Raw genomic sequence first — 60948 nt, 5'->3', positions numbered from 1 at the left:
CATCCCATTTCAGTCAAATGAACAAATCTACTCAAATGTCTATAATTTGCGGGCCCATATGTCCTCTTTCTAGAAATTAATAATGACAGAGTCTACTCGCTCCTGAAACGCGAGAGACAGAAATAGTCCCACGTTTGGCTCAACTAGTCTGTTTCTCTTAATACCTACATTGGCCTAGCTCGTAGCATTCAGTAAATCCCCTACACACTGACTTTTCGTTAGATATACAACACCGGAGTCAATCTCTCCCTACTAGTATCTTGTTCAAGTGGAAACACACACCACCCTTAACAATAATCCTGCCTACAGCGCTATTGGTGTATAACGTATCTTGCTACACAATTCCTATAGACTGAATTCAACAGTAAGGCCTAGTTCTATTTTAGCCTCGCACAGGGGCTCCATTATATCGTGACGTGACTTTCATTAATGTGTGACTGTTATTTATCGAATAATTACCTATGTTTATTTGTTACTAGATTCAATTAATAATGTAACAATTAACTCATTAGGAATTTGGGGCACCACGAGAAAAGTTGTTTAACGAGTTACCGTTTCCCGAATTAACTATAAAGATATCTAGATATCTCTTATATCATTTAACAGTCACTTAATCATTTACCTCATTAAGTATCATTCTGAAAGTCGTAGACTCCTTAAATCTGCACAAAACCAGGTCTTACTGATCATTCCATACCACACAAATTGATTTAATTATTTATTTACTAACTAATTAAAATGATAACACAAGATACAACACATACATGGTATAGGTTAGGGATTTAGAAAGTTAATACAATGAAAACGGGTCCCTAGCGGACTAGCAAAATATTACACTTGTTACAAAAGATGGAGAGTTAAAGAAAGAGAGAAAGCGAGAGAGGAAGAGAAGCAACACTTGGATACATTTGGGAACTACTCTCACAGTAATCCTAATACCTTGCCCCGAACTGCCGCCCGTTTGATAAGAAGTAATGCATATGTTGACGTGTTGGAGGTCGTGTAACTCTGTTGGACCCAGGCCTCAGTGGAAAGGGCTCGATGGGGTCTTCTCCTCGTGTTCTGGATGATAGTTGTCTGGTTCTGTAGTCTGTGGACTAGGAGGGTGATCTTCTGAGGACGGCTAATCAGCCGTGTCGAAGATCCGTGTCGATGGGTGATGAGAACAGTGTCGTTGACAATGATTTGAAGAGAGTAGCCGGATGGTCCTACTTAAATTCACTTTCTTAGATACAGTACTTAGAACATTTTCTCAACCGTAGCATTGACTGTTTAGAGGCTCCTTCGTCTTCTTCAACCGTGTGTTGGTTTTCAGGGTCGGGACCAATATAGACCTAGCTGCAGCTTCAGGTCCGTCTAGTCTAATCTGTTAATTCTTAACTCAACCTTTTATACATTCTGGTAAAGAGGGTGTTTACGTCATGCGGACACTCTTTCTGAGCTTCCGTGGGCGTGGCTAGTTACTGGGGCAAAGTATTATGAACACTATGATTTCATTAGAGAACCAAAATCATCTTCCTATCTTTACAAAAATATTATCTTCCTCCTGGATATTTCCTACACATTGTAACGGATGCAAACTTGAAAGGCACAGTATGAAAGCTCTTCAAGTTACAATATTTTCATTATAACGTTTATATAAAGGTTTTAATGACAACACAAAATAGACATTCTCAACATTGTATGATGAAATATACTGTTCCAGAGACATTCAGATTACCAATGCTAGGGAACAACAAGGAGTAATTTGCTGCAAACCATTTAGGATTTGGCGTGAGGTGTCATAAAACCTCCCCTTATCAATCCCTCCTTTGTTCTGTGGGAAAGAGAGATAGAGATCTGTAGACTGTTGCTTCTCTGTATTCTGATCTAAGGCTTCTCACGTGGGACCATCACATGAGAGTCATGACAACCCCTTTTGGTTCCAGATAGAACCCTTTTGGATCCCGGTAGAAAGGGTGCTACATGGAACCTAACAAAGTTCTACTTGGAACCAAAAAGGGTTCTGCCTGGAACAAAAAAGGGTTCTCCTATGGGGACAGCCACAGAACCCTTTTGGAACCCTTTCTTCTAAGTGTTTACATTTCCTTGACATAGTAATGCTGAATGTAAAAAATTGCTCAACATACCCCAATCTCCCCTACTGTACAGCCAGGCTACATTTGTACAAATGAGTTTACTGTTTATCACAGTAAAGCACCAGAGGGGAAATTGCATTTACCACAGCAGCAATAACATCCACTTCCACTTCAACAATGGAGTTGACGTTCCAGCTCTTCAAACACGTCTGGCGACATGAGCATCATTTTGTTTTGAAGTCTAGATGGGTGACTAAAACACATTGCGAAAATAACAGTCAGTTAAATCAGATTATGGATTATACCCAAACCAGAATATTGCAAATAAAATGTATTCCTGTATTAAATACACATTTTGTTGTACCTTTAGCCTATATGTAATAGATTAAGATATATGTAACGTATGAAGGGTAGCCTACTCTGAACTTACACTTCTGACACTGATATGAAAAATGTCTTTATGTATCCTGTGCCGGTTGGACTCTCCACGTACATGGGCTCTGATGCTGAAAAACAAAATGGTGGACCAGATGTAAGACAGAGGTGTTGGTCATAATAAACATACCCAAAGGTTTAACAGACATGGTCATTGAGGGGATTTTAAACATAGAAATAGAATCCCTAATTTTATCATTTCTATTTTTTCTCAACCCAATTGAGATGAGTTGGACTGCAGAGTGAAGGAAAAGCAGCCAACAAGTGCTCAGCATATGTGGGAACTCCTTCAAGACTATTGGAAAAGCATTCCAGGTGAAGCTGGTTGAGCTACTTTGAAGAATTCTTCTAAGACTATGGTACCTTTCTTCATTTTTATGTAGAGTTTTTTTATATACAGTACCAGTGAAAAGTTTGGACACACCTACTCATTCAAGGGTCTTTCTTTATTTTTACTATTTTCTACATTGTAGAATAATAGTGAAGTCATCAAAACTATAAAATAACACATATGGAATCATGTAGTAACAAAATAAGTGTTAAACAAATCAAAAATATATTTTATATTTGGAACCAAAAATCTCCAATTTGGACTCCAGACAAAAGGACACATTTCCACCGGTCTAATGTCCATTGCTCGTGTTTCTTGGCCCAAGCAGGTCTCTTCTTATTATTGGTGTCCTTTAGTAGTGGTTTCTTTGCAGCAATTCGACCATGAAGGCCTGATTCACACAGTCTCCTCTGAACAGTTGATGTTGAGACGTGTCTGTTACTTGAACTCTGTGAAGCACTTATTTGGGCTGTAATTTCTGAGGCTGGTAACTCTAATTAACTTATCCTCTGCAGCAGAGGTAACTCTGGGTCTTCCTTTCCTGTGGCGGTCCTCATGAGAGCTAGTTTCATCATAGCACTTGATGGTTTTTGCGACTGCACTTGAAGAAACTTTCAAAGTTCTTGACATTTTCCGGATTGACTGACCTTCATGTCTTAAAAGTAATGATGGACTGTCGTTTCGCTTACAGTGGGGGAAAAAAGTATTTAGTCAGCCACCAATTGTGCAAGTTCTCCCACTTAAAAAGATGAGAGAGGCCTGTAATTTTCATCATAGGTACACTTCAACTATGACAGACAAATTGAGATTTTTTTTCTCCAGAAAATCACATTGTAGGATTTTTTATGAATTGATTTGCAAATTATGGTGGAAAATAAGTATTTGGTCACCTACAAACAAGCAAGATTTCTGGCTCTCACAGACCTGTAACTTCTTCTTTAAGAGGCTCCTCTGTCCTCCACTCGTTACCTGTATTAATGGCACCTGTTTGAACTTGTTATCAGTATAAAAGACACCTGTCCACAACCTCAAACAGTCACACTCCAAACTCCACTATGGTCAAGACCAAAGAGCTGTCAAAGGACACCAGAAACAAAATTGTAGACCTGCACCAGGCTGGGAAGACTGAATCTGCAATGGGTAAGCAGCTTGGTTTGAAGAAATCAACTGTGGGAGCAATTATTAGGAAATGGAAGACATACAAGACCACTGATAATCTCCCTCGATCTGGGGCTCCACGCAAGATCTCACCCCGTGGGGTCAAAATGATCACAAGAACGGTGAGCAAAAATCCCAGAACCACACGGGGGGACCTAGTGAATGACCTGCAGAGAGCTGGGACCAAAGTAACAAAGCCTACCATCAGTAACACACTACGCCGCCAGGGACTCAAATCCTGCAGTGCCAGACGTGTTCCCCTTCTTAAGCCAGTACATGTCCAGGCCCATCTGAAGTTTGCTAGAGTGCATTTGGATGATCCAGAAGAGGATTGGGAGAATGTCATATGGTCAGATGAAACCAAAATATAACTTTTTGGTAAAAACTCAACTCGTCGTGTTTGGAGGACAAAGAATGCTGAGTTGCATCCAAAGAACACCATACCTACTGTGGAGCATGGGGGTGGAAACATCATGCTTTGGGGCTGTTTTTCTGCAAAGGGACCAGGACGACTGATCCGTGTAAAGGAAAGAATGAATGGGGCCATGTATCGTGAGATTTTGAGTGAAAATGCAAGGGCATTGAAGATGAAACGTGGCTGGGTCTTTCAGCATGACAATGATCCCAAACACACCGCCCGGGCAACGAAGGAGTGGCTTCGTAAGAAGCATTTCAAGGTCCTGGAGTGGCCTAGCCAGTCTCCAGAGTTCAACCCCATAGAACATCTTTGGAGGGAGTTGAAAGTCTGTGTTGCCCAGCGACAGCCCCAAAACATCACTGCTCTAGAGGAGATATGCATGGAGGAATGGGCCAAAATACCAGCAACAGTGTGTGAAAACCTTGTGAAGACTTACAGAAAACGTTTGACCTGTGTCATTGCCAACAAAGGGTATATAACAAAGTATTGAGAAACTTTTGTTATTGACCAAATACTTATTTTCCACCATAATTTGCAAATAAATTCATTAAAAATCCTACAATGTGATTTTTTTTTCTCATTTTGTCTGTCATAGTTGACGTGTACCTATGATGAAAATTACAGGCCTCTCTCATCATTTTAAGTGGGAGAACTTGCACAATTGGTGGCTGACTAAATACTTTTTTCCCCCACTGTATTTGATCTTTTCTTGCCATAATATGGACTTGGTCTATTACCAAATAGAGCTATCTTCTGTATACCCCCCTACCTTGTCCCAACACAACTGATTGGCTCAAACACATTAAGAAGGAAAGAAATTCCACAAATTAACTTTTAACAAGGCACACCTGTTAATTGAAATGCATTCCAGGTGACTACTTCATGAAGCTGATTGAGAGAATGCCAATTGTGAGCAAAGCTGTCATCAAGGCAAAGGGTGGCTATTTGAAGAATCTCAAATATAAAAGAAATTTTGATTTGTTTAGCACTTTTTTGGTTACTACATGATTCCATATGTGTTATTTCATAGTTTTGAAGTCTTCACTATTATTCTACAATGTAAAAAATAGTAAAAATAAAGAAAACCCCTTGAATGAGTAGGTGTGTCCAAACTTTTGACTGGTAGTGTATATATATACAGTGAAGGAAAAAAGTATTTGATCCCCTGCTGATTTTGTACGTTTGCCCACTGACAAAGAAATGATCAGTCTATAATTTTTAAGGTAGGTTTATTTGAACAGTGAGAGATAGAATAACAACAAAAAAATCTAGAAAAACGCATGTCAAAAATGTTATAAATTGATTTGTATTTTAATGAGGGAAACAAGTATTTGACCCCTCTGCAAAACATGACTTAGTACTTGGTGGCAAAACCCTTGTTAGCAATCACAGAGGTCAGACATTTCTTGTAGTTGGCCACCAGGTTTGCACACATCTCAGGAGGGATTTTGTCCCACTCCTCTTTGCAGATCTTCTTCAAGTCATTAAGGTTTCGAGGCTGACGTTTGGCAACTCGAACCTTCAGCTCCCTCCACAGATTTTCTATGGGATTAAGGTCTGGAGACTGGCTAGGCCACTCCAGGACCTTAATGTGCTTCTTCTTGAGCCACTCCTTTGTTGCCTTGGCCGTGTGTTTTGGGTCATTGTCATGCTGGAATACCCATCCACGACCCATTTTCAATGCCCTGGCTGAGGGAAGGAGGTTCTCAACCAAGATTTGACGGTACATGGCCCCGTCCATTGTCCCTTTGATGCGGTGAAGTTGTCCTGTCCCCTTAGCAGAAAAACACCCCCCAAAGCATAACGTTTCCACCTCCATGTTTGACGGTGGGGAGGGTGTTCTTGGGGTCATAGGCAGCATTCCTCCTCCTCCAAACACGGCGAGTTGAGTTGATGCCAAAGAGCTCCATTTTGGTCTCATCTAACCACAACACTTTCACCCAGTTCTCCTCTGAATCATTCAGATGTTCATTGGCAAACTTCAGATGGGCCTGTATAAGTGCTTTCTTGAGCAGGGGGACCTTGCGGGTGCTGCAGGATTTCAGTCCTTCACGGCGTAGTGTGTTACCAATTGTTTTCTTGGTGACTATGGTCCCAGCTGCCTTGAGATCATTGACAAGATCCTCCCGTGTAGTTCTGGGCTGATTCCTCACCGTTCTCATGAACATTGCAACTCCACGAGGTGAGATCTTGCATGGAGCCCCAGGCCGAGGGAGATTGACAGGTCTTTTGTGTTTCTTCCATTTGCGAATAATCGCACCAACTGTTGTCACCTTCTCACCAAGCTGCTTGGCGATGGTCTTGTAGCCCATTCCAGCCTTGTGTAGGTCTACAATCTTGTCCCTGACATCCTTGGAGAGCTCTTTGGTCTTGGCCATGGTGGAGAGTTTGGAATCTGATTGATTGATTGCTTCTGTGGACAGGTGTCTTTTATACAGGTAACAAGCTGAGATTAGGAGCACTCCCTTTAAGAGTGTGCTCCTAATCTCAGCTCGTTAGCTGTATAAAAGACACCTGGGAGCCAGAAATCTTTCTGATTGAGAGGGGGTTAAATACTTATATCCCTCATTAAAATGCAAATCAATTTATAAAAAAATGTACATGTATTTTTCTGGATTTTTTTGTTGCTATTCTGTCTCTCACTGTTCAAATAAACTACCATTAAAATTATAGACTGATCATTTCTTTGTCAGTGGACAAACGTATAAAATCAGCAGGGGATCAAATACTTTTTTCCCTCACTGTATACTGAACAAAAACATAAATGCAACAATTTAAAAGATTTTACTGAGTTACAGTTCATATAAGGAAAATCAGTAAATTGAAATAAATAAATAATGCCCTAATCTATGGATTTCACATGACTGGGCAGGGGTGCAGCCATGGGTGGGTATTGGAGGGATAGGCCCACCCACCTGGCAGCCAGGCCCACCCACTGAGCAGCCAATCAGAATAATGACTGTAAGTCGCTTTGGATAAAAGCGTCTGCTAAATGGCATATTATTATTATAAGTTTTTCTGCAAAAAATGGCTTTATTATAGACAGAAATACTCCTCTCTAAAACGACTTTGGAGGCAGCTTATGGTAGAGAAATTAACATTAAATTCTCTGGCAACAGCTCTGGTGGACATTCCTGCAGTCAGCATGCCAATTGTACGCTCTCTCAAAACTTGACACATCTGTGGCATTGTGTTGCATGACAAAACTGCACATTTTAAAGTGGCCTTTTGTTGTCCCCAGCACCTGTGTAATGATCATGCTGTTTAATCAGCTTCTTGATATGCCACACCTGCCAGGTGGATGGATTCTCTTGGCTAAGGAGAAATGCTCACTAACAGGGATGTAAACAAATTTGAGCAGAACATTTGAGAGAATTAAGCTTTTTGTGCGTATGGAAAATTTCTGGGAATTTTTATTTCAGCTCATGAAACATGGGACCAACACTTTACATGTTACGTTTATATTTTTGTTCAGTGTAGATAGCTTTTTTAGAAAGAATACTACACTCTTAGAAAGAAAGGTGCTATCTAGAACCAAATAGGGTACTTTGGCTGTCCCCATAGGAGAACCCTTTGAATAACCCCTTTTGGTTCCAGATATAACCCTTTTGGGTTGCATGTAGAACCCTTTCTACAGAGGGTTCTACATGAAACCTAACATAGTTCTACCTTGAACCAAAACGGGTTCTCCTATGGGGACAGCCACAGAACCCTTTTAGAACCCTTTTTTCTACGAGTGTATATTTCCCTTGACATAGTAATGCTGAATGTAAAACATTGCTCAACATACCCCACTCTCCCCTACTGTACAGCCAGGCTACATCTGTACAAATGAGTTTACTGTTTATCACAGTAAAGCCCCAGACGGGAAATTGCACTTACCACAGCAGCAAACAATATCCTTAGGACTTCCCCTCCAACAATGGAGCACTGGTCCACTTGGGTGACTAAAACACATTCCGAAAATAACAGTCAGTTAAATCAGATAATGGATTATACCCAAACCAGAATATTGCAAATAAAATGTCTTCCTGTATTAAATACACATTTTGTTGTACCTTTAGCCTATATGTAATATATTAAGATATCTGTAACGTATGAAGGGTAGCCTACTCTGAACTTACAATTCTGACACTGATATGAAAAATGTCTTTATGTATCCTGTGTCGATGGGACTCTCCACGTCCATGGGCTCAGATGCTGAAAAACAAAATGGTGGACCAGATGTAAGACAGAGGTGTTGGTAATAATAAACATTCCCAAAGGTTTACCAGACATGGTCATTGAGGGGATTTTAAACATAGAAATAGAATCCCTAATTGTATCGTTTCTATTTTCTAATCAACATTTAAAGAAACACGGCCATAAAATTCTGTCTGTTTAAGATAGAGACTTCTGCGTTTTTGCATAAACCTCTCAAGTCCGAACGGTTTGAGCCAGAAACAAATATCACCCTCTACCGTTCAGCTGTTTTGCTCTACGATGCCCACAAGCTTAACCCCTAGGAGTCTAAGGCGATATCTACAAAGCTAACATATAAAATTGTTTTATTATGATCATAAGATGGACCATTTAGGTATTTGATTTAGAGTTTTATGACCCCTGTAGGTATCCCCCTAAAATATATAAAAAGTATTTGATGAATGATTGAATTTGACCTTACTGCTATTAGCCCATAGAAACACACTGAATAACCCATTCATACATGGCCAAAAATAAATCGAAAGGAAGTATGGTTTGAGGTGTCTGAAATGCATCAGAGCTATAGGAAAGCATCCCCCAAAAATCTTCTTTAGAATTTTTTTTTTATTAGAAGTTAAATCCTATTAATTTCATAAATGCTTTACCTCACAGTCACGGGTGACCTTCTCACGAGTCCCTGTAAATAATCTATGATTTGAAACAAAAAGGTCGCTGGCTGCTTACCCTCTGAGGCCCTGGCGTAGTACTTTCCGAAGGCCTTGTCTTTGGGGATGTCTGGGTAGAGGAAGCGGAGTGGGTTCTCTGGGATGTTCTCAGCTGCCATCACCTTGTAGGTGCGGATGATGTCAGGCAGAGAGACGGCAGACAGCTCCTTCTTGGTGTAGGGCTCCACCGCATGGAATACAGGCTTATCTGTGGAACATGGGCGACAGCTATATCACTGGCGACAGGTTTAGCACTCATCATTGCATTCTCTATCAGAAAGTCGGCTGGCCCTCTTTGACGTCGCATAGGTCGAAACAATGCATTGTGTTAATTTAGAAAGCCCTTTTGCAAAAAAAACTGCCTTTACCTAACATTGTTACTAACCTATAGAAGTATGAGATACCATACTAAGTCACAGGGATGGTTAACTCTTGAAATTCCTTCTGTCACTAGAGATTTAGGTAAAAGGGATTTTAGTTTCTTCGCACCTCACTTATGGAACCATCTTGAGAATAATCTACATTTTAATGGATTGGTGCTTTTTGGGCAAGTCAGTTTTTTTTTTTTTTTTTTGGGTTGGTTCTTTCTATACTACCATCCTGCCTTCTGGATTCCACCCAGGATTCCACCCTGCTAGAATAAAGGTTAAATAAAAAAATAAATAAAAAAAATAGCACCTTTAATATTAAATGGCTCCAGTGTGTGTGCTACTCACCGTATAGGTCGTGTTCCACCCAAGTGAATGTGATGGCTCCTTCTCTGCTACGCTCACTGAAGCGCAGCAGGAACGTACCTGGACACTTCCCAGTCAGCATGGTCTTTGCCCTCTCCTTACTCACAAAGCCCAGGATGCAGCTGTAGTGGGAGAGAACAAGCAACATGTCTTCATTACTTCCTTTGGTACTTCTATTACTGTATTCGGTTTAGTAGGCAGGGACAATGCACATTGTTCATCATGTCTGTAAATGTAGCCAGTCGGCTAATATGGCATCCCTATAAGACCACTAGTTGTTTGCTTTTGTAAGGTGGAACTCCAAAAAGAGTCAAGAATAACTCGCCCATCGTTCCACAGGGACAGCAGATGTCTCTTGATGAGGTCCAGGATGGCTTCGATCCACAGCCAGAAGGGAAAGCTCTTCTCACTCTGGCTCTATAGTAGATACAGGGAAACACTTACTAGATATCTTCCTTATATATCTTTATGAACTGTAAATATGTTAAACAAAGTACAACTTATGAAGGCTTTATATAGAATACATAAAGGCTTCATAAGCACTACATAAATGCTTCACAAATCATCTATAAGTATATGTCATATTTTATAAATGGGGTATAAACATATATTGTGCATTGTGTCACATTTGGCAAGTCACCCTACAGTGGGATTTGTTGTCACCCTTTCTACACCATTTGTGAAGCATTTATGTAGTGTTTATGAAGCATTTATGTATGCTATATAATTCCTTTATCAGTTGTACTTTGTTTAAAGTGAGACCAAATATTCTATATTCTGTGTACTGTAATCATAACCTACCTTGACAGCACCGAACATGGTCCAGGGGATAAGGCCCTCAGGATTTCTCTGTGCTTTCTGGCCCAGTAGTTTGTCAGCCAGCATACCTAGCTGCTCATCATTGAGTCCCCTCTTGGTGACAGAGGAGAACTGCCAGCTCAGCACCTCAGACAGCTGACCCCAGGACACTGTAGGTGGGCTCAGGAAGAACTCCAGGTTCTGTTACAACAAATCAATCACTCCTTTTTAAAGTGCTTGACAGTAACCCAGCATTGCGCCTTCAAGGCAAGGAAAAGCTCCCTAGAAGGAAGGAACCTTGAGAGAAACCAGAGGGGAGGTCCTCTACCTGGGGCTCGCTGGTCAGCATGTTGTACCACAGGATGGAGGCCCAGCCACTGGGCAGCTGGCTGATGTGGGAGATGACCACGATTGGCAGGGAGATGGTCTAAGAAGGACCAGAGGCCGGAGAAAATCAAGATCAAATTAAATAAGGCCAGAGTGCTGTTGGACCTCATGAAAATGGAAGTGTAGTCTCTATATTTCAGACCACTTACCTCTAGTTTGATTTCCAGACCTGACTGGCGGAGTTCAGACTCAAAGCAGATGGAGTGCAGCTCCTCTGTCACAATGAGAGGCCCCTGGAATAACATGGACAGACAGAGCAAACATAATCCGCACCAGACTGTATTTAGTATTTATCATGAAATTCACAAATACTGTACAGATTACATGGTCATTATAGCCCATTAAGACCAATCAGAAACCAGCTCTCTTAGGTCTCTCACCTCTTTCTTTCCTTTTCCAGGCACTCTCTGCTCTTGCAGTTTCTGTGTTGAGATCAAAGAATAAACTGTAATGCAGGGATCATCAACTACTGTAGATTCAGCCGCGGGCCGATATTTTCTTGAGCGGATGGTCAGGGTGCCGGAACATAATTACAAATAATTTGTATACTACAAATTGACCGCAAGAAGCCCAAACAGATATAATATTTGACTAAAACATAACAATTTCAAACCTTGCTTACATTTGTATACAGTCACATATTTATTTAATATGCATGGTAATATTTTAGAACAGATTTTCTAAATTAAAATCACTTGGAGCTGATTTGCTGGTGTTTTTACAGTAAAAAATAAATAAGAAATACAACTTTAACAAATAAAATGACCGCCATGTGGGGAACCCTGCTGTAAGGAGTAATGACAGTGCAGGTCCAAATGGACAGTCATTCAGATTTAGTGCCCTGTATGCCATTTGAAATGGTGCTAGCTTAACAAATGTAAAAACTCTGCAGCCAAGCTTCCATTGTACTGCTCCATACTCATAACCTTTGGGTTGCTTTTCAATATGTTGAATTTACGAACGTTGAGATTAGGGAATTTAGGGAGAGAACTTAAAGAGGAAAAAAAAAAGTGCATTTAATTAAGTTAGGTTTTCACATCACAAATTCAAGAGCAGGACATAACACACAACACTCATTTACTTACTTGTTTAAAAAGGCTTTCACTTTGAGTTTATTGTTGAATTCCTGGAGCTTCACAAGAAATCTAGAGGAGAGCGAATACAAATCAAAACTCAACCAGGCCTGGACAGATCCATAGGAACTACAGATGGGAGGAACTACAGATGGTAGGTGCTGTTGTGTTTGTGCTTACCTGAGCTTGACAGTGAACTGCATCTTTGTCTGCAGCACCAGGGGTCTCTGTGGATGTGTGGGCATACAGGGCTGTCTCTCCACCACCAAGGAACTGAGACACACCATAGAGACACAAATAATTTAGAGGTGATATACTGTATAGAGGCATTTGGGTATATACAGTGAGGGAAAAAAGTATTTGATCCCCTGCTGATTTTATACGTTTGCCCACTGACAAAGAAATGATCAGTCTATAATTTTAATGGTAGTTTATTTGAACAGTGAGAGACAGAATAGCAACAAATAAATCCAGAAAAATGCATGTAAAATTTTTTATAAATTGATTTGCATTTTAATAAGGGATATAAGTATTTAACCCCCTCTCAATCAGAAAGATTTCTGGCTCCCAGGTGTCTTTTATACAGCTAACGAGCTGAGATTAGGAGCACACTCTTAAAGGGAGTGCTCCTAATCTCAGCTTGTTACCTGTATAAAAGACACCTGTCCACAGAAGCAATCAATCAATCAGATTCCAAACTCTCCACCATGGCCAAGACCAAAGAGCTCTCCAAGGATGTCAGGGACAAGATTGTAGACCTACACAAGGCTGGAATGGGCTACAAGACCATCGGCAAGCAGCTTGGTGAGAAGGTGACAACAGTTGGTGCGATTATTCGCAAATGGAAGAAACACAAAAGACCTGTCAATCTCCCTCGTGTCATAAATACCGATGTGGATGTGGTGGAGGAGTCAGGCGCAGGACACAGAGGTAAAGTCCAACAGACTTTAATAGTCATCAAAATGTAAGTGGAAACCTCCGACCTCAAAACAAACAACGAGGCGAGGGAAAAATACGCACACGCGTAAACACTAATACACGAAACAAAACGGGAGCAAACACAAAGCTCCGACACAAAGGCAGGAAGTAACAACACACAAAATTACTAGAACAAAACAAGGAACTTATAGGACACGTAATCAATACACAAATGGACACAGGTGATACAGACAGACAAAAACAATCAAATGCAGACACATAGAGCGGTGGCAGCTAATACTCCGGGGACGGCGAACGCCGAAGCCTGCCCGAACCAGGAGGAGGAGCAGCCTCGGCCGAAACCGTGACAGTACCCCCCCCTTGACGCGCGGCTCCAGCCGTGCGCCGACCCCGGCCTCGGGGACGGCCAGGAGGACGCGGACCCGGGCGCGTGGGATGCCCATGGTGAAACTCAGTCAGGAGGGATGGATCGAGTATGTCCCTCCTGGGCACCCAGCACCGTTCCTCCGGACCGTACCCCTCCCACTCCACGAGATACTGGAGACCACACATCCGGCGCCTCGAGTCCAAGATGGTCCGGACTCTGTACGCCGGGGCCCCCTCGATGTCCAAAGGGGGCGGAGGGGTCTCTCCTATCTCATCCTCTTGGAGTGGGCCAGCTACCACCGGCCTGAGAAGAGACACATGGAACGAGGGGTTAATATTTTTATACTCTATAGGCAGTTGTAACCTGTAACACACCTCGTTCAATCTTCTCAGGACTTTGAAGGGCCCCACAAACCGCCGACCCAGCTTCCGGCAGGGCAGGCGGAGGGGCAGGTTTCGAGTCGAGAGCCAGACTCGATCTCCCGGTGCGTACACCGGTCACTCACTGCGGTGAAGGTCGGCGCTCGCCCTTTTGTTGACGGATGGCACGCTGCAGATGGACATGGGCAGCGTCCCACGTCTCCTCCGAGCGCCGAATCCACTCGTCCACCGCAGGGGCCTCGATCTGGCTCTCGTGCCATGGTGCCAGGACCGGCTGATAACCTAAAACACACTGGAAGGGTGTTAAATTGGTGGAGGAGTGGCGGAGAGAGTTCTGGGCCATCTCTGCCCAGGGGATGAACCTGGACCACTCCTCCGGCCGGTCCCGGCAATAGGACCTCAAAAACCTACCCACATCCTAGTTGACACGTTCCACCTGCCCATTGCTCTCTGGGTGGTACCCCGAGGTAAGGCTTACCGAGACCCCCAACCGTTCCATGAACGCCCCCCAAACTCTGGAGGTGAACTGGGGACCTCGGTCAGACACTATATCCTCGGGTACCCCATAGTGCCGGAAAACATGGGTGAATAGGGCCTCAGCGGTTTGTAGGGCAGTAGGGAGACCCGGCATGGGAAGGAGACGACAGGCCTTGGAAAACCGATCCACAACGACCAAAATGGTGGTATTCCCCTGGGAGGGGGGAAGGTCGGTAACGAAATCCACCGATAGGTGGGACCAGGGTCGTTGTGGAACGGGCAGGGGATGTAGCTTACCCCTGGGCAAATGTCTAGGCGCCTTACACTGGGCACACACCGAGCAGGAGGAGACATAAACCCTCACATCCCTGGCTAACGTTGGCCACCAGTATTTCATGCTAAGACAGTGCAATGTCCGGCCAATACCTGGATGTCCAGAGGAGGGTGATGTATGAGCCCAATAAATAAGTCGATCACGAATCTCGAGCGGAACGTACGTCCGCCCCACAGGACACTCGGGGGGAGTAGGGTCGGTACGCAGTGCCCGCTCGATTTCTGAATCGACCTCCCATACCACAGGAGCCACCAAACAAGACTCCGGCAGTATGGAAGTAGGCTCGTTGGACCTCTCCTCTGTGTCATACCGCCGGGACAGGGCGTCTGCCTTACCATTCTGGGACCCAGGGATGTATGTGATCTTAAAAACGAACCGGGTTAGGAACATGTTCCACCTAGCCTGACGAGGGTTCAATCTCCTAGCTGCCCGGATGTACTCCAGGTTACGGTGATCCGTCAGAATGAGGAAAGGGTGTTGAGCCCCCTCAAGCCAATGCCTCCACACCTTTAGGGCCTGGACTACGGCTAACAGCTCCCTGTCCCCAACATCATAGTTACTCTCCGCCGAGCTGAGCTTCTTGGAGTAGAACGCACAGGGGCGGAGTTTAGGTGGCGTGCCGGACCGTTGTGATAGAACTGCCCCAATACCGGTCTCGGACGCGTCTACCTCTACTTGGAATGGGTAAGAGGGATCCGGATGCGCCAGCACAGGAGCCGAGGTGAACAGGTTCTTTAGTTTGACAAATGCCCTGTCCGCCTCAGCCGACCACTGCAAACGCACCGGACCCCCCTTTAGCAGGGACGTAATGGGAGCTGCAACCTGTCCAAAACCCCGAATAAACCTCCGGTAGTAATTAGCAAAACCCAAGAACTGCTGCACCTCTTTTACAGTGGTTGGAGTTTGCCAATTACGCACAGCCGATACCCGGTCTACCTCTATCTCCACGCCAGACGCGGACAACCGATAACCCAAAAAGGAGACGGACTCCTGGAAGAACAGGCATTTCTCTGCCTTGACATACAAGTCATGCTCCAACAGTCGTCTCAATACTCGGCGCACCTGGGCTACATGCTCGGCTCGTGTAGAAGAATACACTAGAATGTCGTCAATGTACACCACTACACCCTACCCATGCATGTCCCGGAAAATCTCGTCAACAAAGGATTGGAAGACTGAAGGAGCATTCATTAACCCGTATGGCATGACGAGATACTCGTAATGACCCGAGGTGGTGCTAAATGCTGTTTTCCATTCATCCCCCTCCCTAATGCGCACCAAATTGTACGCGCTCCTGAGATCCAACTTTGTGAAGAACCGCGCTCCGCGTAATGACTCCGTCATCGTCGCAATCAGTGGAAGTGGGTAACTGTATTTCACTGTGATCTGATTGAGACTACGGTAATCAATACACGGGCGCAATCCCCCGTCCTTCTTCTTCACAAAGAAGAAACTCGAGGAGACCGGAGAAGTGGAGGACCGTATGTATCCCTGTGCCAAGGACTCGGCTATGTAAGTCTCCATAGCCGCAGTTTCCTCTTGAGACAGGGGATACACATGACTCCGGGGAAGAGCTGCTCCTGTCTGGAGATTTATCGCACAGTCCCCCTGTCTATGAGGAGGTAGCCGTGCTGCCCTCGATTTGCTAAACACAAGTGCTAAATCCTTATACTCAGGGGGAATGCGCAGTGCGGGCACTTGGTTCGGACTCTCTACCGAGGTCGCCCCTATGGAAACACCTAGACATCTCCCTACACACTGGGCAGACCACTCCATAAGAGCCCTCTGTTGCCACGCTATGGTAGGATCATGGGTGCTTAACCAGGGAAGGCCCAACACCACTGGGTACGCAGGAGAGTCAATCAGATAGAACTGAATGATTTCCTCATGACCCCCCTGCGTCGTCATCGTCAGCGGTGCTGTGACATCCCTGATCAGACCCGACCCCAACGGCCGGCTGTCTAATGCGTGGACAGGAAATGGAACTTCTACCGGCCGAAGGGGAATTCCTAACCTAGCACAAAATGCCCGATCAATAAAGTTCCCAGCTGCGCCTGAATCTACTAGCGCCTTATGCTGGGAATGAGGTACCACCTGTGGAAAACTCACAGGAATACTCATGTGACCAACAGAGAGCTCTGGGTAAGTGGGGCGCCTACTCACCTGAAATGACTCCCCAGTGCGTGGCCTGCTGTCACCTCTCCTAGGAGACCCTCCCCAGCACCTGGCCGCGGTGTGTCCTCCACGCCCACAGGTGGTGCAGGGGATGGCCTCCCTCGGGTTCCCTCTCCTCCTCTCTCTAGCACCAGCACCCCCGAGCTCCATAGGAATCGGCTCGGAGGTGCTGGAGGGTGGAATGGACGACCCCCACTCGGGACGTCCGCGGGTAGCCAGCAGGGTGTCTAGACGGATGGAGATGTCCACCAACTGGTCGAACGACAGGTTGGTGTCCCTGCAGGCCAGCTCACGACGAACGTCCTCTCGTAGGCTACACCGGTAGTGGTCGATGAGGGCCCTCTCATTCCACCCCGCATCCGCTGCTAGTGTCCGGAACTCCAGTGCGAACTCCTGTGCGCTCCTCTTCCCCTGTCGGAGGTGGAATAGACGCTCTCCCGCCGCTTTCCCCTCAGGTGGATGATCGAAGACAGTCCTGAAGCGGCGGGAAAACTTCGCGTAGGTGATGGTTGCGGCGTCTATTCCCCTCCATTCGGCGTTGGCCCACTCCAACGCCTTGCCGGAGAGACAGGAGATGAGGGCGGAGACGCTCTCGTATCCCGAGGGCGCCGGGTGTATAGTGGCAAGGTAAAGTTAAACCTGCAGGAGGAAGCCCTGACACCCGGCTGCAGAACCGTCATATGCCCTCGGGAGCGAGAGCCGAATGCCACTGGGTTCCGGTGCTGAGAGAGGAGGGCTGGCCGTTGGTGCTGGGATGGTGTGGGAAGGCGTGGGCACCTCCCGATACACCAAACGGCGCAGTGTGTTGGACACCTCGTCCATGGCGGCCCCGAGTCGCCGGATCATGGTGTCCTGGTAATTGATCCGGTCCTCCAGGGATTCGGGTGCCGCCGCTGTTCCTGCTGACTCCATAAATGGTGTGTTGTTCTGTCATAAATACCGATGTGGATGTGGTGGAGGAGTCAGGCGCAGGACACAGAGGTAAAGTCCAACAGACTTTAATAGTCATCAAAATGTAAGTGGAAACCTCCGACCTCAAAACAAACAACGAGGCGAGGGAAAAATACGCACACGCGTAAACACTAATACACGAAACAAAACGGGAGCAAACACAAAGCTCCGACACAAAGGCAGGAAGTAACAACACACAAAATTACTAGAACAAAACAAGGAACTTATAGGACACGTAATCAATACACAAATGGACACAGGTGATACAGACAGACAAAAACAATCAAATGCAGACACATAGAGCGGTGGCAGCTAATACTCCGGGGACGGCGAAAGCCGAAGCCTGCCCGAACCAGGAGGAGGAGCAGCCTCGGCCGAAACCGTGACACCTCGGCCTGGGGCTCCATGCAAGATCTCACCTCGTGGAGTTGCAATGATCATGAGAACGGTGAGGAATCAGCCCAGAACTACACGGGAGGATCTTGTCAATGATCTCAAGGCAGCTGGGACCATAGTCACCAAGAAAACAATTGGTAACACACTACGCCGTGAAGGACTGAAATCCTGCAGCACCCGCAAGGTCCCCCTGCTCAAGAAAGCACTTATACAGGCCCGTCTGAAGTTTGCCAATGAACATCTGAATGATTCAGAGGAGAACTGGGTGAAAGTGTTGTGGTTCGATGAGACCAAAATGGAGCTCTTTGGCATCAACTCAAATCGCCGTGTTTGGAGGAGGAGGAATGCTGCCTATGACCCCAAGAACACCCTCCCCACCGTCAAACATGGAGGTGGAAACGTTATGCTTTGGGGGGTGTTTTTCTGCTAAGGGGACAGGACAACTTCACCGCATCAAAGGGACAATGGACGGGGCCATGTACCGTCAAATCTTGGTTGAGAACCTCCTTCCCTCAGCCAGGGCATTGAAAATGGGTTGTGGATGGGTATTCCAGCATGGCAATGACCCAAAACACGCGGCCAAGGCAACAAAGGAGTGGCTCAAGAAGAAGCACATTAAGGTCCTGGAGTGGCCTAGCCAGTCTCCAGACCTTAATCCCATTGAATATCTGTGGAGGGAGCTGAAGGTTCGAGTTGCCAAACGTCAGCCTTGAAACCTTAATGACTTGGAGAAAATCTGCAAAGAGGAGTGGGACAAAATCCCTCCTGAGATGTGTGCAAACCTGGTGGACAACTACAAGAAACGTCTGACCTCTGTGATTGCCAACAAGGGTTTTGCCACCAAGTACTAAGTCATGTTTTGCAGAGGGGTCAAATACTTATTTCCCTCATTAAAATGCAAATCAATTTATAACATTTTTGACGTGTTTTTCTAGATTTTTTTGTTGTTATTCTGTCTCTCACTGTTCAAATAAACCTACCATTAAAATGATAGTCTTATCATTTCTTCATCAGTGGGCAAACGTACAAAATCAGCAGGGGATCAAATACTTTTTTCCCTCACTGTATATATATATATATATATATATATATATATATATATATATATATATACACACACACACAGTGCTGCTTGAAAGTATGTGAACCCCTTGTGTAATTACAGATTTTTTAAATTTTACCATGAAATCTTCATTTAATCAGAACCAGTCTTTTTGATCTGGCATAACAGGTTTATATTTAACAATATCATATGTTGGTGTATAGGAAATGTGTAGAAAAACCTAATTAAAAAGGAATTAGTGCAGGTGCAAAAATAAGTGAACCCCAGGTTGCTTTGGTTAAATCAAGTAGGTAAGTAGAATCAGGTGGGTAAAAAATGAGCTACCAAATAAACCAATCAAAGGAGAGATCGTTAGGAAAGAGTATGGGCGGGACTCTGATAAATATATATAAGAAACCTGGTCAGTTTGGTGTTACCCATCCAGGTGAATGCAAAGCACACCATGCCGAGAGGAAAGGAAATCTCAGAAGACATCAGGACGAGGGTAGTGAGAACACATCAGTCTGGGGAAGGCTATAAAATAATCTCAAAAAGATTTGAGCTCCATCAGTCCACTGTGAGGCAAATAATTTACAAATGGAGAACATTTAACATGACAGCAACTCAGCCTAGAAGTGGATGCCCTTCCAAAATACCAAAATATCCCCAAGAGCCACAATAACAATAATAAATCAGGTAAAAGCCAACCCAAACATAACATCTAGAGATTTGCAGACCTCCCTTGCTGCATCTCAGGTAACTGTGCATGCTTCAACAATAAGAACACAATCAAAATGCCATTCATGGGAGGGTTGCTAGGAAGAAGCCTCTGCTGTCAGAAAATAACCAAACTGGCCATCTTAACTTTGCCAGAGACCACCTGGACAAACCTGAAGGTTTCTGGAAGTCCATTCTCTGAACCGATGAGTCCAAAATTGACCTTTTTGGTCACAATCAACACCGCTATGTTTGGCAAAAACACTGCCTACCGCCAAAATAACCTTATCCCAACTGTCAAGCATGGTGGTGGAAATGTCAAGATCTGGGGCTGCTTTTCCTCCTCTGGACCTGGACGACTCCACATCATTAAGGGAACCATGAATTATGAGGTATAACAGGAGATTCTTGAACAGAACGTCAGGCCATCAGTCAAGGACCTAAATCTGGGCTGAAAATGGGTCTTCCAACAACAATAATACAAAGCATGCAAGCAAATCTACCAAAGAATGTCTCCGGAGAAAGAAGATTTGTGTTTTGGGTTGGCCAAGTCAAAGTCCTGACCTAAGTTCGGTAAGGAGGAGTGGGCAAAAAGCCCTCAAAACAGATGTCAGAAACGGATTACTGGCTATAGGAGACGTTTTGTCCAAGTTATCGCTGCTAATGGAGGAGCCACAAGCTATTGACTAAAGGGGTTTAAAAATAAAAGATTAAGATGGGCAGTCTGAGATATGGCTTTTTCTTTTAAACTGCCTAGAAGGTCAGCATCCCGGACTCGCCTCTTCACTGTTGACGTTGAGACTGGTGTTTTGCGGGTACTATTTAATGAAGCTGCCAGTTGAGGCCCTGTGAGGCATCTGTTTCTCAAACTAGACACTCTATTGTATTTGTCCTTTTGCTCAGTTGTGCACTGGGGCCTCCCACTCCTCTTTCTATTCTGGTTAGAGCCAGTTTGCGCTGTTCTGTGAAGGGAGTAATACATAGCGTTGTACGAGATCTTCAGTTTCTTGGCAATTTCTCGCATGGAATCTTCATTTCTCAGAACAAGAATAGACTGACGAGTTTCAGAAGAAAGTTATTTGTTTCTGGCCATTTTGAACCTGTAATCGAACACACAATTGCTGATGCTCCAGATACTCAACTAGTCTCAAGAAGGCCAGTTTTATTGCTTCTTTAATCAGCACAACAGTTTTCAGCTGTGCTAACATAATTTCAAAAGGGTTTTCTAATGATCAATTAGCCTTTTAAAATGATAAACTTGGATTAGCAAACACAACGTGCCATTGGAACACAGGACCGATGGTTGCTTATAACGGGCCTCTGAACGCATATGTAGATATTCCATTAAAAATCAGCCGTTTCCAGCTTCAATAGCCATTTACAACATGAACAATGTATATACTGTATTTCTGATCAATTTTATGTTATTTTAATGGACAAAGAAATTGCTTTCCTTTCGAAAACAAGGACATTTCTAAGTGACCCCAAACTTTTGAACGGTAGTGTATATATACACACACACACTACCAGTCAAAAGTTTGGACACAGCTACTCATTCAAGGGTTTTTCTTTATTTTTACTATTTTCTACATTGTAGAATAATAGTGAAGACATCAAAACTATGAAATAACACATATGGAATCATGTAGTAACCAAAAAAGTGTTAAACAAATCAAAATATATTTTATATTTGAGATTCTTCAAATAGCCTTTGCCTTTGACAGCTTTGCACACTCTTTTGATTTGTTCAACACTGTTTTGGTTACTACATGATTCCATATGTGTTATTTCATAGTTTTGATGTCTTCCATATTATTCTACAATGTAGAAAATAGTAAAAATAAAGAAAAACCCTTGAATGAGTAGGTGTGTCCAAACTTTTGACTGGTACTGTATATATATACACTGCTCAAAAATATAAAGGGAACACTTAAACAACACAATGTAACTCCAAGTCAATCACACTTCTGTGAAATCAAACTGTCCACTTAGGAAGCAACACTGATTGACAATACATTTCACATGCTGTTGTGCAAATGGAATAGACAACAGGTGGAAATTATAGGCAATTAGCAAGACACCCCCAATAAAGGCCTGGTTTTGCAGGTGGTGACCACAGACCACTTCTCAGTTCCTATGCTTCCTGGCTGATGTTTTGGTCACTTTTGAATGCTGGCGGTGCTTTCACTCTAGTGGTAGCATGAGACGGAGTCTACAACCCACACAAGTGGCTCAGGTAGTGCAGCTCATCCAGGATGGCACATCAATGCGAGCTGTGGCAAGAAGGTTTGCTGTGTCAGTCAGCGTAGTGTCCAGAGCATGGAGGCGCTACCAGGAGACAGGCCAGTACATCAGGAGACGTGGAGGAGGCCGTAGGAGGGCAACAACCCAGCAGCAGGACTGCTACCTCCGCCTTTGTGCAAGGAGGAGCAGGAGGAGCACTGCCAGGGCCCTGCAAAATGACCTCCAGCAGGCAACAAATGTGCATGTGTCTGCTCAAACAGTCAGAAACAGACTCCATGAGGGTGGTATGAGGGCCCGACGTCCACAGGTGGGGGTTGTGCTTACAGCCCAACACCGTGCAGGACGTTTGGCATTTGCCAGAGAACACCAAGATTGGCAAATTCACCACTGGCGCCCTGTGCTCTTCACAGATGAAAGCACGTTCACACTGAGCACGTGACAGAGTCTGGAGACGCCGTGGAGAACGTTCTGCTGCCTGCAACATCCTCCAGCATGACCGGTTTGGCGGTGGGTCAGTCATGGTGTGGGGTGGCATTTCTTTGGGGGGCCGCACAGCCCTCCATGTGCTCGCCAGAGGTAGCCTGACTGCCATTAGGTACCGAGATGAGATCCTCAGACCCCTTGTGAGACCATATGCTGGTGCGGTTGGCCCTGGGTTCCTCCTAATGCAAGACAATGCTAGACCTCATGTGGCTAGAGTGTGTCAGCAGTTCCTGCAAGAGGAAGGCATTGATGCTATGGACTGGTCCGCCCGTTCCCCAGACCTGAATCCAATTGAGCACATCTGGGACATCATGTCTCGCTCCATCCACCAACGCCACGTTGCACCACAGACTGTCCAGGAGTTGGCGGATGCTTTAGTCCAGGTCTGGGAGGAGATCCCTCAGGAGACCATCCGCCACCTCATCAGGAGCATGCCCAGGCATTGTAGGGAGGTCATACAGGCACGTGGAGGCCACACACACTACTGAGCCTCATTTTGACTTGTTTTAAGGACATTACATCAAAGTTGGATCAGCCTGTAGTGTGGTTTTCCACTTTAATTTTGAGGGTGACTCCAAATCCAGACCTCCATGGGTTGATAAATTTGATTTCCATTGATAATTTTTGTGTGATTTTGTGATTTTGCACATTCAACTATGTAAAGAAAAAAGTATTTAATAAGATTATTTCATTCATTCAGATCTAGGATGTGTTATTTTAGTGTTCCCTTTATTTTTTTGAGCAGTGTATACATATATATATATATAGAGAGAGAGAGAGATAATTAATTTAAAATCGGAATACAGGTGTACACTCACCGTTCTAGGAGGTTCCGGAACAGTGCCAGGGCCCGCCCCTCCAGTAAGCCTTTCTGCTGTGTGATTGGGTCATTGTCGTATGTGTACTTCTGCTCTAGTTCCTGGAGCTCCTTCAGCTGCTGCCTCACCTGCTGCAGGCTTTCCGCCACCGCTGTGAACCTACAGGGGAAGAAGAAGAAGATGAAGAAAAATAATAAATGTATTTTCCATTTGTTTGGAGAGAACCAAAATGCATATTTTTGCTTCATCAGCCAACACACCCAAAATAATGAACTAGCCTCCTCACCAGTTCTGCAGTTGGTCCAGACATGCGTTGGGTGGTCCTCCGATACAGGAGCTCTGCTGCCTCTTTTTCCACTTAGGCAGCTCCTCTGAGATCAGGTCTGACTGGACCGCCTCTGCCATGTTAAGCACCTCTGCCAACTGGCCAACCACTTCCTGTGGAGGGCGACAACAACAAACGTATAGTTATTATTTACTCTATAACCGTCATCTACTCTTCAATATGAGCATGCTGGTTATAACTAGATAATACACTCTTAGTCATTCAGACTGAGACTATGATACATGTTATTCTTAGTGGTGCTTGATGCATGATTATTCATGTTTTTTGTCATTGCATTTTATTTTTCACAGTACAAAGTCATAGTCGAATGTCACTGTTTAGCCTCATCATGACCCCTCATGACCCCTCTTACCCCTCTCTTGAACTTCAGCTTGAAACACATCTCTACAATCAGCAGCTTCTCATGTTCCAGCTGTTTCGGTGTCAGCCCGTTAATTTCATGTTCTAAAGTGAGAGAAGGAAAAACATTCACTTACTGACTATACTTGAAACACAGATTCCTGTAAATAGATGATGATCTATTACAGATTGAGAATAAAACACCTCACCTCTGTTCTTAAGAGTATTTAGCTTAAAGTCATGCTCGTCTTGAAGGTATTCCAGAGACTTTATATTCTGATCCGCTTCCTAGCAAGTGAGATAAACGTGTTGGATCAGATAGATGACAAACCTGACATGCATGAACATGTACTGCAAATCACTGATGGACTTGTTCCACCAGGAAACAATCAACATATAGTATATGATGGAAATGATAACTCACCTGAACCTTGTTTTTCATGTCTTTGACTTTGTTGTCCAGCTTTTGTTTATCCAGAACCATGCTAGTCTGTGTGTTTTCTCTGTCGGTCTGAGAACAAAATACTGTTCATTTAACTGCACAGTTAAAGCATGTAAACGCTCCAATATACAGTTATGGATCATCTACAATATCTGACAGCATGGATAGAGAAAGACGTGTGGTGATTTTATGAATTACAATGTATGTCAATACAAGTCAATGTAGGGCACCTCTATGCTTTTGGCAGCAGCCAGAATCCTCTGCTCCTCCTTCAGGTTTCTGGAGATGATCATGGCCATGTGAACAGGGTCCTCCTGAAAGCGGTCCTGTGAAAGTGTGTACTTTATTACTACAAACCCAAAAAAACATTTACTGAGAGTGGGGTCATGAATTCCACATCAACAACTCATTCAAAATCAATATATTTCAGGAGTTAAAAGGGGAAATTAGCAGCAAGAGGTATAACTTCTAATTGATCATTCCTGTAACATACAAGCAATAAAGTATGGAAGGCCACTGGCAGTAAGGTCTGTACTGAAAAGATGTGACTGAGCTCATACTAAACCTGGAGGTTTCTCTTGAACTTGCGGATGTTGTGTTGTCGCAGGAGGTTTTTCTCCAGGGCGAAGCGGCTGTGTTGGTCATCAAGCTGGGCTAGGAGATCGTGGAAGCGGACAGTGGCCAGGGATTCCTCAACAGCCACATAATCCCTATGGATTGGATCATTGACATACTGTATATCAGTATCAGAACAGCAACATTATCTCTACATAGATATGGATTTACACGGGAATTAAGATTGGATGAAAGAGATGAAATACAATAAAATACAGATATAATTGAAAAGAGTAGTGTAGAATACTGGTCAAATAGAATAGATCTTTGTAAATCCATTTTACAGCAGCCTCCCTGCAGTCTTCATCCCTGCTTGCTTACCAGTCGATGCTCTCAATCCACTTGCTGAGGCACTGTCTGATGTCCATGGGGAAGGAGTCATCATAGAGCTGTTGGACCTGCTCCTGGTATTTAGGATCCAGTAGTTTCAGCTGGCCCCACTGGGCCATCTAGACCAGTGAACAATAACAGTAAACGTATTATGAAAATGTATGTCTATTATTGAAACAATTACATGGCTACAACATGGATAATATAATTCACCTTCATATGCCTGGCATGTATCAGCTTGTTGTCCTCCCTGCCCCATTACCCCTATCTCAACACAACGGTTCTGCCCCATTTCCAAACAGTAGCTAGGTTTCCATTCAATTTGCGACAGATTTTCATGCAAATGTTCTAAAATCTGCATAAAACAATATACGCATTTCCCCTCAGGGATGTGTTTCCAACAAACGGACTTTTTGCGGATAAAAGGCTGTGCGTATGACGTAGGGTACATAAAAATAACTTTTACCATTTAATTCCCATGTACCGAATGAAAAATACAAATTAAATGGGTTTCCATCGCATTTTCAACTCTACTGATGAGCTGTGTTCGAATACCCATAATAGCATACTGTATACTACATACTAAACTCAGCAAAAAAAGAAACGTCCCCTTTTCAGGACCCTGTCTTTCAAAGATAATTCGTAAAAATCCAAATAACTTCACAGGTCTTCATTGTAAAGGGTTTAAACACTGTTTCCCATGCTTGTTCAATGAACCATAAACAATTAATGAACATGCACCTGTGGAACAGTCGTTAAGACACTAACAGCTTACAGACGGTAGGCAATTAAGGTCACAGTTATGAAAACTTAGGACACTAAAGAGGCCTTTCTACTGACTCTGAAAAAAACCAAAAGAAAGATGCCCAGGGTCCCTGCTCATCTGCGTAAACGTGCCATAGGAATGCTGCAAGGAGGCATGAGGACTGCAGATGTGGCCATGGCAATAAATTGGAATGTCCGTACTGTGAGACGCCTAAAACAGCGCTACAGGGAGACAGGACGTACAGCTGATCGTCCTCGCATTGGCAGACCACGTGTAACTACACATGCACAGGATCGGTACATCCGAACATCACACCTGCGGGACAGGTACAGGATGGCAACAATAACTGCCCGAGTTACACCAGGAACGCACAATCCCTCCATCAGTGCTCAGACTGTCCGCAATAGGCTGAGAGAGGCTGGACTGAGGGCTTGTAGGACTGTTGTAAGGCAGGTCCTCACCAGACATCACCGGAAACAATGTCGCCTATGGGCACAAACCCACCGTCACTGGACCAGACAGGACTGGCAAAAAGTGCTCTTCACTGACCAGTCGCGGTTTTGTCTCACCAGGGGTGATGGTCGGATTCGCGTTTATCGTCGAAGGAATGAGCGTTACAACGAGGCCTGTACTCTGGAGCGGGATCGATTTGGAGGTGGAGGGTCTGTCATGGTCTGAGGCGGTGTGTCACAGCATCATCGGACTGAGCTTGTTGTCATTGCAGGCAATCTCAACGCTGTGCGTTACAGGGAAGACATCCTCCTCCCTCATGTGGTACCCTTCCTGCAGGCTCATCCTGACATGACCCTCCAGCATGACAATGCCACCAGCTATACTCCTCGTTCTGTGCGTGATTTCCTGCAAGACAGGAATGTCAGTGTTCTGCCATGGCCAGCGAAGAGCCCGGATCGCAATCCCATTGAGCACGTCTGGGACCTGTTGGATCGGAGGGTGAGGGCTAGGGCTATTCCCCCCAGAAATGTCTGGGAACTTGCAGGTGCCTTGGTGGACATGGTAACATCTCACTGCAAGAACTGGCAAATCTGGTGCAGTCCATGAGGAGGAGATGCACTGCAGTACTTAATGCAGCTGGTGGCCACACCAGATACTGACTGTTACTTTTGATTTTGACCCCCCCTTTTTTTCAGGGACACATTATTCAATTTCTGTTAGTCACATGTCTGTGGAACTTGTTCAGTTTATGTCTCAGTTGTTGAATCTTGTTATGTTCATACAAATATTTTCACATGTTAAGTTTGCTGAAAATAAACGCAGTTGGCAGTGAGAGGACGTTTCTTTTTTTGCCGAGTTTATATACTATTAGTTCATTTTAGTATACTGTAAACGAACGGTATCCTTTTCGACTGTCTACCGGAAGTTGATGCTGTTGCTATGCAACCTCTTGCTAGCTTGTTAGTTACTAGCTAGAAATGTTACGATTGTGTTCTTAACTTCAATCTGGAGTGCCAGAGTGCGCTCAGGGCGTTTGTAAATTCAGAGCGTTGTCAGATTGTCCGTTTGTAAATTCAGAGCGTTTCGTTCTCGGAGCGCACACTTGACGCTCGGGCGGAGGAGTAGGGTTGATTCGAGCGTTCTGTCCTTACAACGTCAGTCAAGCACCCAAGCTAACGTTGGCTAGCTACTTCCAGATACAAATGAGAGAACACCTCACTCTGACTATTTTCCTCGCCCTAGCAGAGCTGGTTCGGCAGTTTTCATGTTATCCAGAGCGTTGGTGACTGTAACTGCGCTGCTGGCAACAATTTCATTACGCTTTTTTGCCGACGTTTACTGACACCGGCCATATTCAACCGGTGTTGAGCGCTCGTAAATTCATCAATTATTCTGCGCTGTGGTACACTCAGACGAGAGTGCTCTGAAAGCGGAGTAGATAGCCAGAGCGAATTTACGAAAGCACCCGAATGTCCATTGAGAACGCACAACGACTATACCACTTAGCTAAACTAAGAATGACGGGAATAATGAAGTCAATCAACGTTGGGTAGTTAGTTAAATAGCATATCGCTAGTTAACATGCTGGCAAGTTTGATGTATTAGTAGCCAACTAACGTTAGGTAGCTAGCTAACATATTACCTGCTGTAATGATATGCTATGTGGTTCGTAAGGATAGCGTAGATAACAAATTGTCAGCCAACATTATGTGTAAGGTAACTTATTTGAAAAGTCATTACATTGCTCAACGACGTGAAGCCACGCCCATTTCCAGAAGAATTGCATTATGGGCCCTAAAATACGGAAATAGTGTCCACTGCTGGTATGCTTCCTATTTTTTCCAACAGTACTACCAGTAGGACATTCGGGAACTTTTGGCATACTTACTATATCCATACTATGACCAATAAGCATACTATATACTCAATTTACGTCACAAATAGTACGGTTAGTATAGTATTCGAACACAACTATGGTTTTGTCACAAAAACTGTTGCGTTAGCGTTAAATAGCAAATGTGCCCACTTTGGTTTTGGCACATGCGCTCTAGCCAACCGCTCGCAGATACAGTGCGGGTAGGCTACCAACATTAAGAGATTATTATGGATAAGAGCGATATTATTTTTATTTGTCAAACAGCAGCCATGGCATCGATAATCATGTCACCAGAATAAGACTCTCGATATTCATTGGAAGGGATCATCAAGTTCATCACCTTGCACATTCACACCCTCACCCTGTGATGTTCATCATAATTGATTTTAACTGTAGCCTAATAAACTATGCTTTCCCGAATCGTAGTGGGAGGACCATACAACATATCATGATGGCGTGCCTCCAAATTTACTTCGTTATGATGGTTATTAACTATATCAATAGCCTATTTCCGCATAAAGGCGGTTCCACCGCGATTTCTCGCATAATTAATTTGACTCACAAAAGAAGATCCCACCATGTCGAACGAAACAATTGTCTGTCGGCATTTATCAAATGTTACCAGCATTTCATGTTTCCATAGCCCAGTCGAGACATGTTTCATGCGTCACGTCATTAATCTGCATGAAGTTTAAAGTGAATTTCCTTCTCCTTTCTGAGGTGTTGGTATAAAGGCTGTATCACCACTGTTATAAATAAAATATTGCCTTACCTTTGACGAGAGAAACTAAATCACAGAGAACAGACTTCTACGTTAAAATGTACAGACAGTAGGCTACAAAAAAGCAAACGCAACAGTTCGGAAGAGGCATGCGGAAATAAGTATTATCCAATCGGTGTTACGGAAAGTTTATTTTATTTTATTGTTTTATTGCACATTACATTTACATTTATATTTATGTCATTTAGCAGACGCTCTTATCCAGAGACAATAAATATACAAACAGACAATGATAACATATGCTAGGGGGTACAACAAATTACAGATTATACAAAGACCTTAAAATATATGCTCAACACAAAAAGTACAGTTAAAGTACATGTATTGATTGCTTTCTTATTGGAAGAATGTAGATTGGTCTTAATGTACTGCTCGAATTCCTTATAGAAAACATGGAATTTATTAGTGAATTTACATTTATGAATATGACATTTTTACATTAGCACAATTAGATTTATGAGGTACATTTGTTTTTCTTTATCCTTATTATAGTTAAGGAAACCGAGAAGCATATTTTCCCATAAAAAACAAAAGCCAAGAATATTAACAATTATAAAACTATAAATATCTTGCCATAATTTCTTTACATGTAGACAATGCAAAAATAAATGCAAAACTGTTTCTGGATGCTGTAAGTCGCTCTGGATAAGAGCGTCTGCTAAATGACTAAAATGTAAATGTAAATGTCTCAACACAAAAAGTACAGTTAATGTTAATGTCTTTTTTGAGTTTCTTCAGGAAATGATTCGCAGGGTAATACTTATGGATCATTCTGAAAGAGACCTCTTTGACATTGTTAACAAGCAGGTATTTGTGTGGTAATAACCAGACTTTTTTCCAACAGATATTATTGACAAATGTATTCCAGTAAGTTGTGACATAAGGAATAGATACAATATCCCTTTGAAATAAAGCACGTATAGATCTGTTGTTCTGAGGGAGCAAGGTGTTTAGGATTTGATCTGGGAATTTCCTCAGGAATTTCGCAGGTTTTATGACGCATCACATGCTAGTCCGAACTAGGAAAATAGGAAATGTCTGACTTGCTAACTGATTGAAGATGGCACGTGTATAACTACAACTTCCGATGTTCCAAGTTCCGGCTAATACATGAACGCTGCATCATACCACAGTAAACACCCATACGAACCACTTTTCCATCCACAGTTTGTATGCATAAAAAAAAAAAAAAAAAAAAAAACATGACAGCTATGATGGAAACAGGAAGTTTCGGGACAATTGTATAAATCCCGACATAATTTGTTCGATCGCATGGTGGGATCTTTTTGTGTCAGTCAAATTAATTATGCGATAAATGGCGGTGGAAACGCCTTTATGTGCAAATGTTGATATAATAACCATCATATTAAAGTAAACTTGGAGTCACGCGATGATATGGTGTGTGATGGTCCTCCCACTATTACTCTGGAAACCATGCAGTTTATTAGGCTACAGATGGAATAAGTTATGATAAACTTCACAGGGTGGTTAAAGTGCACGGTCTTATTCTGGTGACATGATGATCAATGCTTGACTGCCATTTGACAAAATACAAATATTCTGCTCTTATCCATAATAATATAATGTAGACTAGCCTACCCGCACTTTATCTGCGGGCGATTGGCTAGAGCTCACGGGCCAAGACCTGAGTAGGCACATTTGCTATTTAATGCAACAGTTTTTCTGACAAAATTTTGGTAGAGTTGAAAATGCGATGGAAACACAATGGACTTTAGATTTTTATTCGGTACATAAAAAACGTACGTGAAAAAGTAGGCCTACATTTAGTGTGCACTATGTCATCAGGCACTGATTTGTATCCACAGCAAGTCATTTAGGTGGAAACACACCACTTGTGGAGAAATGTAATATTTCCTTTATGTGGATTCTAGAATATTCGCATGAAAATCTGTCGCCAATTGGATGGAAACGTAGCAACAGATGGTACATGCTTCCAGTAATTGGCGCATGTTAAAGCTGTCTATCTCTTTAAAACTGAAACAAAACATTCATCTCTAATGCAGCCAATCAGAATCCTAAAAGGGAGATGGGGAGATTATTTTTAAAAAATATTCATTAAAATACTTGTCACTGTGTTATATAGGCCGGGGATAGGCTATTCTGTACAAAGTGGGATTAAAAAGACAAGTGACAGGATGCAATTTATGCTTTACCTGACACTCTTAGCTGCACTTGGCACCATGGGGATAAATGAAACCACGAGGCGCCAAGCCAACGTAACAACAGTGGAGGGAGAAGGAGAGCAATGCTCAACCTGCGAATTCAGAGAACAGAGCAGACTAATGAGACTTCACAACATCAGATCCCAAATTCTCAGCATTCTGAGGCTCGAGCAGGCTCCAAACATCAGCCGAGATATGATCATGCAGCTCTTACCGAAAGCGCCCCCCTTGACACAATTTATGGACCAGTATGAGCATCGTGTGGAGGATGAGGAGCGTGCCACCACTGAAACGATCATAACCATGGCCAAACGTAAGTAATTAAGTTATTTGCTTATACAAAAGTGGGTAGTTTATGCCTGCCATGCGCCATGGAACCAGAAAAGTGTGTGCGTAAATTCACTGGTGTGGAATTGAAACCAAACATGTAAGATATTGTAATGACCTGACTAGATCATAAAAGAACAACTGTCCAGACAGAGGATTGAGTTTACGAATGGACGGTTTATTAAACCAACTTTACACAGGCTACTGTTTGGCCGTAGCCCACGCCAAATAAATGAAAGATAACCCACAAGCCAATCGTGACCTTCTCTCGTGAAGCCCAGACGTAAAAAAGAGAGAGAACAAAAGCTAAACCTGGTCTTAACTTCCAATGCTCCATCCCCCTGCCCAACCCCCCTCCACGCCACTCCGCCAACCGCCAGGATGCCCGGCATCAGAACATTCCAGGCATTCCCGTGATTGGCAGATAGCAGGTTGATTGACATGTCGGACCCCGCGAACACTGGGTACTGGTAGGTACAACACAACCATCTACTAGCCTAACACATAACACACAGCTGTCTGTGCGGGTCGCTACACAGCCCCCCCACCACAAAGTCCCTCGTCCCCGAGGGAACAAACAAAGTCTCTGAAGCGACCCGGAGGTCTCCTTTGCCTGCGTGGCTGTGATGGCCGCAGAGTGCCCCTATTGGGAACCAGGGGATGAAGGCAAGGACATGGGGGACAAGGAAGCGGGAACGGGTAATACAGTCCGTGGCTCTGGGGAACCACGCGGTGACACAGGGGGAGTGGGCTGTCTGGAGCCTTGTCTGCGGCACCTGGGGGTGGGTGCCTGGAGAATGTCATTGCCAGAGAGGGGAATTGTGGGGGTTCCTGGGGTTTGGGGAGAAGAGGCCCCTCTATATGGGGCTAACCTGTCCCGGTGCAGTGTCACCTTTCTCCCCCTGGGAGGAAGCTGCACCCGGTAAACAACCTCCCCTACCCTCTCCAGGACACTGCAGGGTCCCACCCAGTGACTGTCCAACTTGGGGCATCTGCCTTTTTTCCTTAGCGGCCTGTAGACCCAGACCAGCTCCCCAGCCACAAAGTGCCTTCCCCGGGTGTGCACATCATAGTTCCTCTTCTGCCTCACACCTGCATTCAGCAGCTGCTCTCTGGCGAAGGTGTGGGCTGTCTCCAGGCGGTCCTGGAGTCTCCGGGCATACTCCGGCCCCGGGGAAACATGAGGGCTATCCAGGGGCCGACCAAACGCCATCTCCGCAGGGGTACGGATCTCTCTCCCCAGCATGAGGAGGGCAGGCGTGCAGGAGGTGGAGTCTTGGACAGCGGAGCGGCATGCCATGAGGACCATAGGCAGGTGCTTGTCCCAGTCACGCTGGTGTTTGGAAGAGACGATGGCCAGCTGCTGTCCAAGCGTTTTGTTGAAGCGCTCCACAAGGCCATCACTTTGAGGATGGAGAGGAGTAGTGCGGGTCTTGTGCATACCCAGCCTCTCACACATGGTGGCGAACACACGGGACTCAAAGTTTCTGCCTTGGTCGCTGTGGATGGACTCTGCAGCTCCAAACCTGCTGAACATCCCCGCTGTCAGGGCGGGGATGTTGCCTCCTGGTCAGGCAGAGCATAGGCCTCGGGCCATTTTGTGAAATAGTCCATGGCCGTGAGCACCCAGCGGTTTCCACTGTCTGTGGTGGGGAACGGCCCAACTACATCCACTCCCACCCTCTCCATGGGATCCCCCACTGGGAACTGTTGGAGCTGAGCATGAGAGCGGCTTGGGGGGCCCTTTCTCGCTGTGCAGTTGTCACAGCGGCGGCAAAAGTCTTCCACATCCCTCTTGTGCTGCCCCCAGTAAAAGCCCTGACGGAGGCGGCGCAGTGTTTTTGTGACCCCAAAGTGTCCAGTCCCCACCCCCCCATGAGTACTCTGGAGCACAGCCTCCCGCAATGCTTTTGGGACCACCACCTGCCACCTCTCCTCCCCCGTAGCTGACTCCTTCCATGCCCGCTGTAACACGCCATCAGCCAGCCGCAGTCACTCAAACTTTGACCACAACCCTTTGGTCGCGAGTGAGAGCGCTGTCACCTCTTCCCATGGTGGCCTCACCTGCGCCTCTACCCACTGTAGCACTGGCTGTAGGTCTGTGTCCCGTCCCTGCTGCTGCCCCCATTCAGCCACGTCGACAGTCTGCAGCTCACAGCAGACAGGCCCGCTCGCCCGACACACTGTGGCACAGACCCCCTCCTCTGCACACAGCTCTCTCTCCCGTCGCTCTCTCCGTTCACAGTGGCGGCAGCCATCTGCAGTACAGGGCCGACGGGACATGGCGTCGGCGTTGGAGTGGCGTGCCCCTGCCCTGTGCACCACCGTGAAGTCATACGGCTGAAGCTCCTCCAACCAGCGTGCCACCTGCCCCTCTGGCTCTCTGAAAGACATGAGCCACTGGAGAGCAGAGTGGTCAGTCCTTACAGTAAAGGGCAGACCACCCAGGTAGTACTTGAAGTGTTTGACGGAAGCCACAACAGCCAAGAGCTCCCGCCGGGTGACACAGTAGCGGCGCTCATGTTTGTCAAATGTTTTGCTGAAGTACGCCACCGCTCTCTCCCCCTCTGGCCCCACCTGGGCCAGCACCCCACCCATGCCCACATTGCTCGCGTCTGTGTCCAGGATAAAGGGCAATGTGAGGTCAGGGGGGGCGAGCACGGGGGCCTCGATCAGTGCACGTTTGAGGGTGTTGAACGCCTCCTCACACTCCACTGTCCAAGTGAAAGCCTTGTCCTTCGGCAGCAGGCGGTTCAGTGGAGCAGCAACGCTTGAGAAGCCCCGTACAAACCTCCTGTAGTACGAGGCCAGGCCCAGGAAGCTCTTCAGCTGACGCTGGTCGGTGGGGGTGGGCCAGTCTCTGACAGCCACTACCTTGTCCTCCATGGTGCTGATCCCCTCCTTCCCTACTCGGTGGCCCAAGAAGGACACCTCTCTCCTCATGAAGTGGCACTTCTCGGGGTGGAGCTTCAGACCTGCGGCAGCCACCCTCTCCAGCACACACCGTAGCGCCCCCAGGGCTGACTGGAAGGAGCTGCCATGGGCCAGGATGTCATCGAGGTATACCAGACACTGCTGTCGGGGGATGCCATCCAGCACCCTGTCCATCAAACGCTCAAAAGTAGCTGGAGCGTTGCACAGGCCAAAGCACAGGACCTTGAACTGCCAGTGTCCTCTGTTAGTGGAGAACGCAGTTTTGGCTCTGGCCTCTGGGGAGAGGGGCACCTGCCAGTAGCCACTGCGGAGGTCTAGTGAGGAGAACCAGGAGGACCCCCTAACCAGGTCCAGCGACTCATCGATACGTGGTATGGGGTATGAGTCCTTCCTGGTTACCTCATTCAGCCGCCTGTAGTCCGCACAGAACCTCAGCTTGCCCCCCTTCTTCGGAACCATGACGACTGGCGCCGCCCAGGGGCTGTCTGAGGGCTCAATGAAGTCTGCCCGCTGCATCTCCAACACAGCCTTGTCTGCCGCCTCCTGGCGTGCCAGCGGGATACGGCGGGGACGCATCTTGATAGGTCGAGCATCACCTGTGTCGATCTCATGCTGCACCAGATGAGTCTGACCCACCTCTTCCTCACTCAGCGCAAAGCTGTCTCTGAATTCAAACAGCAACTGCCTCAACCGTTCCTGCTGCTCGGGGTCAAGACCAACACAGTTCCTCCCCCATATCTCCCTCACTGCAGACAGTGTCCTCTCCCCTCCCATCTGGGGTAGCTGGGCTGGGGGGGAGCGGCCCGGGCTCACAGAGGGCTGTGTCGTGGAGGTAGCTGGGGGAATGTAACACAACGCCGTAGGTGACAGGGGGGCTGGGGAAAAGTCACACCCAGATGTGGGGGAGGGGGGGCAGCCATGAGTCTCTGCTGCTTTAACTGTTGGAGTAAAGGGTTTGTTGGGTTGAGTGAATGTGACATTAGGGGCCATGGTGACCTCCGGCCCTCCCTGGAAGCTCAGTGTGCCCCTATTTAGGTCTAACTGGCAGCCTGTGCTCCTAAGAAAGTCCAACCCCAGGATACAAGGGTCCTGCACAGCCGCCACCCACACAGGATGACGCACAGTCCTGCCCCCTACTGTCAGAGTCATTATTCCCTTCCCTTTCATGGGTGCCAGCTCACCTGTGACTGTGCGGAGCTGCACAGTTGTAGGCTCACACTGAGTCCAACCTGGCACAATATCTGGCCTCACCAGGGTTACTGTGGACCCAGTGTCCACCAGGGCGGAGCAGGGCACCCCCTCCACAGTGACAGGGACATGACAAAAGTCCCCAACACAGGTCCGGCCCACCACAACAACAGGCTCCATCCGCTTGCCCTCGTCTGCTTCTGGGGGAAGTGGAGCCTTGCTTCCCCGTCTGTGCCGGTGGGCTCCTCCTGAAGAAGATGGTGGTTGGGATAGAAAGCCAGGGGTCCGCACTACCCGGTCTATGCGGACCCCGAGCCGTTTCCCTGAGCTCTGGGGGACATGGGGCAATCTCGGCGCAGATGGCCTGGCTGGCCACAACCCCAGCAGACCCTGGGACCAGGGTGTGTGTTTCGTGCCGCCTGTAGCGACACAGCACGAATGAGTTCTGTCATTTCAGCCACCCATGCAGGCTTTTCCGGCTCCGGGCTGCTCTGCCCCCCAGCTCGCACAGAGGGTCTGTCTCCCTGCACCCCCACCAAAGCCCCAGCCCACACCAGCTCCCTCTCCAAAGCCATCTCCAAGGCTACCTGCAATGACTCAGGATGAGCCAGCTGGGTCTGTATGCGCAGCTCCGTAGGAGAGAGCGCCTGTATGAACTGGTCCTGTGCTAGCTCGCTCTGCACGGAGGGGGGCATGTGAGCATATGCCCGCCGAGAGAGGCTCTCAATGTCATTAGCTAGCACCCGTAGAGGCTCCCCAGGCTGCCTGCGTCTATTACTCAGTTCGGAGCGCAGTAGCCCGGGCTGTACACACTGTCCATAGCGCCTCCTCAGTGCTCCCACTAAAGCACCATAATCACGTCTGTCCTCGGGGCTAATCAATATCAAACAGGCCAGAGCTTCATCCGTGAGGCATAACGCCAACTGCAGTGCCCTATCTTCATCCGACCACCCCCTAAAATGAGCTAACAGTTCAAACTGAGCATGAAAAGCTTCCCAATCCGCCTTACCGGAATACTTCGGGGTCTTAACGGATACGGACGCAGCCGGGAACTGGGCGCCGCCATGTTTGTTTACATCCTGAGCCCCAGATTCCTCGTCCTGCCGCGTCGACGTCACCCCTTCGGTCCGCCCACCAGAATCCGCTCGAAACACAGTCGACGAAGCACTCATGCCCGCTTCAGCGGCCATCACTCTAACGTCCTCCCTCAAGCGGCCTCTGGGCTCCGATGCCCTGGCGATCTCCTCAGCCAGAACCCCCGAAGTCCATGCACACGCACCTCCTTGGCCATAATCGTCCCCTACCTCCACCTTCACTTTCGGATTCCCTCGAAGCATCTTCAACCCCCGTTCTCACCTATGGTAGCTAGCCACAGAAGTCAGCTAGCTAGCTGGCTAACTTTTATCAACGTTTTTACTTCTGACACCAATGTAATGACCTGACTAGATCATAAAAGAACAACTGTCCAGACAGAGGCTTGAGTTTACGAATGGACGGTTTATTAAACCAACTTTACACAGGCTACTGTTTGGCCGTAGCCCACGACAAATAAATGAAAGATAACCCACAAGCCAATCGTGACCTTCTCTCGTGAAGCCCAGACGTAAAAAAGAGAGAGAACAAAAGCTAAACCTGGTCTTAACTTCCAATGCTCCATCCCCCTGCCCAACCCCCCTCCACGCCACTCCGCCAACCGCCAACCGCCAGGATGCCCGGCATCAGAACATTCCAGGCATTCCCGTGATTGGCAGATAGCAGGTTGATTGACATGTCGGACCCCGCGAACACTGGGTACTGGTAGGTACAACACAACCATCTACTAGCCTAACACATAACACACAGCTGTCTGTGCGGGTCGCTACAATATGTTCCTTATGTAGCTAAATATTTTAGGCCTATAGTCATATTTTATTGTAATTTCAGGTAGATATGTACATGAAGGCAGGGTAAAGTGACTAGGCATCAGGATAGATAATAATGTTTGTGTGTTGTGTTGTTTCGGTATGCGTGTGTGTTATGTCTATGTGTGCATATGTAGTGAATGTGTATGGGTTTTGTATGGGAGTTTCGATGTATTGTGTGTGAGTGAGTGTGTACAGTGCCTTGCAAAAGTATTATGTTGCACCGCCGCGGCCCCCACCCCCACCCCCTAACTACTTCCTGTGGCTATGTCAACAACACAAATAGCTTTACTGGTTTGGGAAGTAGAATTGGAACCAAATTGGAATTGAACTTAGTTGAAACAGAACAGCTAACTAACAACACAACTCTCTTTGCACCCATATTCCAGTCAGAGAGGGAGTCTGGGGATCGGAACTTTGCTATTGGCTACTATCTGAAGGAGAAGAAGGTTGGTGACAGCTGAAACAAGCACACACACTTTACATCAGTCAAATGTACCTTTTCTAGATCACTTAGACATTTACTAGGCATTGTCTGACTGTCAAATCAAATCACTGTTGTTTCTTTCTAGTGCTTTCCAGAAGGGACAGACATGACTTCCATTTTAGACCTCTACTTCCAGGTGAGTATTTGTATTTGGCAGCAGCTACTCCAAACACATTAAGACACTTACATCACACATAAAACAAAAGATAAAACAGTACATCATATAACATTATTACACCACTACATATCTACAATACAAAATGTATAATACCACCATACAACAATGTACATTTACATTTTAGTCATTTAGCAGACGCTCTTATCCAGAGCGACTTACAGTTAGTGAGTGCATACATTATAATTTTTTTATACTGGTCCCCCGTGGGAATCAAACCCACAACCCTGGCATTGCAAACGCCATGCTCTACCAACTGAGCTACACCCCTGCCGGCCATTCCCTCCCCTACCCTGGACGACGCTGGGCCAATTGTGCGCCGCCCCATTGGTCTCCCGGTCGCGGCCGGTTACGACAGAGCCTGGATTCGAACCAGGATCTCTAGTGACACAGCTTACACTGCGCTGCAGTGCCTTAGACCACTGCGCCACTCGGGGACCCGTGTGTGCTAGCGTTTGTGTGCATATGCGTGTGTCTCTTCACAGTCCCTGCTGTTCCATAAGGTGTATTTTAATGCGTTTTTTAAAAATCTGATTCTACTGCTTGCATCAGTTACCTGATGTGGAATAGAGTTCCATGTAGTCATGGCTCTATGTAGTACTGTGCACCTCCCATAGTCTGTTCTGGACTTGGGGATTGTAGCTTGTCAACACTTCTTACAAAAACAAGTAGTGATGAAGTCAATTTCTCCTCCACTTTGAGCCATGAGAGATTGACATGCATATCATTAATGTTAGCTCTCCGTGTACATTTAAGGGCCAACCGTGCTGCCATGTTTGTGGCACCTGACCACACAACTGAACAGGAGTCCTCCCGAGTGGCGCAGTGGTCTAAGGCTGTGCCACTAGAGATCCTGGTTCGTATCCAGGCTCTGTCGTAGCTGGCCGCGACCGGGAGACCCATGGGGCGGCGCACAATTGGCCCAGGGTAGGGGAGGGAATGGCCGGCAGGGATGTAGCTCAGTTGGTAGAGCATGGCATTTGCAACGGCAGGGTTGTGGGTTCGATTCCAGTATAATTATTTTTTTTTAATACAAAATGTATGCACTCACTAACTGTAAGTCGCTCTGGATAAGAGCGTCTGCTAAATGACGTAAATGTAAATGTAGTCCAGGTGCGACAAAACTAGGGCCTGTATGACCTGCCTTGTTGATAATGTTGTTAAGAAGGCAAGGGAGCGCTTTATTATGGACAGACTTCTCCCCATCTTAGCTACTGTTGTATCAAAAGGTTTTGACCCTGACAGTTTACAATCAGGATTACTCCAAGCAGTTTAGTCACCTCAACTTGCTAAATTTCCATATTATTCATTTCAAGATTTAGTTGAGGTTTAGGGTTTAGTGAATGATTTGTCCCAAATACAATGCTTTTAGTTTTTTTAATATTTAGGACTAACTTATTCCTTGCCACCCATTCTGAAACTAACTGCAGCTCTTTGTTAAGTGTTGCAGTGATTTCACTCACTTTATTAACCAGTTTTCCATCCAACTTTTTTATGTGAGTAAAGTACGTTGGATAAGAAATGTCCCGACAGGCTGGATGGAAACAGCAAATTTGTTGGTAAACTTTCCAAATGTCGACAAAACAAAATACGCTAGACAAGATGGGATATTTTTGTCTCTAAAATGTATTATGCAAGAAATGGTGGTGGAAACGCTTTTATGTGCAAATATTTGTATAATAACCATCATATAGATGTAAACTTGGAGTCACACAATGATATGTTATGTGGTCCTCCCATTATGACTTGGGAAAGCATGCAGTTTATTAGTCTACAGGTGAAATAAGTTATGATGAACTTCACAGGGGGGTAAAAGTATTTTATTTTGCAGATTTGAGAATATTCGCATTAATATCTTTCGCCAATTAGATGAAAACCTAGCTAATATAAAATGTGTCCATTTAAGAGCAGTGTTTACCATGTCTCTTGTCTGTTCCATCAAGGTGGGGTAACACACCGATGGAAGAGGCAGTGCACTTTGGACACCACGATGTTGTGACCATGCTCCAGGACTACAATAACAAGTACAGTCCACCAGGGGGCGCCACTGAGGACAAAGAGAAGGAGATATCGGAGAAGAACATTGACGGCCTATTATAAAAAAATGAGCCAACTAATACTCTTATTTATCCATAGAAATTAAATAACTAGAACGGACGTTCCCATTGAAATTATATATGTGATCTGAGAGGCTTGGTCCTTTCCAGTCATTCTATTTCTATGGCCCCATTAACTATCTGGAAGATTTACTGTAAGTGTGTGGTCCCTTTGTCATGTCAGTGGTAGGTCACGTATACTGTTGATAATACTGTATTGTTGATTTTGTATAAAAGTATTGTATTTCTGTATTTTCAAAGACGACAATGTGTCCAAAAAATATATTTTGACTGACTTTTACCCAGATGTTTTTTGTTTTTTTGGTTGTTTCCTTTTTTATGTCGTACTGTTCACTGCGCAACTCTCCCTCTGTGTGTGTCGGCACTATGTGGAATGTATTTTCTACATTTAAGTGCACAAAACATTTCTCTTTATGTACAACAGTGTGTAAAACCTGAACGTATGCATAAGATAACGAGCACATTTATGTAATGTGTGTATATCCCTGAAATTAAGATAATATCTGAGGTAGATGGATTCAGTGTAAATACTATTTATCTGTAGTGAAATCAAGTGACTCTCTCACTGGCACAGCTTTTGAAGAAAATTGATAAAGTCCACACGCTGTGCAGTTAGGCTTAAGTTTGGCTATATTGATGAGGCAGAATACGTTATATAAACTTTTCCACATGTTCACAGATCTAGGTAGCCTGGTCACAAATATGTTTGTGCTGTATATGACACTGGCTATACAGTTGGCTATACAGCCCAGACAGATCTGGGACCAGGCTATCTATGGTTTAGGACCTCTGGTCTTTTGATTTAGGCCTAGTAGCTTCATATGAATTGAAAGTATGGCATTATGTGGAGTGAGTTTTGTTTTACTGGTTTGCTATTTGATAGCTAGACATTTTTGCAAATTTTTCTTCAAAATGACAAAAGTTGTTTTTTCTTGATTGTTCTATAGTCTTATTTAAATTTTGAGTAGAAAGGGGTTTATTTATTTAAGTGTCAGCCAAAGCTGTTGTGTACGTTTGCTCCACCTGATAATAAAGTAAAGTCGGTAACTTTAAAAAAGAGAACATATCATAAGTGAGCCGCCTAATGCCCTACAGAAGGTGTGGAGCCATGGCACAAAACCCACAGTTTCTCAGGAGCAATACAATACAATTCAACCAGCAGCCATGTACTCTTTACAGACAGGTTTCCCACCTATGCTAATTCAAATTTTAGGGCAAAACATAAAACCCTTCGAAACATTGATTTATCACTTCATGGATACAGCACGGTCAATGGCGTTACTATCATGTCTTATCACACAAGTTTACTTATTTGTCAGCTATATGGTTTTACATGGATTTTATCTTCAGTTATAGACAGTTATTGACAGAGCATTACACTTTAATGAATGTTTTTAGTTCGGAACAACTCCACAATGGTGGACTTTAAATCTTGCCATACTCACCCAAAAGCCTATTTTGGGTAGAGATAAAATAGTTGTCATTATAGGCCTATATGAAAGCAGAACACTAAGACTATCCTACACATAACTAATGGAACACTTTTTATGCAGATACGCACATTGATTGTTTAACTGTTTAGAGTGTAAAAGTGTAAAATAAACGTATAAGCGTATACTTGAAAAGTCAGGTTGTTTTGGTGAGAACTAGTCTGTTTGTGTGTATATATGTTTGTGTCATTGACTATGGGAGGGACAGCAACTACAAATCTGGTAATGACAGAGGGCATTGCATTCAAAATCTCAAGCCCTACACTATTGTACTAAAAGTACTCAGGCAACGTACTTGTGATTTGATGAATGAATATGATATTGTTATTGAATAACTCATCTCAAGTGTTTAGTGTTGCTTTCATTGGATTTGACTTGACTTTGTATCCCCAGTCCCTGTTGCACAAGAAGCCTCGTATGTATGAGTGTTTATTGTTCATCTGTGTAGGTGCAGGTCAACTTCAACATTAACTAATTATTTTGAATGTACCACAGGTGTATACTGATGTCATCAGTTTGTTTGTTTTCATTCAAGTATATCTGCTTCAGCTGTGTGTTGCAGGCAATGGAGATATATTTATTTCAATGATCAAACAATAAATAAATAACTTTAAAGATGGATGATATCTCATTTTATTCTTTTTTGGGGGTCATTTAGCAGATGGTCTTATCCAGAGTGACTTACAAGTAGTGAGTGCATACATTTTCAGACCGTTTTATGTTTATACACATTATCACCAAAATATCTAATTGTTCCAGTGAGTGTAATATATAATGTATATTTCTACTGTAATTGTATATCTTTCAAACTGACTCCGTACAAAAAAAGTTTATATGTTCTGCAACATGACTACTGAAGTTCAAGGAGAGTAAAGGATACAAATGAAATAGGCTTCAATATAAAACATGTTCTGGACTAAATGATCAGGTCCCACATGTCCGTTGGCTCAGTTGCAGTCCAAGTTAGGCATGTTCTCAAACATCTACAGAGGATGATAAATAGTCAACATGAGCAAAATGTCTTTATGGATGCAAAACTACCATAGGTTAGACTAGCGGGACAAAATAAATGGCATCATGATGACATTGAATTTGCAACATGCACATTCATTCCAATCTCAAGGGATTTAAGCATTTTTAGAGGATGTTGCATACTGGTCAGGAAATGTAGCAGACTACAAATAATCATGCATACATGAGCCTCATGCTGAAAACACAAAACAGTTGTACTGCACGTACTACTATAAGTTACTACAGTAGGTACGGTTTGACAGCCCCAGTGTTTATTTTGCGTCATTGAAATGTCACCCACAGCCTGTTATTACTAGCAAAGACATGCTTATTCGGCGAAAACGGCACCATTAACTATACCTGAAAGTCTTCAGGTAAAAACTCTCCGAGATCAGATGCCTGAGGCAAGTAGTATGATGAAGAAGAATAATGGACGAGAAATGTCATCATGACATATCGGCTACATATTCGCCAATGATTGCATTGTTCATCAATTCTTAGATAGTGTTTGGCATCAGACTGCAATTGAATGGAATTTAATAAACTTTTTTGAGCACCAGAGTGGAAGTTTTACTCACCACAGCATCAATATCCTGTCATGAGAATTTCTATCTCTAATTCAACCTAAGCTTGAATCATTACCACTGGTTGTAAGGCTCTGGTTTTAATCATAAATGATTCAAGCTCCACAACCAGCAAGAATGATCTGTATTATTATTCATGGAGAGCTCTAGCGCCAAAACCCATACACTACTGTTTTTATACCCCTGGACACACAAAGGCACTTTGCTCCGCCCACCTTTAGGAGGCTTTTTTTAACCCGTTTTCTCAGTCCCCTTCACCCTGGAATGTTTAGTCCCGCCCCCCTCTGTTAGTGGGTTGCCACTACATTATAACTCTTAACACCGTTCACACATTTATACTGTATTTGGGGGGAAATCCTTTAGTCATTATTCTTAAAATACAAATTAATCTAACATATCCTTAGGACTATTCCAACACTGGAGCACTGGTGCAACATTCCTCTTCAGCTCTTCGAACACGTCTGGCGACATGGGCATCATGTTGTCTTGCAGTCTAGATGGGTGACTAAAACACATTGCGAAAATGACAGTTAAGTCAGATCATCAATCATACTCAAACCAGACTATTGCAAATACAAATACAGTATTTATGGCACCTTCACCTTTTACGAAATAAATGAATATTGAGTATTATGAAGTGTACTCTAGACTTACACTTCTGACACTGATATGAGTCCTGTCTTCATGTATCCTGTTGTGGTGGGACTCTCCACATCCATGGGCTCCGATGCTGAAAAATTAAAATGGTGGGCCAGAGATAAAGACCACCTGCCCCACCTGCTCCACAACCCCAATGGTCTACCAAACAGACATCCTGGTCCTCACAGGGGCTTTGTGTAAATCAAAAAGAACACAATTGCTACCAAGGGGCATGATTGAGGAGCAAACTGAAGAGAGACTAATTTTCACCCACTCTTGGTGGGACAATGGAAGTAGATTTCAGTAATGCTTCTTTATTCCGGGACCACCCATACATAAAATGTATACACGTATGACTAAGTCGCTTTGGATAAAAGCGTCTGCTAAATGGCATATATTATTTATTATAATATTCACAGAGGATTGAAACAAAGAGGTCACTGGCTGCTTACCCTCTGTGTCCCTGGCGTAGTACTTTCCGAAGGCCTTGTCTTTGGGGATGTCTGGGTAGAGGAAGCGGAGTGGGTTCTCTGGGATGTTCTCAGCTGCCATCACCTTGTAGGTGCGGATGATGTCAGGCAGAGAGACGACAGACAGCTTCTTCTTGGTGTAGGGCTCCACTGCATGGAATACAGGCTTATCTGCGAAACACACACACATCAACCTTTTAATTGTAATTGCCTACAGGGCCGCTGTGTGTGCGTGTGGTGTGTGTGTTTTCACAGACTCACCGTATAGGTCGTGTTCCACCCAAGTGAATGTGATGGCTCCGTCTATGCTACTCTCACTGAAGCGCAGCAAGAATGTGCCTGGACACTTCCCAGTCAGCATGGACTTCTCTCTCTCCTTACTCACAAAGCCCAGAATGCAACTGTGTGGGTGATTTTTTTGTTGTTGAATAAACAACATTTTACTTTATTATGTATATTTGACAGGGGAAATTCACATTGTTCAACAATTCTGTAAATGTACAGTGCATTAGGAAAGTATTCAGACCCCTTAACTTTTTCCACATTTTGTTACGTTACAGCTTTATTCAAAAATTGATTAAATTGTTTTTTCCCTCATCAATCTACACACAATACCCCATAATGACAAAGCAAAACACGTTTTTTGAAATTTTTGCAAAATGTATAAGAAATAAAAAACGGAAATATAACATTTACATAAGTATTCAGACCGTTTACTCAGTACTTTGTTGAAGCACCTTTGGCAGCGATTACAGCATCGAGTCTTCTTGGGTATGACGCTACAAGCTTGGCACACCTGTACTTGGGGAGTTTCTCCCATTCTTCTCTGCACATCCCCTCAAGCTCTGTCAGGTTGGATGGGGAGCGTCGCTGCACAGCTATTTTCAGGTCTCACTGGAGATGTTTGATCGGGTTCAAGTCCAGGCTCTGGCTGGGCCACTCAAGAACATTCAGAGACTTGTCCCAAAGCCACTCCTGCGTTGTCTTGGCTGTGTGCTTAGGGTCATTGTCCTGTTGGAAGGTGAACCTTTGCCCCAGTCTAAAGTCCTGAGTGCTCTGGAGCAGGTTTTCATCAATAATCTCTCTGTACCTTGCTCTGTTCATCTTTCCCTCGATCCTGACTAGTCTCCCAGTCCCTGCCGCTGAAAAACATCCCCACAGGATGATGTTGCCACCACCATGCTTCACCGTAGGGATGGTGCCAGGTTTCCTCCAGATGTCACGCTTGGCATTCAGGCCAAAGAGTTCAATCTTGGTTTCATCAGACCAGAGAACCTTGTTTCTCATGGTCTGAGTCTTTAGGTGCCTTTGGCAAACTTCAAGTGGGCTGTCATGTGCCTTTTACTGAGGAGTGGCTTCTGTCTGGCCACTTTACCATAAAGGCCTGATTGGGGGAGAGCTGCAGAGATGGTTGTCCTTCTGGAAGGTTCTCCCATTTCCACAGAGCAACTCTGGAGCTCTGTCAGAGTGACCATCAGGTTCTTGGTCACCTCCCTGACCAAGGCCCTTCTCTCCCGAGCCGGGCGGCCAGCTCTAGGAAGAGTCTTGGTGGTTCCAAACTTCTTCCATTTAAGAATGATGGAAGCCACTGTGTTCTTGGGGACCTTCAATGCTGCAGAAATGTTTGGGTACCCTTCCCCAAATCTGTGCTTCGACACAATCCTGTCTCGGAGCTCTACGGACAATTCCTTCGACCTCATGGCTTGGTTTTGCTCTGACATGCACTTTCAAGTGTGGGACCTTATATAGACAAGTGTGTGCCTTTCCAAATCATGTCCAATCAATTGAATTTACCACAGGTGGACTCCAATCAAGTTGTAGAAACATCTCAAGGATGATCAATGGAAACAGGATACACCGGAGCTCAATTTCGAGTCTCATAGCAAAGGGTCTGAATACTTACAGTACCAGTCAAAAGTTTGGATACACCTACTCATTCCAGGTTTTTTCTTTATTTTTAACTATTTTCTACATTGTAGAATAATAGTGAAGACATCAAAACTATGAAATAACACATATGGAATCATGTAGTAACCAAAAAAGTGTTAAACAAATCAATATATATTTTATATTGGAGATTCTTCAAAGTAGCCACCCTTTACCTTGATGACAGCTTTGCACACTCCTGGCATTCTCTCAACCAGCTTCATGAGGTAGTCACCTGGAATGCATTTCAATTAACAGGTGTGCCTTCTTAAAAGTTAATTTGTGGAATTTCTTTCCTTCTTAATGCGTATGAGCCAATCAGTTCTGTTGTGACAAGGTAGGGGATATACAGAAGATGGTATTTTACCAAATAGGGCTAAGTCCATATTATGGCAAGAACAGCTCAAATAAGCAAAGAGAAACAACAGTCCATCATTACTTTAAGACATGAAGGTCAGTCAATACGGAACATTTCAAGAAATTTGAACGTTTCTTCATGTGCAGTCGCAAAAACCATCAAGCGCTATGATGAAACTGGCTCTCGTGAGGACCGCAACAGGAATGGAAGACCCAGAGTTAACTCTGCTGCAGAGGATAAGTTAAGAGTTACCAGCCTCTGAAATTGCAGCCCAAATAAATGCTTCACAGAGTTCAAATAACAGACACATCTCAACATCAACTGTTCAGAGGGGACTGTGTGAATCAGGCCTTCATGGTCGAATTGCTGCAAAGAAACCACTACTAAAGGACACCAATAACAAGAAGAGACCTGCTTGGGCCAAGAAACACGAGCAATGAACATTAGACCGGTGGAAATTTGTCCTTTGGTCTGGAGTCCAAATTGGAGATTTTGGGTTCCAACCGCCGTGTCTTTGTGAGACGCAGTGTGGGTGAACAGATGATCTCCGCATGTGTATTTCCCACCGTAAAGCATGGAGGAGGAGTTGTTATGGTGTGGGGGTGCTTTGCTGGTGACACTGTCTGTGATTTATTTAGAATTCAAGGCACACTTAACCAGCATGGCAACCACAGCATTCTACAGCGATACGCCATCCCATCTGGTTTGGGCTTAGTGGGACTATCATTTGTTTTTCAACAGGACAATGACCCAAACCACCTCCAGGCTGTTATTTTAAGGGTTATTTTACCAAGGAGAGTGATGGAGTGCTGCATCAGATAACCTGGCCTCCACAGTCCCCCGACCTCAACCCAATTGAGATGGTTTGGGATGAGTTGGACCGCAGAGTGAAGGAAAAGCAGCCAACAAGTGCTCAGCATATGTGGGAACTCCTTCAAGACTGTTGGAAAAGCATTCCAAGTGAAGCTGGGTGAGAGAATGCCAAGAGTGTGCAAAGCTGTCATCAAGGCAAAGGGTGGCTATTTGAAGATTCTCAAATATACTTTGATTTGTTTAAGACTTTTTTGTTTACTACATGATTCCATATGTATTATTTCATAGTTTTGATGTCTTCACTATTATTCTTCAATGTAAAATAGAGTAAAAATAAACAAAAACCCTTGAATGAGTAGGTGTGTCCAAACTTTTGACTGGTAGTTTATGTAAATAAGGTATTTCTGTTTTCATTTTTAACAAAGTTTTCGCTTTGTCATTATGGGGTATTGTGATTGATTAGGATTTGTATTTATTTAGTCCATTTTAGAATAAGGCTGTAACGTAACAAAATGTGGAAAAAGGGAAGGGGTCTGAATACTTTCCGAATGCACTGTAGCTGATTCAGCCATCTGTGGTCCCTGGTAGTCCATTAGAACTAGCAAGAGGAACGCTCAACTCCGTTCTCTCATATCGAGGCGGAGTTGAGTTTTCATAACTGGTCTCGGGATTTGCTAGCAACAACATTGAGTCACCATCATTCGATTCTTCATCAGCTTACATGTACCTATGTTTGTCCTATACAACAGCGGTCCTTCAGCGGGGTGCTGAAATTCATACTTTTAACACAAACTTTTATCGAATACAAACACCTATTTTTCAGTTTTTACAATAATCGACTGATGGTGACTCAATGTTGTTGCTATCAAATCCCTCGACTAGTTATCAAAACTCAACTCTGCCTCGATATAAGAGAACTGAATTGAGCGTTCCTCAGCTAATTAGAGCATAACAGTGTAGTTGTTTGCTTTTGTGCTGAGAAATTCGGCAGATGCAGCTCTAACAGAATGAAGTCTGTTGTGGCAAGCTATAGATACCATACTGCTAACTCTCTGATAATGATAATGTTCAACCCACTGAAAATGAAATAACTCACCCATCGTTCCACAGGGACAGCAGATGTCTCTTGATGAGGTCCAGGATGGCTTCGATCCACAGCCAGAAGGGAAAGCTCTTCTCACTCTGGCTCTATAGTAGACACAGGGAAACACTTACTAGATATCTTCCTTATATATCTTTATGAACTGTAAATATTTTAAACAAAAGTACAACTTATGAAGGCTTTATATAGAATACATAAAGGCTTCATAAGCACTACATAAATGCTTCACAAATCATCTATAAGTATATGTCATATTTTATAAATGGTGTATAAACATATATCGTGCATTATGTCACATTTGGCAAGTCACCCTACAGTGGGATTTGTTGTCACCCTTTCTACACCATTTTGAAGCATTTATGTAGTGTTTATGAAGCATTTATGTATGCTATATAATTCCTTTATCAGTTGTACTTTGTTTAAAGTGAGACCAAATATTATATATTCTGTGTACTGTAATCATAACCTACCTTGACAGCACCGAACATGGTCCAGGGGATAAGGCCCTCAGGATTTCTCTGTGCTTTCTGGCCCAGTAGTTTGTCAGCCAGCATACCTAGCTGCTCATCATTGAGTCCCCTCTTGGTGACAGAGGAGAACTGCCAGCTCAGCACCTCAGACAGCTGACCCCAGGACACTGTAGGTGGGCTCAGGAAGAACTCCAGGTTCTGTTACAACAAATCAATCACTCCTTTTTAAAGTGCTTGACAGTAACCCAGCATTGCGCCTTCAAGGCAAGGAAAAGCTCCCTAGAAGGAAGGAAGCTTGAGAGAAAACTTGAGAGAAACCAGAGGGGAGGTCCTCTACCTGGGGCTCGCTGGTCAGCATGTTGTACCACAGGATGGAGGCCCAGCCACTGGGCAGCTGGCTGATGTGGGAGATGACCACGATTGGCAGGGAGATGGTCTAAGAAGGACCAGAGGCCGGAGAAAATCAAGATCAAATTAAATAAGGCCAGAGTGCTGTTGGACCTCATGAAAATGGAAGTGTAGTCTCTATATTTCAGACCACTTACCTCTAGTTTGATTTCCAGACCTGACTGGTTGAGTTCAGACTCAAAGCAGATGCAGTGCAGCTCTTCTGTCACAATGAGAGGCCCCTGGAATAACATGGTCAGACAGTAACACATTAGGGCGATGTCCCAATTGTCTCACCTTCCTCCAAAAGTCTGCACTTGTTCACTTCCCTTCACCGATTTGAAAGAAATATGATGGAAACTCCCTCCGGCCCATACCAATCCAATGCTTTTAGATTTGTGGGAAGTAGTGAACGAGTGCACACTTCAGGAGAAAGGAGATATTATTGTGACGCACCCTAGGACTCAGTACCACGCTGTACTTAGTACATATCATATCTATCGGAATGAATTGACTGTAACTGATTACCTTGTCATTATAGGACAGTCCTATAACCCAGCTATCAATCTGCAGGTAGTCTCTTACCTCATTTGTTCTGTTGCCGGCTACTTTCTGCTCTTTCAGTTGCTGTGTTGAGACCAGAGAATAAACTGTAAGGAGTGATGACAGTGCAGGTCCAAATGGCCAATCGGGACAACTCATTCAGATATAGTGCCCTGTATGCTATTTGTAAATTGTGCTAGCTTACCAAATGGCGAAACTCTGCAGCCAAGCTTCCATTTGACTCCTCCATATTCATAACCTTTGTGTTGGTCCCCAATATGTTGAACTTACGAAACCCTTTCTTTTCTGTAACGTCCCTGGAGAGAAAACACAATGTGCATTCCCCCTTTAGTTGTGTATTCACATCACAAATTCAAGAGCAGGACATAACACACAAACACATATATTCTACTACACTCATCCACTTACTTGTCAAACAAAGCTTTCACTTTGAGTTGATAGTTGAATTCCTGGAGCTTCACAAGAAATCTAGAGAAGATGAAATACAAATCAAAACTCAACCAGGCCTGGAAAGATCCATAGGAACTACAGATGGGAGGAACTACAGATGGTAGGTGCTGTTGTGTTTGTGCTTACCTGAGCTTGACAGTGAATTGCACCCGTGTCTTCAGCACCAGAGGTCTCTGTGGATGTGTGGGCATACAGGGCTGTCTCTCCACCACCAAGGAACTGAGACACACCATAGAGACACAAATAATTTAGAGGTGATATACTGTATAGAGGCATTTGGGTATATACAGTGAAGGAAAAAAGTATTTGATCCCCTGCTGATTTTGTACGTTTGCCCACTGACAAAGAAATGATCAGTCTATAATTTTAATGGTAGGTTTATTTGAACAGTTAAAGACAGAATAACAACAACAAAATCCAGAAAAACGCATGTCAAAAATGTTATAAATTGATTTGCATTTTAATTAGGGAAATAAGTATCTGACCCCCTCTCAATCAGAACGATTTCTGGCTCCCAGGTGTCTTTTATACAGGTAACGAGCTGAGATTAGGAGCGCACTCTTAAAGGGAGTGCTCCTAATCTCAGCTTGTTACCAGTATAAAAGACACCTGTCCACAGAAGCAATCAATCAATCTGATTCCAAACTCTCCACCATGGTCAAGACCAAAGAGCTCTCCAAGGATGTCAGGGACAAGATTGTAGACCTACACAAGGCTGGAATGGGCTACAAGACCATCGGCAAGCAGCTTGGTGAGAAGGTGACAACAGTTGGTGCGATTATTCGCAAATGGAAGAAACACAAAAGAACTGTCAATCTCCCTCGGCCTGGGGCTCCATGCAAGATCTCACCTCGTGGAGTTGCAATGATCATGAGAACGGTGAGGAATCAGCCCAGAACTACACGGGAGGATCTTGTCAATGATCTCAAGGCAGCTGGGACCATAGTCACCAAGAAAACAATTGGTAACACACTACGCCGTGAAGGACTGAAATCCTGCAGCGCCCGCAAGGTCCCCCTGCTCAAGAAAGCACATATACAGGCCCGTCTGAAGTTTGCCAATGAACATCTGAATGATTCAGAGGAGAACTGGGTGAAAGTGTTGTGGTCAGATGAGACCAAAATCGAGCTCTTTGGCATCAACTCAACTCGCCGTGTTTGGAGGAGGAGGAATGCTGCCTATGACCCCAAGAACACCATCCCCACCGTCAAACATGGAGGTGGAAACATTATGCTTTGGAGGGTGTTTTTCTGCTAAGGGGACAGGACAACTTCACCGCATCAAAGGAAAGATGGACGGGGCCATGTACCGTCAAATCTTGGGTGAGAACCTCCTTCCCTCAGCCAGGGCATCGAAAATGGGTTGTGGATGGGTATTCCAGCATGGCAATGACCCAAAACACACGGCCAAGGCAACAAAGGAGTGGCTCAAGAAGAAGCACATTAAGGTCCTGGAGTGGCCTAGCCAGTCTCCAGACCTTAATCCCATAGAATATCTGTGGAGGGAGCTGAAGGTTCGAGTTGCCAAACGTCAGCCTTGAAACCTTAATGACTTGGAGAAAATCTGCAAAGAGGAGTGGGACAAAATCCCTCCTGAGATGTGTGCAAACCTGGTGGCCAACTACAAGAAACGTCTGACCTCTGTGATTGCCAACAAGGGTTTTGCCACCAAGTACTAAGTCATGTTTTGCAGAGGGGTCAAATACTTATTTCCCTCATTAAAATGCAAATCAATTTATAACATTTTTTACGTGTTTTTCTGGATTTTTTTGTTGTTATTCTGTCTCTCACTGTTCAAATAAACCTACCATTAAAATGATAGACATCATTTCTTTGTCAGTGGGCAAACGTACAAAATCAGCAGGGGATCAAATACTTTTTTCCCTCACTGTATGTGTATATATATATATATATATATATATATATATACATACACAGTGCTGCTTGAAAGTATGTGAACCCCTTGTGTAATTACAGATTTTTTAAATTTTACCATGGAATCTTCATTTAATCAGAACCAGTATTTTTGATCTGGCATAACAGGTTTATATTTAACAATACCATATGTTGGTGTATAGGAAATGTGTAGAAAAACAACATTAAAAAGGAATTAGTGCAGGTGCAAAAATAAGTGAACCCTAGGTTGCTTTGGTTAAATCAAGTAGGTACGTAGAATCAGGTGGGTAAATAATGAGCTACCAAATAAACCAATCAAAGGAGAGATCGTTAGGAAAGAGTATGGGCGGGACTCTGATAAATCGATATAAGAAACCTGGTCAGTTTGGTGTTACCCATCCAGGTGAATGCAAAGCACACCATGCCGAGAGGAAAGGAAATCTCAGAAGACATCAGGACGAGGGTAGTGAGAACACATCAGTCTGGGGAAGGCTATAAAATAATCTAAAAAAGATTTGAGCTCCATCAGTCCACTGTGAGGCAAATAATTTACAAATGGAGAACATTTAACATTACAGCAACTCAGCCTAGAAGTGGATGCCCTTCCAAAATACCAAAATATCCCCAAGAGCCACAAGAACAATAATAAATCAGGTAAAAGCCAACCCAAACATAACATCTAGAGATTTGCAGACCTCCCTTGCTGCATCTCAGGTAACTGTGCATGCTTCAACAATAAGAAGAACACAATCGAAATGCCATTCATGGGAGGATTGCTAGGAAGAAGCCTCTGCTCTCAGAAAATAACCAAACTGGCCATCTTAACTTTGCCAGAGACCACCTGGACAAACCTGAAGGTTTCTGGAAGTCCATTCTCTGGACCAATGAGTCCAAAATTGACCTTTTTGGTCACAATCAACACCGCTATGTTTGGCAAAAACACTGCCTACTGCCAAAATAACCTTATCCCAACTGTCAAGCATGATGGTGGAAATGTCAAGATCTGGGGCTGCTTTTCCTCCTCTGGACCTGGACGACTCCACATCATTAAGGGAACCATGAATTATGAGGTATAACAGGAGATTCTTGAACAGAATGTCAGGCCATCAGTCAAGGACCTAAAGCTGGGCTGAAAATGGGTCTTCCAACAACAATAACACAAAGCATGCAAGCAAATCTACCAAAGAATGTCTCCGGAGAAAGAAGATTTGTGATTTGGGTTGGGCAAGTCAAAGTCCTGACCTATGTTTCGGTAAGGAGGAGTGGGCAAAAAGCCCTCAAAACAGATGTCAGAAACGGATTACTGGCTATAGGAGACGTTTTGTCGAAGTTATCGCTGCTAATGGAGGAGCCACAAGCTATTGACTGAAGGGGTTTAAAAAGAAAAGATTAAGATGGGCAGTCTGAGATATGGCTTTTTCTTTTAAACTCTGCCTAGAAGGTCAGCATCCCGGACTCGCCTCTTCACTGTTGACGTTGAGACTGGTGTTTTGCGGGTACTATTTAATGAAGCTGCCAGTTGAGGCCCTGTGAGGCATCTGTTTCTCAAACTAGACACTCTATTGTATTTGTCCTTTTGCTCAGTTGTGCACTGGGGCCTCCCACTCCTCTTTCTATTCTGTTTAGAGCCAGTTTGCGCTGTTCTGTGAAGGGAGTAATACATAGCGTTGTACGAGATCTTCAGTTTCTTGGCAATTTCTCGCATGGAATAGCCTTCATTTCTCAGAACAAGAATAGACTGACGAGTTTCAGAAGAAAGTTATTTGTTTCTGGCCATTTTGAACCTGTAATCGAACCCACAATTGCTGATGCTCCAGATACTCAACTAGTCTCAAGAAGGCCCGTTTTATTGCTTCTTTAATCAGCACAACAGTTTTCAGCTGTGCTAACATCATTTCAAAAGGGTTTTCTAATGATCAATTAGCCTTTTAAAATGATAAACTTGGATTAGCAAACACAACGTGCCATTGGAACACAGGACCGATGGTTGCTTATAACGGGCCTCTGAACGCATATGTAGATATTCCATTAAAAATCAGCCGTTTCCAGCTTCAATAGCCATTTACAACATTAACAATGTATATACTGTATTTCTGATCAATTTTATGTTATTTTAATGGACAGAGAAATTGCTTTCCTTTCGAAAACAAGGACATTTCTAAGTGACCCCAAACTTTTGAACGGTAGTGTATATATACACACACACACTACCAGTCAAAAGTTTGGACACAGCTACTCATTCAAGGGTTTTTCTTTATTTTTACTATTTTCTACATTGTAGAATAATAGTGAAGACATCAAAACTATGAAATAACACATATGGAATCATGTAGTAACCAAAAAAGTGTTAAACAAATCAAAATATATTTTATATTTGAGATTCTTCAAATAGCCTTTGCTTTTGACAGCTTTGCACACTCTTTTGATTTGATCAACATTGTTTTGGTTACTACATGATTCCATATGTGTTATTTCATAGTTTTGATGTCTTCCATATTATTCTACAATGTAGAAAATAGTAAAAATAAAGAAAAACCCTTGAATGAGTAGGTGTGTCCAAACTGTTGACTGGTACTATATATATATATATACACTGCTCAAAAAAATAAAGGGAACACTTAAACAACACAATGTAACTCCAAGTCAATCACACTTCTGTGAAATCAAACTGTCCACTTAGGAAGCAACACTGATTGACAATACATTTCACATGCTGTTGTGCAAATGGAATAGACAACAGTTGGAAATTATAGGCAATTAGCAAGACACCCCCAATAAAGGCCTGGTTTTGCAGGTGGTGACAACAGACCACATCTCAGTTCCTATGCTTCCTGGCTGATGTTTTGGTCACTTTTGAATGCTGGCAGTGCTTTCACTCTAGTGGTAGCATGAGACGGAGTCTACAACCCACACAAGTGGCTCAGGTAGTGCAGCTCATCCAGGATGGCACATCAATGTGAGCTGTGGCAAGAAGGTTTGCTGTGTCAGTCAGCGTAGTGTCCAGAGCATGGAGGCGCTACCAGGAGACAGGCCAGTACATCAGGAGACGTGAAGGAGGCCGTAGGAGGGCAACAACCCAGCAGCAGGACTGCTACCTCCGCCTTTGTGCAAGGAGGAGCAGGAGGAGCACTGCCAGAGCCCTGCAAAATGACCTCCAGCAGGCCACAAATGTGCATGTGTCTGCTCAAACCGTCAGAAACAGACTCCATGAGGGTGGTATGAGGGCCCGACGTCCACAGGTGGGGGTTGTGCTTACAGCCCAACACCGTGCAGGACGTTTGGCATTTGCCAGAGAACACCAAGATTGGCAAATTCACCACTGGCGCCCTGTGCTCTTCACAGATGAAAGCAGGTTCACACTGAGCACATGTGACAGACGTGACAGAGTCTGGAGACGCCGTGGAGAACGTTCTGCTGCCTGCAACATCCTCCAGCATGACCGGTTTGGCGGTGGGTCAGTCATGGTGTGGGGTGGCATTTCTTTGGGGGGCCGCACAGCCCTCCATGTGCTCGCCAGAGGTAGCCTGGCTGCCATTAGGTACCGAGATGAGATCCTCAGACCCCTTGTGAGACCATATGCTGGTGCGGTTGGCCCTGGGTTCCTCCTAATGCAAGACAATGCTAGACCTCATGTGGCTGGAGTGTGTCAGCAGTTCCTGCAAGAGGAAGGCATTGATGCTATGGACTGGCCCGCCCGTTCCCCAGACCTGAATCCAATTGAGCACATCTGGGACATCATGTCTCGCTCCATCCACCAACGCCACGTTGCACCACAGACTGTCCAGGAGTTGGCGGATGCTTTAGTCCAGGTCTGGGAGGAGATCCCTCAGGAGACCATCCGCCACCTCATCAGGAGCATGCCCAGGCATTGTAGGGAGGTCATACAGGCACGTGGAGGCCACACACACTACTGAGCCTCATTTTGACTTGTTTTAAGGACATTACATCAAAGTTGGATCAGCCTGTAGTGTGGTTTTCCACTTTAATTTTGAGGGTGACTCCAAATCCAGACCTCCATGGGTTGATAAATTTGATTTCCATTGATAATTTTTGTGTGATTTTGTTGTCAGCACATTCAACTATGTAAAGAAAAAAGTATTTAATAAGATTATTTCATTCATTCAGATCTAGGATGTGTTATTTTAGTGTTCCCTTTATTTTTTTGAGCAGTGTATATATATATATATATATATATATATAGAGAGAGAGAGAGAGAGAGATAATTAATTTAAAATCGGAATACAGGTGTGGTGTCACTCACCGTTCTAGGATGTTCCGGAACAGTGCCAGGGCCCGCCCCTCCAGGAAGCCTTTCTGCTGTGTGATTGGGTCGTTGTCGTATGTGTACTTCTGCTCTAGTTCCTGGAGCTCCTTCAGCTGCTGCCTCACCTGCTGCAGGCTTTCCGCCACCGCTGTGAACCTACAGGGGAAGAAGAAGAAGATGAAGAAAAATAATAAATGTATTTTCCATTTGTTTGGAGAGAACCAAAATGCATATTTTTGCTTCATCAGCCAACACACCCAAAATAATGAACTAGCCTCCTCACCAGTTCTGCAGTTGGTCCAGACATGCGTTGGGTGGTCCTCCGATACAGGAGCTCTGCTGCCTCTTTTTCCACTTAGGCAGCTCCTCTGAGATCAGGTCTGACTGGACCGCCTCTGCCATGTTAAGCACCTCTGCCAACTGGCCAACCACTTCCTGTGGAGGGCGACAACAACAAACGTATAGTTATTATTTACTCTATAACCGTCATCTACTCTTCAATATGAGCATGCTGGTTATAACTAGATAATACACTCTTAGTCATTCAGACTGAGACTATGATACATGTTATTCTTAGTGGTGCTTGATGGATGATTATTCATGTTTTTTGTCATTGCATTTTATTTTTCACAGTACAAAGTCATGGTCGAATGTCACTGTTTAGCCTCATCATGACCCCTCATGACCCCTCTTACCCCTCTCTTGAACTTCAGCTTGAAACACATCTCTACAATCAGCAGCTTCTCATGTTCCAGCTGTTTCGGTGTCAGCCCGTTAATTTCATGTTCTAAAGTGAGAGAAGGAAAAACATTCACTTACTGACTATACTTGAAACACATATTCCTGTAAATAGATGATGATCTATTACAGATTGAGAATAAAACACCTCACCTCTGTTCTTAAGAGTATTTAGCTTAAAGTCATGCTCGTCTTGAAGGTATTCCAGAGACTTTATATTCTGATCCGCTTCCTAGCAAGTGAGATAAACGTGTTGGATCAGATAGATGACAAACCTGACATGCATGAACATGTACTGCAAATCACTGATGGACTTGTTCCACCAGGAAACAATCAACATATATTATATGATGGAAATGTTAACTCACCTGAACCTTGTTTTTCATGTCTTTGACTTTGTTGTCCAGCTTTTGTTTCTCCAGAACCATGCTAGTCTGTGTGTTTTCTCTGTCGGTCTGAGAAGAAAATACTGTTCATTTAACTGCACAGTTAAAGCATGTAAACGCTCCAATATACAGTTATGGATCATCTACAATATCTGACAGCATGGATAGAGAAAGACGTGTGGTGATTTTGTTAATTACAATGTATGTCAATACAAGTCAATGTAGGGCACCTCTATGCTTTTGGCAGCAGCCAGAATCCTCTGCTCCTCCTTCAGGTTTCTGGAGATGATCATAGCCATGTGAACAGGGTCCTCCTGAAAGTGGTCCTGTGAAAGTGTGTACTTTATTACTACAAACCCAAAAAAACCTTTACTGAGAGTGGGGTCATGAATTCCACATCAACAACTCATTCAAAATCAATATATTTCAGGAGTTAAAAGGGGAAATTAGCAGCAAGAGGTATAACTTCTAATGGATCATTCCTGTAACATACAAGCAATAAAGTATGGAAGGCCACTGGCAGTAAGGTCTGTACTGAAAAGATGTGACTGAGCTCATACTAAACCTGGAAGTTTCTCTTGAGCTTGTGGATGTTGTGTTGTCGCAGGAGGTTTTTCTCCAGGGCGAAGCGGCTGTGTTGGTCATCAAGCTGGGCTAGGAGATCGTGGAAGCGGACAGTAGCCAGGGATTCCTCAACAGCCACATAATCCCTATGGATTGGATCATTGACATACTGTATATCAGTATCAGAACAGCAACATTATCTCTACATAGATATGGATTTACACGGGAATTAAGATTGGATGAAAGAGATGAAATACAATAAAATACAGATATAATTGAAAAGAGTAGTGTAGAATACTGGTCAAATAGAATAGATCTTTGTAAATCCATTTTACAGCAGCCTCCCTGCAGTCTTTATCCCTGCTTGCTTACCAGTCGATGCTCTCAATCCACTTGCTGAGGCACTGTCTGATGTCCATGGGGAAGGAGTCATCATAGAGCTGTTGGACCTGCTCCTGGTATTTAGGATCCAGTAGTTTCAGCTGGTCCCACTGGGCCATCTAGACCAGTGAGCAATAACAGTAAACGTATTATGAAAATGTATGTCTATTATTGAAACAATTACATGGCTACAACATGGATAATATAATTCACCTTCATATGCCTGGCATGTATCAGCTTGTTGTCCTCCCTGCCCCATTACCCCTATCTCAACACAACGGTTCTGCCCCATTTCCAAACAGTAGCTAGGTTTCCATTCAATTTGCGACAGATTTTCATGCAAATGTTCTAAAATCTGCATAAAACAATATACGCATTTCCCCTCAGGGATGTGTTTCCAACAAACGGACTTTTTGCGGATAAAAGGCTGTGCGTATGACGTAGGGTACATAAAAATAACTTTTACCATTTAATTCCCATGTACCGAATGAAAAATACAAATTAAATGGGTTTCCATCGCATTTTCAACTCTACTGATGAGCTGTGTTCGAATACCCATAATAGCATACTGTATACTACATACTTAATGAGTATATTCTACATACTAAACTCAGCAAAAAAAGAAACGTCCCCTTTTCAGGACCCTGTCTTTCAAAGATAATTCGTAAAAATCCAAATAACTTCACAGATCTCCATTGTAAAGGGTTTAAACACTGTTTCCCATGCTTGTTCAATGAACCATAAACAATTAATGAACATGCACCTGTGGAACGGTCGTTAAGACACTAACAGCTTACAGACGGTAGGCAATTAAGGTCACAGTTATGAAAACTTAGGACACTAAAGAGGCCTTTCTACTGACTCTGAAAAACACCAAAAGAAAGATGCCCAGGGTCCCTGCTCATCTGCGTAAACGTGCCATAGGAATGCTGCAAGGAGGCATGAGGACTGCAGATGTGGCCATGGCAATAAATTGCAATGTCTGTACTGTGAGACGCCTAAGACAGCGCTACAGGGAGACAGGACGTACAGCTGATCGTCCTTGCATTGGCAGACCACGTGTAACTACACATGCACAGGATCGGTACATCCGAACATCACACCTGCGGGACAGGTACAGGATGGCAACAATAACTGCCCGAGTTACACCAGGAACGCACAATCCCTCCATCAGTGCTCAGACTGTCCGCAATAGGCTGAGAGAGGCTGGACTGAGGGCTTGTAGGCCTGTTGTAAGGCAGGTCCTCACCAGACATCACCGGAAACAATGTCGCCTATGGGCACAAACCCACCGTCGCTGGACCAGACAGGACTGGCAAAAAGTGCTCTTTACTGACCAGTCGCGGTTTTGTCTCACCAGGGGTGATGGTCAGATTCGCGTTTATCGTCGAAGGAATGAGCGTTACAACGAGGCCTGTCCTCTGGAGCGAGATCGATTTGGAGGTGGAGGGTCTGTCATGATCTGAGGCGGTGTGTCACAGCATCATCGGACTGAGCTTGTTGTCATTGCAGGCAATCTCAACGCTGTGCGTTACAGGGAAGACATCCTCCTCC

General features: G+C 44.4%; 2 protein-coding genes across 2 annotated transcripts in view; both read right to left on the bottom strand.

The window, feature by feature from the left end:
* Nucleotides 1–691: 691 nt before the first annotated feature.
* LOC311112492 (signal transducer and activator of transcription 1-alpha/beta-like) lies at nt 692–29671 on the bottom strand. Its single transcript, XM_084155626.1, has 24 exons — nt 29582–29671; nt 25706–25833; nt 25335–25479; nt 25000–25095; nt 24752–24838; nt 24537–24615; nt 24341–24432; nt 23929–24080; nt 23643–23801; nt 12500–12592; nt 12332–12391; nt 12120–12236; nt 12028–12031; nt 11627–11764; nt 11396–11479; nt 11188–11286; nt 10863–11060; nt 10387–10478; nt 10044–10183; nt 9347–9535; nt 8545–8620; nt 8303–8367; nt 2509–2584; nt 692–2331 (listed from the first exon to the last, which is right to left on the bottom strand). The coding sequence occupies exons 2-24, from the start codon at nt 25831–25833 to the stop codon at nt 2250–2252; spliced, it is 2451 nt and encodes an 816-aa protein (XP_084011752.1). The 5' UTR covers nt 29582–29671; the 3' UTR covers nt 692–2249.
* Nucleotides 29672–42950: 13279 nt separating this feature from the next.
* LOC311112584 (signal transducer and activator of transcription 1-alpha/beta-like) overlaps nt 42951–60948 on the bottom strand; it is a 28305-nt gene continuing 10307 nt past the window's right edge. Inside the window, exons 2-21 of the mRNA XM_084155723.1 lie at nt 59386–59513; nt 59015–59159; nt 58680–58775; nt 58432–58518; nt 58217–58295; nt 58021–58112; nt 57609–57760; nt 57323–57481; nt 51293–51385; nt 51125–51184; nt 50901–51012; nt 50738–50779; nt 50311–50394; nt 50103–50201; nt 49766–49963; nt 49290–49381; nt 45358–45497; nt 45079–45267; nt 44642–44717; nt 42951–44492 (exon numbers count right to left, since the gene is read on the bottom strand). Coding sequence (XP_084011849.1) covers nt 44372–44492; nt 44642–44717; nt 45079–45267; nt 45358–45497; nt 49290–49381; nt 49766–49963; nt 50103–50201; nt 50311–50394; nt 50738–50779; nt 50901–51012; nt 51125–51184; nt 51293–51385; nt 57323–57481; nt 57609–57760; nt 58021–58112; nt 58217–58295; nt 58432–58518; nt 58680–58775; nt 59015–59159; nt 59386–59513 — 2244 coding nt within the window. The 3' untranslated portion in view covers nt 42951–44371. The remainder of the gene's footprint in view (nt 44493–44641; nt 44718–45078; nt 45268–45357; nt 45498–49289; nt 49382–49765; nt 49964–50102; nt 50202–50310; nt 50395–50737; nt 50780–50900; nt 51013–51124; nt 51185–51292; nt 51386–57322; nt 57482–57608; nt 57761–58020; nt 58113–58216; nt 58296–58431; nt 58519–58679; nt 58776–59014; nt 59160–59385; nt 59514–60948) is intronic.

Source organism: Coregonus lavaretus, assembly GCF_964263955.1.
Source record: "Coregonus lavaretus genome assembly, chromosome: 38".
In the NCBI taxonomy this organism is placed as follows: Eukaryota; Metazoa; Chordata; class Actinopteri; order Salmoniformes; family Salmonidae; genus Coregonus; species Coregonus lavaretus.
The sequence above is the reverse complement of the archived record's forward strand: the minus strand, read 5'-3'. Positions and strand labels throughout refer to the sequence as shown.

Excerpts from the sequence above, each read along its gene's own strand:
- LOC311112492 (XM_084155626.1), bottom strand. The coding sequence starts at position 25,833 with ATGGCCCAGTGGGGCCAGCTGAAACTACTGGATCCTAAATACCAGGAG. Across the intron at positions 24,616-24,751 it reads ACATGAAAAACAAGGTTCAG|GAAGCGGATCAGAATATAAA; the intron begins GTGAGTTATCAT and ends CTCACTTGCTAG. Across the intron at positions 10,184-10,386 it reads CTGTCCCTGTGGAACGATGG|CTGCATCCTGGGCTTTGTGA; the intron begins GCGAGTTATTCT and ends CTCCCACTACAG.